Source organism: Ruditapes philippinarum, unplaced genomic scaffold, assembly GCF_026571515.1.
Source record: "Ruditapes philippinarum isolate M1 unplaced genomic scaffold, ASM2657151v2 ctg12619_1_1_1_1, whole genome shotgun sequence".
In the NCBI taxonomy this organism is placed as follows: domain Eukaryota; kingdom Metazoa; phylum Mollusca; class Bivalvia; order Venerida; family Veneridae; genus Ruditapes; species Ruditapes philippinarum.
In genome coordinates, this window is record NW_026861507.1 from 1 (window position 1) to 54,005 (window position 54,005).

General features: G+C 32.4%; 2 protein-coding genes across 2 annotated transcripts; one reads left to right on the top strand and one right to left on the bottom strand.

Moving 5' to 3' along the window:
* Nucleotides 1-38,217: 38,217 nt before the first annotated feature.
* LOC132715881 (uncharacterized) lies at nucleotides 38,218-39,206 on the top strand. The gene is made up of 2 exons (XM_060698974.1): nucleotides 38,218-38,437; nucleotides 38,911-39,206. The coding sequence occupies exons 1-2, from the start codon at nucleotides 38,218-38,220 to the stop codon at nucleotides 39,204-39,206; spliced, it is 516 nt and encodes a 171-aa protein (XP_060554957.1).
* A 5,539-nt stretch (nucleotides 39,207-44,745) lies between these two features.
* LOC132715882 (V-type proton ATPase subunit H-like) lies at nucleotides 44,746-52,240 on the bottom strand (the record flags this gene model as incomplete). The annotated part of the gene is given in 8 exon segments (XM_060698975.1): nucleotides 44,746-45,751; nucleotides 45,754-45,793; nucleotides 46,566-46,679; nucleotides 47,834-47,935; nucleotides 49,811-49,936; nucleotides 50,794-50,900; nucleotides 50,902-50,973; nucleotides 52,153-52,240. Coding segments are annotated over 8 exon segments (682 nt in total), but the record flags the coding sequence as incomplete, so codon positions are not given.
* Nucleotides 52,241-54,005: the final 1,765 nt, after the last annotated feature.

The following is a 54,005-nucleotide window of genomic DNA, read 5'->3' on the forward strand; positions in this document are numbered from 1 at the left end:
AATTTTGGGCGGGCTCAGTTTGATTAAACCTGTTCATGGACGGGAGTAAGTAACTGCAAGCTACCGTCCACGCCTTCTAGGCACCGGCTTCAGCAGAATGAACCGGTACACTTAAGATTTTTTAACATCTGTGGATGTGTTTATATGGCGGTTATCACGGAACCTTCAATGTGACACGTTATTGCGGCATTTTACCCCCAGGTTAAAAATTACGTGTGCCTAAAACGAGAATAAACTAAATAAAATTAAATTTTGAGAGGGGATCGGAGGTTATGAAGCCTGCATTCCATAGATAAGCTGTCATAAGACACAATTAACAAGCAGGCAATACCCTAAGTTTAAAGAATGATTAAATGAGCAATACTGCAACCTTAAATTTTATTTTAAGTTGGAATTTCCATCTACCATAATGTGTTTTGTAAGTGTTTAAAGGGGTTTGTTACGTTTGGCTTTCTTGGATTTTAAGTTTCAACGACGCTGAGGTCATGTGAAAACATTCTTGCTTTAGTGAAAAGAAAGACCCCAGATACCTATTGTGAAACATTTCAGACACGAGCTGGCACCTGACCAGAACCACCGACCTTCCGTAAATTAGCTTGATAGATTCCTCACATACAAAGAATCCAAAGTCATGATTGGATTTCAACTACCGCAGTAAATGAAAGATGATTTGAAGTCGGAGCGAAGGGAACGTGTTACAGTATCGCGTTTTCCGGTTACAGTATAGAATTTTCAAGATGGAGGATTAATTGTTGGGAGGACAGGTAGGTGATTTTTATTCCGGTCCATACTACAAGTAGTTTAGTTTCTAAACGTTGTTTTTGTGCTTTGCTTGTAAGGAACAGAATCCGGTATCTAGTCATATATTGCTTCAGACTCTGCACCGCAGATTTATCGCTATATTGTCTCATAAATATGCAGATTTGACAGTTTGTAAATTTGAATCGAGAGACCAACGCATTTTTCTCCAATTCCGACATTATCCATGCATCCCTAGAAAAAAGTAAATCTGCAAAACGTTAGTCCTTTTTGTTGGGAAACGTTTATAAAAGTAAATGACCAGATGAACCTATTTGCCTGTTCGTTAAATGCGTTTGAAAAAAAAAAAACAATGTTACAGTATAGAGCGAGGTGATTTGTGCAGGGTTACAGCATATTCCTAGGGATTTTTATCCGTTGTTGTTACAGTTTATACCAAGATTTCGGTTACAGTTTAGACTTCGATATTTTCTATATATACTAGGTAAAATGTATGAATGTTACGTAGACTTTTAAATCTCAGTAAGCTTATGGGCCCGGTGGCTATTCGTTTGTCCTGTCGTACACATGTAATTTGCAATTTAATCCGCTCAGTAAATTACTTGACTAATTGTGATAAAATTACATGACTTTCTACCGAAAATAAGTTGTTCAAAATGGTTTCGGTTGCAAAGAGGGATACGAAACCCCCAAAAAAGCATAGATTTTTGAAAAAAAAAGGCAAATGTTTAAGACCCCTTCTCATTTCGAACAAGGCCAAAAAATTCAAAATCCAAATCAATGGATCATGGCGGTTCATTTCGAAAATGCTTCTTTTGTTGAAAGTTACGAATTATTTTGTTCATTATTAAATTGAAAGTCGTTTTTTTGAATTTCAGCATTCCTGTATAGCAAGTTTTCATGTTTCTGAAAAAGAAAAATAAATATTGAAAGTATAGAAGTATAAAATTAAGGTCAGACAATTACAATATCTTCTCTTGTGAAGGCCTGATGATGGTACATAATAGTGGCAGAGTTGGGAAGATAAGGCCATCGGACTTCAAAATCATCTTTTTCATTTACTGGGCGGTAGTTTGAAATTTTCCAATCATGACTTTGGATTCTTTTGTATGTGAGGAATCTATCAAGCTAATTTACGGAAGGTCGGTGGTTCAGTTAGGTGCCAGCTCGTGTCTGAAATGTTTCACAATAGGTATCCTGGGTCTTTCTTTCAACTAAAGCAAGAATGTTTTCAACATGACCTCAGTGTCGTTGAAACTTAAAAACTTAAAATCCAAGGAAAGCCAAAACGTAAACAAACCCCTTTAAATACTTACAAAAACACATTATGGTAGATGGAAATTCCAAACTTAAAATAAAATTTAAGTTGCAGTATTGCTCATTTAATCATTCTTTAACTAGGGTATTGCCTGCTTGTTAATTGTGTCTTATGACACGCTTATCTATGGAATGCAGGCTTTCATAACCTCCGATCCCCTCTCAAATTTAATTTTATTTAGTTTATTCTCGTTTTTTTAGGGCACACGTAAATTTTTAACCTGGGGGTAAAATGCCGCAATAACGTGTCACATTGGGGCGGAGGAAGGTTCCATGAATAACCGCCATATAAACACATCCACAGATGTTAAAAAAATCTTAAGTGTACCGGTTCATTCTGCTGAAGCCGGTGCTAGAAGGCGTGGACGGTTAGCTTGCAGTTACTACTCCCGTCCATGAAACAGGTTTAATCAAACTGAAGCCTGCAACATTTTCATGTTTTCCGTGTTTGGACTTCTGCTGAGGATTCTTTTTCTCTATTTATTACTAAAAAAGGCATTGTTATAATGTGTAATGAAATCAAGCAAATAATCTTTCTTCTCTCCATACAATTTGATAAAAAGTTACTGTTGTTGTCGTGTGAAAACAGTCCTTACTTAGGACATTACTTATTCTGCAAAAAGTCTCAATCTGAAACTTAAAGTAAGAAACATAGCAAACTATAACTTTTCTGCTGAAGAAAAAAAGTAATACAACCTTTCAAGAATGTATTAAATAGAAAGGTACGAGTTATTTCATAAAATAATGGACACACAAACTTTTGTTTGAAATTTGGCAAGTATCTAAACTGTAACCGAAAATCTGGGTATAAACTGTAACAAAATTGGATCAAAGTCGCTAGGTCTATGCTGTAACCCTTCAAAATTAACCTTGCTCAATACTGTAACATTGTTTATTTTTTCAAACGTATTTTACCAACAGGAAAATAGGTTCATCTGGTAATTTATTTTTATAAACGTTTCTAAACACAAATGACTAACGTTTTGTAGATTTACTTTATCTAGGCATGCTTAAATAATGTTGGAATGGGAGAAAAATGCGTTGGGTTCTCGATTCAAATTTTTAAACCGTGAAATCTGCACATTTATGAGACAATATGGAGATAAATCTGCGGTGCATGGTCTGAAGAAATATATGATTAGATACCGGATTCGGTTCCTTACAAGCAAAGCGCAAAAACTTCTTTTAGAAACTAAACTACTAGAAGTACGGACCGGAATAAAAATCATCTACCTCTCTTTCCATAAATAATCCTCCATCTTGAAAATTCTATACTGTAACCGGAAAACGCGATACTGTAACACGTTCCCTACGGTGTTCCAGGTGTATATAATATACATGTATACACATGAATTTTCCTTTCAATTTTGAATGCCTGAAATTTATGAACCTGAGTCAACAATATCAATAAACCTTTGAAACTTTCTTTAAACTGATGTAAATCAGTGAACATAAAGTGTTAAGAAATAAATACATAAATTTATTTTCACAAAAAAAACCCCAGAAAAATACAAAACATGATGAACATTTTTTCCTGATTTTGCCCTCAAATTCTGAATAGTGTTGTAATATTTCCCATTATACATGTAAATGACGTATCAATTAAGAAATACTGATTTTATGAATAAAATAATTATAGGTCTGCATATATGCTGCCCGTCACTTCCAATTTCATTCTTATTAACCGATTGATATTGATATGTCACAGCCTGACAGGGGCTCAAACACCTAGCTAACCCTTGGAACACTGTTCTTTCGAAAGGAGGCCGGTATTTTACCCCTATCAATTAGGAGAAAAAGTCACAAACTCTTATTATTTAACCAGGATTGAGCCTTAAGTGCAGACAATATTAACCTAATGTTCGGGAATACAATGGAAAATACAACATTGTTTTACATTTTATAACCTTTAAATTTCATTTGCAATAGTAGTGCCATTTAAGCTCTTAAATTGTTTATTTAGATATAATTTTGGTAAAGATCCCAAGTAGTACCTATAGGACAGGTCTTTAAAGTAACATGCATTTCCTATTCCCCTTCTGAAATTAAAACTGAAGATATCATCAAACTCTATTTATTGGCAATGTTTCACCATCATATATCTATTTATCTATCACTTAAAACAGGTGTTTAGGGGACCCAGCTTGTTTACTTTAGTCCCTTTTTTTACTATTTGACACCTGTTTATTTCATATAATTTGTAAGTTGTATCTCTAGTAAAGTCCATACCAGATTAGTTTTTTGCATTAAATATCACCTAATAACCTAAACTATAGAAGAGCCAAATTAATCTAGTAGATATTCCTTTATAAATTAAATCAATAAGAATCATGTTTTTTCTTAAATAACCAAATTCATTAAGATTCTCCTAAAAATAGAAAATATTTAGTGAAATAACCCTAAATTTAATAAGATTAGGCTTAATAAATCCCAAAAATAACCAAAACAGTTATAAAAACCCATACAATTGTATGATAATTATTAACAAACATCTTTAAGGGTCCAAACCAAAAAATCCCTATGAAATTCTATGAACTTGTATAAAAGTTACAATGATTATCCTATATAGCCTAAAAATTTCCAAGATTAGAAGTCAATCCAACAATAAATGAGGTAATGTTACCCAATTTAACTTCTCCTACAAGAAAAGGTCTATAGTTTATTAATTTGATATAATAATATCTATTACAACACAATATTTAACTGACTTGGAGAAGAAAACCCCATCAAATTCGATTGGAAACTAAATAAGTTTATGACATAATCAATTTATAAATGGCAATTTACAGTCCAAGGGAGAGAACTGTGAAATGGACCTCGCACTGAATTTTTCAGCATGCAAATTAAATTAACTGAATAAGTAGTTCTATACACACAAGATATATCCAATATAATTGAATACAACTTATTGAGAGTTTTAAAAGAGTTAATCTAACCAATTACAACATAAGATTCTTTAAAATAATACAGGAAAAAAAGAATCTTTTATAAATGAAAATACCACTAAATAGCAGGAGTTAATCTGCTATCCCCTTTATAACAAAATACATATATGACCTATATGGCACTATGATATGTTTTAAAACTTAGTTTGTGTAAATATAATCATATGAAAAGTGCTGTGATAGGTCTAACAATGTTAATAAATTCTAGAAAATGTCCTTAAACTACTTTATTTAATGATTATTCACTTCTTAAATAACACTTATAACATGTCAGAAGAGAAATTAAACATAATATGATAAATGTTGAACCCTGATATAAATTATTTGTTTACCTGGGTGCCAGACCCATACTTTAAAAACCTTAAATATTTGAGCCGCGTCATGACAAAACCAACATAGAGTGTTTTGCGACCCAGCATGGATCCAGACAAGCCTGCGCATCCGCGCAGTCCGATCAGGATCCATGCTGTTCGCTATCAGTATCTCTACTTGTTATAGGGTTTGTAAGCGAACAGCATGGATCCTAATCAGACTGAACGGATGCGCAGGCTTGTCTGGATCAATGCTGGTCGCAAACACTCTATGTTGGTTTTGTCATGACGCGGCTCATATGTTAATAATCTTATTATTTTCTATATATCTCAATAAACTAGGTAATTCATAGTCGTTTTACTCCCTTTAGTACGTGCCTCCTCCATGAAAAATAATAAGTTTAATATGTTTAATCTTCTTTTACTTTAAAAAATCTTTATTAGAAATTGTTTATTTAAGCTTAAATCTACCTTCTTTTGATATATTAAAGACATGTTCAGATATAAATTACATGTTGTACGTTATGTAGTTGTACAAATATATGTATGTGTATGGCAATCTAATGCTAAATATACATTGTTAATTAATAAAAGTTAATAGGAGTGAGACACCAAGAATTCGAGATTTGTGCAAAAAACAGATACATTACCATTTTTCCAATTGCTTTCAGAGACTAGATAAAAATACTTAGCATGAATATACACAATTTAGAAATTTATTATCATTCTTTCAACAATATAGCACCAGTATAAATTACAAAATATTATGCATTTAAAAAAAAATCCACGTCGAACTGAAGCTGATGAAAATGTTACTTATTAATCAGACTTTCTTATTCCAAATACATGATTTACTTATAAAAGCATTTTAGGTCAATAAAAATACTGATGTTCCATACTTATCTATTGACACAATGTTGCTCGGATTTACTTAACAGTATAAATTTATTCCGCTAAGTGGAAACGAATATTAAATCTGTTTCACCGTTCTACTATGAACAAAATTATGAAAAACCCTGAACACGTAGATAGATATTCATAAAGTTTTTTTTAAACAACTGACCAATAAATAATATGTCTGAACCAGTACTTTTAATAAATAAACTTTTTTTAAATAGAACACACAAAATCTTTTCCATTTTTTAGGTTTTATTGTTTTCTGACTAGCTTCAAATAGTCAAATAACATTGTGACTTTAACAAGAACATTTAAATAAAGACACCAATCTATTAGAATATGTAACAGCTAGATTAATGTAAGTGTTTCATAGTGTGAATTGACATTCTGTATTTCGTTTGTATTTTTGGTTCATCTGCTGTTCAATTGTCTTTATATACTGGTACAATCTCGATCCTTGACTGTGTCATACTTGGTGATATGAGTAAGCCTACATGTATATGCTTATCTACATTTAACAAAATTATATCAGAAACAATGGTACCGCTTAAAGAAAACCAACTTAGTATTATAATCAATCCATATATATGTGCTTCTCCAAGATTTTGATCTATATCCAAATTAGTCCATTCCTACCATAGACAGACTATCTTGATACGACGCTGACTAAAATTTGGAAACTAACGGGCGTTCATTTTAAAATACTTTAATATGTTGTTTTTTTTTTCATTACGTTACAGTGCTGTTATATATTGCCTAACCATATATTACTAATTTAAACCAAAGTTTTGTTTAAGATTTAGTTATATATATTAGACAGTACTCAAATCTCTTTCTAAACAGATATGTTACAATGATAAACAGATACCTTACCAGATGTTATACAGTCCTCTACATTCTATTTTTAATACAAAGTTTGCAAACCAAAAAGATATCAACATATATTTATTCCATGAAATAAAACAGTAAATCTTTATATGTTTCTTTCCTGTTTTTTCAACATTTTATTTTCTAGAAAACTCAACTAATTCTTGAATTTCAAATTCCTGATTCACATTTTCAGTTTTGCAATAAAATCGAGATCAATGCATCATTTATCGTTATGCTGTGATTTTTAACATGAAACCATTTCAAAACTGAGCAAAATCGCCAATTAACCTTTTACCCCATGAGCCTATTGCGAAAAATGGCCGTTTTCATTGAAAAGCCTCCTGTAACAAGTTTAAACTGCTATGAAACTATGAAAAATGCTTCAATACTGATGAAACTTGTTTCTGATTTGAAAGTGCTGCAACTTCGCAATAAATTGAGATAGAGTAAAAGGCTTTTCAGCGTCGGTTACTAGTTACCCTAAGATCGACCTAAGGCCATTTTTAGCCTCTCACATGTCCAAAATTTTCTTGGCGATGAGGGGGACTCCGCCCCCCTTCAAACCCCACACACAGAAAGCGCACATCCCCCTTCTGGCAACCCCCTGATGTAACATTTGGATGGGGGACGGCGCCGAAAAAGGGTCACTTTTTTAATAACATTTCTCAACTGAAAAACAGTGTTTGGGGCCTAAATAGGGCATATTTCACTGTTTGAGGCCTCAAAAAAAGGGGGAGGGCAAAAAGCCGTCGAAACACGCTCATATAAGGGAAAAGGTTTACAAAAAATGATGAAAAACCTTGTAATTACCCAAAAACTAGTTTTTCCATGTTGACACGTGCCAAAACACCTAATTTTGGTAAAAAATTGTTGTTTTTTGACATTTTTTATTTTTTTAATTAACAAAAAATGATGAAAAACCTTATAATTACCCAAAAACTAGTTTTTCCATGTTGACACGTGCCCAAACACCTAATTTTGTTGAAAAATTGTTGTTTTTTTTGACATTTTTTTTATTTTTTTAATTAACCTTTTACCCCTTGAGCCTATTGCGAAAAATGACCGTTTTCATTGAAAAGCCTCCTGTAACAAGTTCAAACTGCTATGAAACTATGAAAAATGCTTCAATACTGATGAAACTTTGCACAAATGTTGACTAGACAAAAGCCTCTGTAACAGCATGCTCAATCGTAAATTTCCTGTTACCATGGCAACGGAGGGACGTCTCAAAATTGCCAAAAATCACTATTTTGCATTGTTTTTTTCCATCAAAACTGATTTCAAAATGCTGCAACTTCTCAATGAATTGAGATAGAGTAAAAGGCCTTTCAGCGTCGGTTACTAGTTACCCTAAGATCGACCTGAGGCCATTTTTAGCCTCTCACATGTCCAAAATTTTCTTTGCGATGAGGGGGACTCCGCCCCCTTCAAACCCCCAAACAGAAGGGGCACATCCCCCTTCTGGCAACCCCCTGATGTAACATTTGGATGGGGGACGGCGCCGAAAAAAGTGTCACTTTTTTAACAACATTTCTCAACTGAAAAACAGTGTTTGGGGCCTAAATAGGGCATATTTCACTGTTTGAGGCCTCAAAAAAGGGGGGGGGGGCAAAAAGCCGTCGAAACACGCTAATATAAGGGAAAGGTTAAGATTCAAATAATAAATATTGGTAACGTATCTGTTGGTAACGTATCTGTTGGTCAAAAATCTAAAATATATCAGATATACACATATGTTTGCCAAATAGATCAAATATTAAGTTTTATAAAGCATATATTTGAATAATGCATAAATGCGATCCTACTTTTAAGTGCTGGTAATAGTAAATGTTTCCCAGTGGGATATCATGGTAACGTATCTGTTTTTATGGAACGCCATAGCTGTCTCATGGTGTTACATTTTGTTTTATTTTTCTGTTAAAGCCTCTTATTATGTATTATAGTAGTGTTGGCTTGCCAACGTTTTATGAGAACCTGTCTTAACGAAGTCTTATTAGGTCAAATATTCATGTTATCTTGTCAAAACGTACTGCTGACATGTCCAAACACTGTCTTATTATTTCAAAACGTCATGTTATCATGTCCAAATCCGGTGATAAATGGAAGTCTTAATATGTCTAACATGCACATCATCTTTTCGAATTAAGATTTCAACAAGTCTAAACACAGCCTTGTTTAAATGTGGTGATGAATTGTCTAGAAATTGTCTTATTATGTGAATCAGTAGTTTTGTCTTGTCGGAAATTGGTGGTATCTTGTCCAAATGTGATCCTGGTTTGTAATGACACTGTTGTATTATGTTATACTGTCGTTTTATCTTGTCTAAATGTGGTATTGACTTGTCTAAACACTGTCACATTTTGTCAGACTGCAATGTTATTGTGTTCAAATTCGGCGTTATCTTGTCTAAAGAATGTCTTTCATGTCAAAATAGCATGCTGTACTGTCTACAACTGTGGTGGTAAATTGTCTAGAAATTGTCTAATTATGTGAAACAGTAGTGGTTATCTTGTCGGAACTTGGTGCCAACTTGTCAAACTGTTGTCTTATCATGTCGGCTAGTAGTGATATCTTGTTCAACTGTTATATTGACATGTCTGGGTATTGTCCTGTTTTGTCAAACTGTTATGTTCCTTTGTATGAGGCGGTGTTATTCTGTCTTATTGTGCCATAAATCATGCTTTCGTGTCTAAAACTGTTGTTATCCTGTCTAAAAATATACTTATTATGTGAAATACTAATGTTGACTTGCCAATAAATTATGTTTGTTTGTGTAAACGTTTTTTTATTCAGTCAAACAGTACTGTTGACTTGTCGAAAGATGGTATTGACATGTCTGAACACTGCCTTATTTTCACAGATTGCCATGCTATTTTGTCCAAACTTTATGTTAACTTGTCTAAACGCCGTCTTATTATGTGAAGTAATGGTGGTATCTTTACAAATTATGGTTATCAAGTGTTGAAACGCTATTTTAGTATGTCAAACTGTCACGCTTTTATGTTTAAATGCAGATTTAACTTGTCTAGATTCGTCTTTAATGTCAAATAGTAATATTAACTTGTCGAAACGTGGTGATGACTTGTCTAAAATTATTATCTTTTTGTCAAAGTGTCATTTTATTTTGTCCTGGTTCGGTGTTAATTAGACTTAACATCGTCCTCTTATGGCGCAGTATAATTTTTCATTTTCAAATGTGATATGTTTACTTGTTAAAACACAGTATCATTATGTAATACAATGGCGTCGACTTGCCAATTTATTAAGTTAACTTGTCTTATTACCGTCCCATTATGTCAGATAATCGTGTTATCCTGTCCAGATGCGATGTTGTCCAAATTTAGTATCACGTGACCAGAGCCCGCGCAGAGCGTGAAAAGATAGAGCAAAAAAAATAACGAGACAGTGTTACAGAATCAGACAGCGCTTTCTTAAGACAGAATTAAATTTGAACAAAATAACACAATTACTAGACATAATAAGACTATTTTTGTTTTTTACAGAAAAACATCAAATTTTGACAATATAGCACTTCTGTTTCACATTATAGGAAAGGGTTTCGACAAGTCAATACCACATTTCGACAAGATACCGTAATTTTTTGACTTTATAAAACTGGGTTTTAACAAGTCAAAACCGCTTTTCGACAAAATAGCATACAGTTTATCACAATAAGGCATGATTTAGTCCAGCGGCAACATAATGCGAATATTTGATATAATATAACAATTCAGTAATGTACGTTGGCAAATTAACACTAATGTTTCACACAATAAGACAATGTAAAGGCATTTAAACACTGTTTTTCTTTTTGACAAAATAACATAGCAGTTTGATAAAATAAAGCAGTGCTTTGACAAATCAACACCAAATTTCGACAAGAGAATACTACTGTTTCAAATGATCAGACAGTCTTTTGACAAAACAGCTCCACAATTTGACCAAATAGCGTGACTAGTTAACACAACATTTCGGACAAGCCAAAACGACATTTTGACATGATAACACTACTGTTTGAAATAATTAAACAATGTTAAGACAAGTCAACATCTTGAAATGATAAAACTACAGTTACGCATAATAAGTCAATGTTCAGACAAGTCGACAAAATACCATGGCAACACAACACTAATATTTGACATGATAAGACAGTCTAAGCAAAATAAAAAGAAATGTAACAACATGAGGCAGCTATGGCGTTCCATATGTTTCACTTTAAAGTATAATCCAATTTGCCTCATCATTGCAAAGTCATTGTGGTTCTAGCATGTATATTGTAGTCAAAATTATTTTTGAATTATGAAATATGATAAAACTTGAGTTCAATAGCAAACTATTAATATGTTACAAGTTCATATTACTCTTACTCAGGTTTACCTTAAGTGTGGTAACGTATCTGTTCAATATATGAGGGACATGCATTTAAGCTGGTAACTTTTTTCCAAATTCACTGTAGAAAACAATAAAAATCGTTCACTTAGCAGGGGCGTAACTGAGCTATTTTGATATGTACTCCTTAAATAGGGGGGTTCGGGGGCATGCTCCCCCGAGAATTTTTTTGGAAGAGGAAGTGATATCCTGGTATTTCGTGACTATCTAGAGGCTATATTGAGAACATAGTGCCACCAATGCTTTCCAGTGTTTTAACTGTAGTAAATTGGCTATAAGACTAATTGCAACACTGATAGTCAATTCAATGTTTATTTGACTCAAAAAATTAAAAAAAAAATGAGTTGCCTCAACTGGGATTTGAACTCGAGACCTCTCGATTCATAAGCGAGCGTGCAAACCCCTCGGCCACGGTGAAATTATAAGTTAACAACCTGAAGAAAACCATATTATTCTAAATTAGGGTTTGTAACTCTTATTATTTCGACGCTAAACACAGATGTAAATAATCATGGAGCTTACTGTAAGCATGTATATCTATAAAGAATGAAACAATATTAGAAATCTTCGACCATTCGGGAACTACTTTGCTTGAAAATTAATGCGCCTGTAATTTGACAATCTTTACGCATTGATCTCCCCTGAATTTTTCGGCGTTAGTGTACATATAAAGGGAAGTAACCGCTTCAAAAAAGTGGACTACTTTAGGCATTTGCAATTAACAGCATTAGGCTCTGAAATTTCGCTACCATTATTTGTTTGGTCTGACGACCCAAACAAATAAAAATCATATGATGTATGACGACCGTTTTCAAATATCATTATTTTAACTGGCGTTTAATCGAAGTCTCCATGTATTACAGTAAGTCTGTACATCATTTAACACTGATTGTAGAGATTGAGGGTCATTAGCAAATAATGCATCGTCGTCAGCGAACAATAATAAAAATACTTTAAGGTCATCAATACTTAAAATACCATTTAAGTTACTATTAATATTTTCTACAATATCATTTAGGAAAAAAAGACAGAGTATGCTACTAGCTGGGTCTCCCTGCTTTACTCCAATAAAGGATGTTATGGGATCTGAATTCCTAGAATTATATCGAATTACTGATTTTACAACTAAATGGATTTAAAAGCTGTTATAAGTTTAGTGCTTACGTTTGCAGTAATTAATTTTTGCCACAACATTACTCGATCTATTCGATCCCAGTCTAAAAATGCTACATATAGTTTCTTTTTCATTGATAATGTTTTCAATATAAAAGCATGTAGAATGAATACACAATCATGGGTTGATTTTTGAAAACCATATTGGTTATCTATTAATATTGAATTTTCGTCTGCCCATTTAGTAAGTCTAGCTATTAGCATCTTAGAATAAATTTTAGATAAAATATTATTGAATGTGATTCCTCGAAAGTTTTTTGCTTCAGCTGTTCCGCCTTTGAAAATCGGAACTATTATACCTTGTTGTCAAGTTTCAGGGAAGATACCTTCGGTGAATAATTTGTTATATAATTGAAGTAAGAAAGGGGAAATAATATCAAAAGAGTGCTTAAATACTTCGGCTATTAAGTGATCTTCATCCGGACTTTTTGAATTATTTTGACTGTAGACTGCATATTTCAATTCCGAGATAGTGAATAACGCATCTAAACAATCATTTTGGACAATCTGTTCTTGTTGGTCATTCAAGTTATAATTTGACACAGGTTGCGTTCCATATAAATTATTGAAATGCATATAAAAATCATCAATAGATATATTATTTGGACCCCCGTTATTTTGTTTATATTGCGATTTAACGTCCTTCCAAAAAGCCTTTGGATTTGAACTTGCTAATTTTGAAACACGTTTACCCTCGTTACGTTTAAAAAGTTTTTTACATTTATTCTTTACACTGTTAAATTTTATTTGTTTAATCAAATAATTATTTTTATTTTCTGTTGTTTTATGTCTTAAATAGTAATTTCTCGCTACATTGAATTCATGGCGGGCATTGTAACACTCGTGATTAAACCTTTTCTTTTTATCTTTTGAAAATTTACGTAAACTCGGCTTATTTATGTTTCTGTTTTTACCAAAAACACTGAAAGCATGTTCTTGCATATAAACCGTGAATTGTTTGACCGATTGATCAACGCTTGTCAAATGTAAGTTTTGCACGATTTGATCTATATTCGTTTTGTTACCTATTAAAGTATTCCTAAATAATTCAACACGCGTGTTATCCCATGCAATATACGACTCGCTATTCGGTACTACGTCATCACGATTCGGACGAAGGCGTGGTTTACATCGCAAATGTATATGTATAGCCACAGGTACGGAATTCCATAAACTGCCTACTGTCAACTGCTTACTGTCAACTGCCTACTGTCAACTGCTTACTTTCAACTGCTTAATGCTTACAGCGACTGTTTAATGCTTACTGTTCATTGATGAATGCCAACTGTTACACCTGTCAAATACCCGATTAAAAGCTTGAAAGCAAATATTTGCTTTTTACGTACTTCTTCCAATGTGTTTATATGTTACAATGAGGCCGTTTGAAACAGTATTGGTCAAAGAATTACAGTACTCTGTATCATTTATGAAGACTTTGACTGAAACCTTGGGACTCGTTACATTTATACATGTATAATTCTCGTTATACTAAGCAGAAATATAAGTATACATCTTTGCAGGCATCTGGAACTTTTCCAAATCATAGACCTGTTAACTTTATACAAATGTTATCAAACCAAATATTACAAATTTTTTTCTGTCATTAAATCTTGTTCGGTAATTTTGAGCTACCAAATAAAACTGCTTGCTGAATTATTTATACATGTACAGTACATGTATATCCCTGTTCAAGCTTGTAAAAGACAGTCATTTACATACATCTACACTATAACATGTATATTATAATATTTGTTCATTAAATGATATTGACCCTATCCTATAACTATAGTGCTTAATGATATTTTTAAACGGAGGCCTTGTAATGTCATGAACGTCGTTGTTTTTCATTTAGATTACAACGGTCAGTTTTATGTTCGTATTTTGAAAATAATGCTATCATATTTTGTTCGAAAATTATCTAGATAATGGTGCTCAAAACGATTTCCAGACAAAAATATATACATGTATACCAGTCACGTCTCGGATTACCAGTGGTTCATTCTAATATACACACTTCGTTGTCCAAATCATACATGGAACCGTTTAGTTGTATCTAAAAAGTTAATACTTGTTCTGGTGTTTGTAGACCGTACATTTATACCTTAATTCTACAAAGCCTCAAGAAAATGTTACTTTAGTAGATGTTAAAAAGATATTCGACAAAAGCATGATGACTAACATGTCAATTATTGTGTTATAATTGGAAAGTCGATGCATAATAAAATCATTGAAATATCTTTGAGTTACGTGGGCATTATTATTTAATACAAAGGAATGTTAGTATTTGTTTAGCGATATGATGAACTGCGGTATCCTAAATTTGAGGCATGTAATGCCTTCCGCATGTAATTCTTAAATTTTTGCAGTTTTGCCTGTGTTACATTCTGATTTTTATAACTTATGATAAAGGCATTAAAACCACAGGAAAGAAAACAGATTAATCAATATATTGCTGGACGGCCGTCTTTTTATTTCATTGTCTTTAGGTGAACTTGTAAAGCTGTTTTGAAGTGAAATATTCAGTTAACTTGCCAGATATTGGAGCTTCAGATGTATTTCTTATGGAACTAATAATATAACGTAATCTTCATCTTCCTAATACATACTTTTCGCGATCCTATGCATTTAAAATTGATGGACTAAGACACTATTTAAATGTGGACAATGTTGAATATTGTTTTTTCCAAATTGGTCACGTTACAACATTCAACAAAGAAACTTTGCTTCGTGGTTAACATATACATATAACCATTTTCATTTCATTTTATCATTATTTTGTTTTCCATGGAGCTAAACATAAACAAAATTACAAGAAAATTATGATATTTTATTTTTAAAGAACTTTTATTTACAATTAAAATGAAAAACAAAATACACTTATTGATTATAACACCACATAAAAAGTATGTTTAGTCCCAATAATGAGACCAGTAAGCTAATATTTTCTTGTATACACAGTTATTTAAAAATAAAAATTATGACACGCCTGTAAAAAAATCAAAATCTATATAAAATATTTGTAAAGTTTCGGGGAAAGTAATCAATATAAAAGCAGAATTATAATTCAAAGTTCTGTTATGAATTATATAATTGTTATGAGATTAATCATATTAATGTAAATATACTCTGCAATATAAAGTGATATACACGTTGTAAGAAAGGTAACTTAAAAATGCTTCATATTATACCATAAAAGCTCTACACTATCACGATGTCTTAGAACTGTTTACCTTAGTTGTCAAACTTCTAGAACCTGATAGAAATAGTACGGAAGAGTATACTGACCCCCTTTATATATTGTATATGCCTGTTTAAAATACGACGATGCATGATAACAACATAGTTCGTAATGGTTTTTTAAAAGTTATATATATAGTTCATATTGATCTTTTCTGTTTTTTGGCTACTATACTGTTAAAGATACGTATTATAAACTTAAGTCTTTCTTAAGACCTTACTTTTATTTATAAGAAATATGTTTTTTCTTCTTTTCATTGAAATTCTACCTCAAGAAGCAGACGTTTTATTGGAGTAAACGCTTTTATTTATTTGAAAACAGTATGTTTTCGAGGCACTATTTGTTTGACAGATATAGAGATGATATAATCATATATAATATATATATTCTTTACCTGAATTTTTAGCTTAGATGATTTTTATATGTTTCCTAAATTAAGTTGATCGTTATGATAACACGCTTGCGGTACACTAGTACCTTGCCAGTAGTATATATACTATTATAATTTAACTGTTATATATTATTATTATATAAATGGTATTGAAACTTTGAGTAACTTATACTATAAATATTTCTTACATTTTTTTCAATGATTATACATGTTTTTTTTTTATATCAAAACGAGAAATTGGCTATTTAATATTATAATAATAGATGCGACTTATTATACCAAGAGAATCTAATTTAATTTATAAATTCATACATCTTTTTTCATGAGATTCATATGATAAAGGCTAAAGTGCACAACTACTGTATGTTAAGAAGAACATTCTGTTCTCTTAAATTTCCAAATATCATCGAAGAAACAATGCATATTTGTGATTTATGGTGTATAATAAGTTAATAACAGATAAAACTCTGCAAGATCTATTTTAAATATCATATAACTTGTCAATTTTTTAAAGATATGTATTATACAACGGTTTTTTTTCTTGAAAGCATAAAAAATATATAAGGGGGGTCAGTATACTCTTCCGTAAAATAGTAATGACTTTCATTAGATGATTCTGGCAAATACGAAGGCAGATTTGCTCATTGGTTTTACTTGCGGTAATTGCAAAAAGTAATAGAAAAAATAACCAACCTTAAAGTTCGCTTTTAAGTGTGTTTGTTAACAAGATAATTATAAAAATTATATAAAAGATGGATTTTAAACAAACCTGTCAAAAAATATATTGTAACATTAACATGATCATTTTGTCTATCAGAAACTTTTTAGTAAATTTAAATAGTTAAGATTCTATCATTTTTCAGAGTTCTTCAATAGCACAATGGCTTTTTATAAAAGTAAAATAAGCTGATCCAAACTGTAATTTATCACTTCATGTTTGCACTCTTTATGTCATTGAAATATTGAACGTTTTTGAAACAATTTGAATACATCCAAGTTTGTCTTTGTTTATGCTTTCAGAAGGAAACTCGTCTATAAGAACAAATACATTTATGTAGTCCTTTTCCTCTTCCATTGTAATTTCCATATTTTCATACAGGTGTATTGGTTCTGTTACTTGTCTGTGAAGTCAATGAAAGTATAGGCTGTTCCTCCATTGAAATGTTTCTGTCAGATTTATCATCCTCTGTACTGGAATAAAATTGATTCTATAAATAACCTTCAAAGCACATATCTTTGCAACATAAACTATCAAGAGTTGCAATCAAAGTAACATAAATGCATAACATAACATCTAATAAGGAATTACACATTTATAAGCTATAACTAACAGCCAATGAAAACTGAACCAAAATGATCTCGTAAATGAACTCGCACATGTTTGATTATGAGAGAATGTTTAGCCTAAATTTCACCAGTGATTTCACCAGTATATTACATATATTCTTAAAGTTTAATAAACTATGAAATTCTAAATAAAATAAAGGAGTGTTGACATAATGGTCCAGATCTCCGCCTCTCAACCGAGGAATAGTGGGCTCAAGCCCATCCATGTTGATTGTTGAACACAGATTTTTGTGAATAATTTATTATTAAGTTGATTTTTCCTAAAATGAGTCCTATATTTGACAATTTATCAATCACCTGTGCAAGAGGCACGTGGAACCATTTCATAACATAATCAAAGCAGTGTGCAATGGTGGGACGTACACAAGTCATTGCAATGAATTCGAAATTACAAATTATTAGGCTATAAAATAATCCTTTTTAATTTACTTACCATTGTTTTCCGCAATGTTTACCTTCAACAAAATGGCGGGCGCACATGTGTGTACATTCGGAATACTTCTATTTGGTCCATACATAGGCTTAGACTTTCAATAAGCAGTAAGCAGTAGCTAGTGAGCAGCAGGCTGTCCAGTTAGCAGTAGGCAGTGAGCAGTAGGCTGTCGTTTATGGAATTCCGTACACAGGAGCTTGAAATTCTATCAATAACCGCTCAAAAGTCCGATTTAAAAAAAATCCATACATATATATAAAATATATATAGGTATGGATTTTTTTTTTATATATAGGTATGGATTTTTTTTTTAAATCGGACTTTTGAGCGGTTATTGATAGAATTTCAAGCTCCTGTGGTATAGCGTTATGGTCTGAAAACTCGGTCGGTTTCATAATATCAAAGTTTACCCGATGTGTTAATAAATAATCAACTGTTGAAAATCCATTATTACCGATAAAAGTAAAGTCACCTACATTCTTGTCGCTATGAAGTCGGCCGTTACATATTAATAAATTTGTTGTCTTACACATTTGTATTAATCTCTTACCATGATTATCTAATATTGTGTCTTTAATTGTTTGCTCGAATTAAAATATTGTACTCATTATCTATAAGATCAGTAAATATCATCTATAAATCTATCATATACTATAAAATCAGATTCCTCGGTTGTTCTAGGGTTAAAGTCGCCAGTGACAAAGACTTGACCTTGAATGCAATATTTGTCAATGCCTATTTCAATCAATTCAAAAAAAATCTTCTTGATTGCGATTTTTTTAATGACTTTTGAATCAAAAGGAGGAATATATGTACAGCAAATAAATACATCAATATCAGAGTTAAATATAGATTTGCATAGTTTAAATCACATAATACCACACTGATGTTCTTCTATAAAGTTAATCTTGTCACACAATTCAGATTTATAATATATTGTAATTCCACCAGAGTAGCGTCCTTTACGTGAGGTTACAGATTTGTTTCCGTACAAATGATGTGCGTTATATCCTTGAATATTCAGGTTGTAATGTGATTTTTGTGATATCCAAGTTTCAGTTAATATGTTTATGTCATGTTTTTTAATTAAATCCACAAAATCTAGATAAGCGATTTTCCTTACTAGCCCGTTAACATTCCATGACAATAAATCAAGTGGGTTCTCTTCACGACTTCCCTATGATGTGTTGTTGGTAGACTGTGATTTAAATTCAATGCCATTGATAAAAAGCTTTTCTCCTATGAATTTAACATTATTTCCCTTCCGTTTATTAGCGTTAGTTTAGTTTAAACATATTTTATTTCAAACATTTTCACACAAACATTTATTATTGTCCAACAACATTGACCTGGCACTCTTGCATTTGACCCTGTAGTCGGTATATTCCGTAAACGTTACGATTACTTGTAAATCGATATGATTGTTAAAATGGTGTAAATGAAAATTCCCTCTTAGCGCAGTTGGTAAAGAGTTTTCACTTGCAGACGTAGACTGGTAGGTTCGAATCCTATTTCAGCGATATATTTTTTTATTTTAATTTTGAAATTGCCATTCTCTTTAAACTATTGAAAACCTTTTTATTGTGTGTACTATCTATGCAGATTTTTAATAACTACATTTAAAGCATGTATGCGCTTAAGCATATACGATTGCATAATGTCACAAAAAGAACCGTTGAAAGATACTGTAATGAAATGAAAGACAAAAATAAAAGACAATTGTGCAGAAAAACACCACTTAAAAGATATTCTAAAACCAGGTGTAATAAAACGATTTCAAATTAATTCTTGCAATTTAATTTAAAAAAAATTATAACGTGGTGTTGGTTAGATATCGAACCAGAGACCTTCAGATCGGTAGTTCGACATCTATATCAATACACCAAACCTCACTGACGAGGGAAGTTAGCAAAAATATCGATATATTCGATAGGTAATAGTCAATGTTTATTCATATGACCTTTCCGAAAATTAATGAAGTGCCAGGTCAATATTGTTGGACAATACATACAATCATTAGTTACATAATAAACAATGCTGAAAAAGGATTAGATCCGAAAGCATACAATGCTTATAGAGGCCTTTTCCTAACATATAATTCATTACTGTAAATTCGGCGGTAAATTACATGTTCGAAATAGTATATCATGAAACATTTTATTGATGATAAATGAAGAAAGACGAGGACGGCAAAAGTGTCTATTCAGAGCTAAAAGTAAAAAAAATAAATAGTTGGTTTAAACATATTTTATTTAGAATATTTGTACATGTGTAAATAACAACATAACAATAATTATAGATTTTGGCCGAAAGCAGAAGCTTATAGAAGCCATTATCTAACAATAACAATCTTCAATGTCTGTGGTGGTTGTAATTAACAAGTTACCAAAAAAAAAACACATTTGATAATGCAAGATTGAAAAGGAAAAATGAAATGTTAATGGTAAGGACAAAATTTTAGTAAGTTTTGACAAAAATTAAGTAAAAAACTACAGAAAACAACTAAAGAAAAAAAAAACACAAAAAGGACATTAAACAAATAAAGATAAGGACAAGAAAAGAATATAAGCAGCATAGTAGTAGCAGTCAGACATTATATAAATCGTTTCGTAGAATCAATATAAAGGTATACAGACTTGAAAAGCTCTACGTTTAGGTTGTTTGAAAGGGAATTTGAACCATGCAATAGCAGAGTGTGAGTTATGATCAGGGATCTATCCAGTTGTAAGATGTTCCTATAGAGAATATCTCGCATATGTTGATACAAAGGACAGTTTAGAAGAAAATGACACACTGATTCTGTTTGACCACAGGCGCATGTGTTTGATTCGGAAATATTTTTTCGGAAAAGATCATCATTTAAGGAACTACAGCCAAGTCTTAAGCGAGTATGCAGGATTTGAAGTTTGCGAGGCCCTGTGTTAAAATAATTAGGGGGTTTGTGTGGGTTTGAAAGAAGTCGCTTGAATTGTTGTAAAGATTCTGATGATTTTGTATTCTGAGGGAGCGTGTTCCAGGAACGGATGCTAGCTAAATAAATAGTTGAAATAAGTTAGATAGGAAATCATGCTATAATATTTTTTTAAAATCAACATGAAATGCTAATACTGTGACCTAGCGAAATGACACACAAAAACATATTGAGATTGATGGTCAGAAAAAGATGAGATTGATTCAGTAAAAATGGTGCAAATACATTATATTAAGGAAAAGATATTATTATAGAATCTATTCGGTATGTCAACGGAGTGAGCAGAGTTTGCAAAGGACTATGGAAAACGTTTGCTATCTCGGATATATATTTGAACTGCCTGGAATATACTGGTGTTTATGACGTCACTTAAGTTGTTATCACCTCTCAGTAATATGGGGAGAGTAACATAACAATAAGCCGATAAAGTGTGAAAGAGGATATTTCGGATATAATTGTATTGTTGACATTCAAAGAAAAAGTGGTGATTTGTTTCTGGAAGACCACATTGACACAGTGGTGAATTTGTAATATTTTTTCTGAATAAGTGATAGTTGAGAGGACTACACTCAGTTCGTATAGGCGTGCATGGTATATTTGCCATTTTCTGATACCTGTATAAAAATATTTTGGACATTTTGATAGGTCACTATTCAGAAGACTCTTAAAGGATGATAGTGAAGGTGCATTTTGTAATTCAGCAGGGAGGTCGTTCCAGTCTCTTAGAGCAGAAGGAAGAAAAGCATTTATAATACAGAGAAGTTTCTTGTTCGTATACCGTTAAAATCGTTTTGAGTTGCGAAAGATTGTATCTTGATGTCTCACCTACTGAAGGGGGAACAAGAGACGAAAGGTAATTTGGGGAGAGTCCAGTTTTCATTTTGTAAAGAAGTATGAGTTTGTGTTTTCCTTCGTCTAGACTCTAAAGATTCCCAAGGAATTTCTCGTTTGAGCTCTTGCAAAGAAAACAAGTTTACTGGCAACCAGAGACAATTCGAGAAGCTTCGTATTGGATTTTATTCAAGTTCATTTTTTTTTCATATTGAGTACAATTATAAAAGACAGTATCGGCGTATTCTAAAATAGGTCTGATGTATGACAGATAGAGAATTTCTAAAGATCTACGATCAAGTTGAAATTTAAGTCTACGCATAATATGTAAACGTTTCCAAGCTCTTTCCTTAATGTAGTTAATATGAGTATGCCAAGAACCATTATCAGAAAAATGTAAACCAAGGTGTTTGTGAGAAGTAACTGCAGATATTATTTTGTTTTGCATAGAAAGATGTGGATGAAAAGGTTTAGATGTTTTACGTGTGATTGTCATGGTTTCAGATTTAGAAGGATTGAACTGGACCAGCCATTTATCAGCCCGTAAAGAAATTTTGTTTATATCACTTTGAAGAGTCTCAGCTGCATGTATTGGATGATCGACGATTAAATAAAGGCTGCTATCATCAGCGAAAAGATTTACACAAGACCTTAGATCTACAACAATATCATTTATATAAACTAAAAAAAGAAGTGGACCCAAAATCGAACCTTGAGGGACACCTGCTTTGATAGAAGACCAATCAGATTTAGCACCAGGAAGAACCACAGATTGACGTCTATTTGACAGATAGTTTGAAAACCAATCAAGAAGAGGTCATTGAATACCAGCTCCTTGTAACTTAAGCAGGAGACCTTTGTGCCACACTTTATCGAAAGCCTTACTTATGTCGAAGTACACAACTCGTATTTCTAGACCGTCATCAAGTGCTTTACAAAAAGAATTGTAAAGAAAAGTTAGTTGATTCACAGTTGAATCACCGGGTTTGAAACCAGATTGAAGGGGAGATATAAAGTCATTTTCATGAAGAAAGTTAAAGATATATTTAAACAAAATACGTTCAAAGACCTTTTCCATACAACAAAGAAGTGATATAGGACGATAGTTGTTTGGCAGAGAAGGGTCACCTTTCTTAAAAATTGGACAAACATTAGCATCTTTCCATCTTTATCAGCGTTAAAGATAGGATATAATTTTTGTCGAGCTTCGCGCCATTCTTTTGGAAGCTGCATCACCACTCCAACATTATTTGCTTTCATGCAGTCTTGACGTCCTAAAGATGCCTTTGCGTATTCGTTCCCGGTCATTATAATAGTGGAATTTCACAATTATGGGTCAAGGTTTCTTGGATTTGCGATCATCGCCTAGCCTGTGTGCTCGATCGAACACTATATTATCAGCTTTAACTTTCAATACGTCCTTAAAGTTACATTTAATAAATTTCATAAAAAACTAAATAGCGACATTTCATTAATAAATTGTGTTTTATATCGACTCCAGGTCTTAGTTTGGTGTCCAAACAACCAAAAAGAGTTTTAATAGCATAAAAATAGGTAACCTCATTGTGGCGAAATGGGAAATACAATTTCTGTTTGCATGAGAAACTCCGCCTTCGGATCATCCGTACATCAATATTAAATCAACAAACATGACTATAAGTGGCAGTCCTAATTTAACGGTATATTTCCGCATTGTAACGGATGTTTTCATACAAATTTAATCTTTTTACGAGAGTATTACTTTTACTGAACCCCAGGTTTAGTGCACCGTGAAGCTTAAACGGTTAAAGTGTGTTTGCACAAGGAAATATCACATTTGCTGTGTTCCGGATAGCAACTATAAAACTGTGACGTAGCGCATACACGAGCTCATTATAGTCTTCATTTGCATGTTAAAATTCGTATACGAACTTTAGTGGTACCGTGGGGTTTCCCGTTTAAAATCCTAATTTATGAACAATATTTGATGAGATTTACAACAATACTATTAAACAGGTTAATGAAACTGTAGAATGTTTGATTTTTAGGCCGACGGCAAAATATTTTTACATATTTATTTAATGTAACTTTAATGAATTGTTTGACAAGAACCTCGCACGTTTGCGTTTCAAGGTCTGTACTTGCTGACATTTGTGATATTTCTTGTTCGTGAGGCTCCATGCCGATGTTGTCATCACTTGTAGCTCCGTTGAAAGTATCCGTGTTACTTTGTGTAGACAAGACTGGGATTGGTGCAGTTTCTGATATGCCATTAAATATGAGATTATCCCTCATACTACGGAATTCATTCTCGGCCACCTTATCTTGGATTTGACATGATTTTAATGTCTTCCATCATATCAATTGCCCACTGAGGTGGAGTGGCGGCTGGTGTTATCCCGAACTGAGTTGGTGACGGTTGCCTGTATTGTCCTGGAAAAGCCGGTGAATATCCAATATTGGTCATGTTACTCATATTATTCATGTTATTTAATGGAGAACCATAAACAAAGTACTCTGGTTGTGTATTGTTTTTGTTTTGGTTCTTTACACGTTTGTGTATATTGTCGTCCGCACTATCGTTCAAATTTGATATCGACGCACTTGTTAGACCGGTTTTAAAATGGCCAGTATGTTCATCCGTGCGTTCAACACATATGTCAAATAATGGTGAAATTTGTTTCCGCTTTTTCTTCTTATTTTGCTTCTTATTTTGATTTTTCGTTTCCACAGACATGAAGAAAATGTGTTAATACGTATACCTTTTTATCCAAAAGTTATTCCAAAATTTATTTTAATTTATTCTTAATTCCATCTATTTGTAAGCTCGTAAAACCCATGCTCTCTCCATTGATCACGTGACATATATACTATGCTCACCTTTATCTAAAATACTTTATTGCAGTTATTGAAATGTAGGAAATTCTTACTGAATATGTCTGATTTGAATAAGGATTGCATAAACTATGTCTGTAATACTGCTTTTGTCCTACAAATGGTTAATTTAATTGGGCATTTTCTTTAAAAAACTGCCAGTTTCCTTAAATTCATATTGTGTTAACCCGAACCTGTAGTATTTGATGTTTAAAACACAACATTACTCGGAAGATGTTTATTTTACATTCAAAAGAAACTGTATAGAATCAATTATCAAATTTGAGCGTAATATATCTTTCAAGTGTACTAAAGTTTGTAAAATATACGTGTAGATCTATACAGTATATATCAAATTTAAGCTAGTTTCGGTTTCGGAAATGTAGAATCTAAGTGACATAAATTAGATATGTTATAAATGAAAATTATAAGGTTCCAGGATCACTGCAACATGTTTAAAAAACAACAACAAAAAACAACCCTTTTACTGAAAATGTTTTTAATACATATATTTGTGCATGGGGTATTGCACAAATACATTCATTATTCACCAAATTAAATTTATTGGCAGATGAAAATGAATCTAGTGTGCAAGTTTTACAAATATTGGCATCATCATGTGTTACTTTTACCAGCAGTCACAGAAAATGTAAATACCTTGATATCATAGAACCCTTGATATCATAGGAACCGAGTTTATATGAAAACAACTTTAATAGTTGAATGTACATGTAGAACTTGCGATCTTGAGCTTTACACTACAGTTTCACTTACCTGGGCAATATTTTTCTTTGATGTATTCACCATCGAAACGACGACAATCGACACCAGCTAACAAATATAATAATATCACAATAGTGTGACGAAAATGCTTCCTATACTTTATAAACTTCATTTGATTACCTCCCCTTAGTATGATTCCGCCATTTGTACAGTAAAACAAAACAATTTATTTTTATGTGAAGATAACAGGATAAACAATAGGTAATTAAGGTTATTTAGTAATTATACTTTTGTAACGATATATATTTAAAGTATTGTCAAGTGTGTTTATCATTTGAATTGTTTATCTGTTTGTTTTATGGTTTGTAAGGAAATTTAATCCAAGTAACAGACGCTTATAAGTTTCAATTAAAATCAGTATCAAGAAGCGTTTTATTATTTTAGCCAATCAAAATCATTGTTTTATTCACCGCGGAGATGACGCATCAGAGGCATATATAAGAGCTTGCGCAATGTTGAGAATTTAGATTTGGTTTTGGCTCCGGACCGTTAAGTTGTAATTATATTTACTAGTAGCCAGGCATCTTAGATACTGGTGCTAAAAATATCTTTACTTCTATGATTTAAATAGTTAGTCTGCTTGTTGTCCTTGCAAGAGTTGGATATAGGTAATATTGTATTTACTAGTAGCCAGGCATCTTAGATACTGGTGCTAAAAATACCTTATTGCCTAAGTAAAACCTCTTGGACAAGTGTTTGATAGAGAAGAGTTTATTTGAAAACATTATTAGAAGAATCAGTTTTTGAACGTTTTATGATAAGAGTTTGTTGATTTGAAATATAAACGTTAGAAATAAGAGATAGGTTTAGGAATGTAAATTTTAGTTTGTTTGAAAGTAAGAGTGAATAGAGTTTTATTGTTTCTTGAAATATATATTTTGGATGATTTAAGTATTAGTTGAAGATTTTTATTTTTGCATTTTATAATTTCTAGAGTTTTTATTAAGTTAAAGGGAAAGACAAGGTTAGAATAAAAACTTGATTTCAGAAAAAGAATACTATAAATAATACTTCTGCAAATTTTCTGCCGCCAAATAATAATATTAAACGAATGATAACAAAATTTAAATCGCTAAATCACCGATTTCTACAAATCAGTAGGCGCGTCCATGTTTGTGTATTGGCCGTATAAAAACAGGTGCGCGTGAGGTCATTTCCCCACATCTTTAGATTTATGATAAATCTAGTTGAATCGTAGAGAAATATTAATATAATGAAGTATTGACAAGACAATTTAATTTTCACAGGAGGTGTGGAGGAGATTTTTTATGGTTCAAAATACGTAACAATATAAAAAAAAAAAAAATAATAAAGAAACAAATAAAGAATCAACGTCTACCGGTCGCACCACTTCAGGCCAGTGATGCCCGTTACTCCAAACAATGCTATGTTGATTAAAGTCTCATCTTAATGTAATTAAACAATATTTCACAGATTTAATAAATACACATGTTATTATTTAACAAAGTTTCACAATCAAATAATGCAATTAAATAAACAAACGCACCAACGAATAATTGGCTGTCAATTATTGAACGGCGATAATTATCATTATTATAAAAATCAATTCAATATTCAATATTTATTTGGCATAAACATATACAATGTTCATCGCCAATACACAACTGTATGGCGGATATAATGTACAATTGAGAAAAGTATGTTATTATAAAGTTACAGCTGTAGATAATACATACATTTAATAATTGATTAGTCAATAAATGACATTAGTCTTATTTAATTCTTTTGTATTATTTTACAATATCAACACAATGCAGGAAGTTGTTAACAAGGTATAACAATAATTACAAACTCATTTTAAAAAATGGTGAAAAAAATCCTACTAAAACGTGTTCTTAATAGTACATGTAATTAAATTTTTGCAGTTTGGTTCTGACATTCAAATTTAAAGGTGTGAACATATGTTATAATTGATGTACACATTTCAAAAATATAAGCAACTATTTTGAAAAGTAAATTGTTAACATGTCTGTCAACGTATGATGCTGCGTGGTACATTGTATTTATTTACTTTGTAATCGTAGCCTAATATTAACTGCAGGCAAAATATTTTTATTGGCTGCTCAAAAATCTAATTTGCATAATTTATTCACACAATTGCAGGTTCTTACTACTTAATATGTCTAATACTGTGCATTATCCATTTTAATTGTTCCTAATTTGCACCAAATGTTCCTGTCACACTGTGCACTAACGATTTTTATTGCTCCTTGTATGCCTCTAAGCCGACAGACCTTTTGATCATGCACAATGTTGCCCTGATTGGTTAATCACCCTTGTCAAATATTTAATGACGAAATAGACATCTATTTTTTTACGCTTCAAGTGAACTGAATGACCTTAGGGGAAATTAAGTTCCGCACCTGTCAAGTTATACTGTAAATTACAGCATTTCATAAAATAGCAACACATTTTTTTTTTCAGTTACCAATAATCATTTTAAATATTAAGTAGAGTTATGATTTTTTGTTTTATTGGATTAAATTTACGGTAGTAGAAATGCGTATCTGTGTGGGAAAGGGATTGGGTAAGTATATAACGTGGAAAAAAGCTATAGGGAACTGGATAAACCCGAGAATATGCGTAATTACAGGGGAATGGGCAACCTGTTGCTGTTGGTACCAGTTTTGACTGGGTGCCTAAATAACCTAACGGACAGTTTTGTTTTCATACGATATTAGTCTGGCTGCCGATTTTTCTGCGCCATTTTCATTTTTAGCGTCAATGGCGGAAAATCACGTCCTCAGCAGATCTCTGCATATTGGATTTAGTTGATATTTTACGCTGAAAAAAAAAGATACATGACCGGCGATGTACCCTATTCGGACAGCTTGTCTAGCGAAAATTAAGTACAAAATAAAAGGATATATCGTCAATTTGAAGAAGTTTCTCATAGTACCCAAGTTTATCTTTGAAAATTAAGCAGTCATTGCTTAAATCATGTGGTGCTGGGACATACGATAAGTTAAGTTATCGTATGTCCCAGTGTGGTGGGATCATCAGCAAGCTTGAAAATCGGACAAATGATAATTAATGTCGCGGCGTCTTCAATTAATTAATTAAAGCAATTCAGTTCCATATGATGTTTTCATAAATAATATATAATGTACGCAATAAGATTAATAAGTTCTTCATCAAGATATATTTCAGTTGTACCAGCGTGTACACCTATACCGGAAGTGGGTGTAACACGTCACAATCTCGGTCTCGTCTGTCTCGCGAGAATGACAGAACGCCAAAATGGCGGCGGCCATGAACTTATTTCTCAAGTAAAAAATAGTGTCTTAAAACACGAATTTCTCACTTATAGGGTTGATGTCAACAGGAAAACTGTCATGGTACCTCTTTTTAAATGATGAATATTTATATTAGACAGACATCAATCCATCCATTCCTATTCCTTTAATATATAATCAAAAGGTTAAGAAACCAGAAGGAAAATTTATATAAAATATTTCACATCATTTCGGATAAGTATCCCAAGAAAAATTATATATTTACATTTGAGAATCTTGTGGTTTAAAATAATTTTATTTTGTAGCACTTTAATAATTAATCAACAGCTCGATACACGCTACAAAATTGGTGGCAGCGAAGGTGGGATATATCTAATTTGATAGATTTCAAATAGATTTTTTTTTGATAAAATAACATTATCACTTACCTGCGTTTGTTGAAATTTTTATTTTGACGTAATTATTTTTAAGAATTATGGCTGAGGCTAGAAATCCTGAAGATTTGTCTGTTTATCTCAAAGAGATAGATATGTTGAGAAAAGAGAATGAAAGTTTGAGAATGCAAAACGAAATAGAGATTTTAGAAAAACAATTGCTTAAGTTACAAACTACTTCAACTATTCAGACACCTAGGAATATTAGTCCTAATACATCTTCTCGTTCTCAAACAAAAAGACAATTGCCGCATATCCCTGAAAGAAAAATAATAGAAAAACGAGAGCAGTTGTCAAACACATTTTTGAATTCTGAACCACGTATTAGATTTTCAACTCCTATGACTGAAACGCAAAGAAATACTTTCAAAAGTGAACAAGAAGACAGAGATTTAAGTCCGGAAATATGGGATAGACATGTGACAAGAAGACGAAAATCCCAAAGAGAAATATACGATGAAAATATGAAATCAGATACTTCCACTAAAATTAAAGGGGCTACACTGAGGTCTGACAGGTAATTTGGTGTCCAAAAAAAATGTAAACAAATTTCCTCGCAAATCACAATATTATAACTAAAATAACAATAACTTACACTTTAACCAACCCTCTAACAACAATTATGCTAGAAAATGCATTTTCACATTAGCTTTTGATGCAAAAATGAAAGTTGGTTTTTCCAGACATGTACAGAAGTTACCCACAATTCATCGGGTATGACTAAAATACGCAACGGACATTTTTGAACAACAGAGTAAACGGGGTTATTGATTTTTTCTCAACACTCTAACCTATCATGTTTATATAACTTGAGTATAACGAAGAGAAACTGTATAAAAGATGATCAAGGTAGCAATTTCGTTGTCTTGAAAAATCAAACGCCAGCGAAGCGGACATTTTCTAGACAAAACGGAAAGATATTATATACATGTACAATTATTTTCATTGACATTTCAGTTTCAATTTCAATATTCTAAGGCAAACATAATGCATCGGTGATATTTATACTATAACGAGCACAGTGTAATCACACTATTAAATAAATGTATTTAACGCTATCTATAACGTATTTAAATCAAATACAGTTAATGACATGTCTCATTTGATTTGATTGTTTTTTGGGAAGGAGTGGGAGTGACGTCACACAAAAACTGTGTAGGTCATTTTGGCGACTCTTCAGTTTTACTGGTGGAGTAAGAACTCAGGTGCCCCCTTTGCAAAATTGTTTCTGGCACAAACGGTCATCTGTGTATGTAATGAGTGACGTTTCGTAGGCTATCTTGATAGGATCGTACATACACGTTCAACACACAATTGCATCACATTCATACCATAGGCAAAATTAAATGCACGTTCCCTGTTGTAACAATATGAAACCCCAGAAAAAACCTATGAACCAGCTTCTGAATGTGGCATTTCTATCGTTATTCCACAAAAAAAAAGAATGAGTACATCAATGGGCATGCTCTGGAGTGTTGAGAACTATTACCTGCATTTCAGTTACGCACTGTGCATGTATATGAAATCGATTTAACTCTGATACATTTTTAACAGAAAAATCTTCAAACTATGATACAATAACTGTTTATGATTCTATTAGAAACTTGTTTAGAATTTAATGATTTCTCGGTGAAAACGATATAGTTTACTTGTACTACAGATAAGATCAAAGTGCTGAAGGCACTGAAGAAAAAACTGGATAAACTAACACATTTACACTTCAGTTTCACAGGTAAATTAATTTTATATATCGCGGTTTACATCTTAATATCAGCTAACCTTTGCTTTTTGAGACTTTTGTTTTTGAAAATAATCTAAACGAGTAAAATAAACCCTCTTTTATGGGCAAATGATTTAAGTATCATCCCCGATTTCTCTTTCATAAATTGGCTTTAGCAAATTCTTTGCTATTCAAATATTAAGATTATTCTGTCAGTGACGTGTCTTCTACTTGAAATTTTCCTGTTGTGTATTTTTCGGTAACAGGAAGAAAATGACAGTCTGTTCATTTGATCATGCCTGTGAAAAATCATGTTTTGTGAACCAATTTATCCTGCCGATAAAGATTTTGCAAGCAATCTGGTGGTTTATGTTTTAGTGCTTACACTTAGTATTTAATTCCAAAGAACATTTCTTAGGAGACCTTTAACGTTTGATAACGGTAATTTTAATCATTGGTTCTTGTTGCTGGGTCATATGGGGGTTGTGTTCTTTGAACGCCGCCTTTCCTTGTTGATCTTGTTTATCATATTTTTCACTATAACCGAAATACTTAGGAATTACTGTTACTGTGAAATTTTTCGTTCATGTGTTTAAAATACTTAAGGAGCTCTATAAATTTTCAAAACGGTATCCAGTATTTCCAAAACAATTTACAAAGGCTTTTAATACACAATCATATAAATCTTAAAGTATTACGAGAACCACCCACCTAATCTCCAGAACATACATACGAAAAACAAGATAAATCAAAAGGCTGCAAGCTCTGTGGTATTATTTGATCTTTGCAATCTAAATCGCATTGTATAACTGTATTATTTTCCTATATCAGTTTATTTTTATGTACTTTATTCTTCTTGCTTGGTACCAGAGTTTGATACATATGGAATTTTGCATGACTAGAGTTGCATCAAAAAATCATTTATGTTCATTTTTATGACAGACACACTTTATCCTTGCATATCGTGGCTATTTACTTAACAAAGAAACTTTATAAAAAATAGTTGCCTTGAATTGGATTTGAACCCCAGACACACTAAACGAGCGCGTAACGCTTGCACCACGGAGAAGATATATGAACAATGCCTGAATACAATCAAGTAATACTTAATTTAGATTTTCCATTGCATTTCTGGTTTGTAATCCTTATTAATTTCGAGGTTTTTTGTTCAGGATAAAAATGTTGTTTAACATTGATGTAAATAATTTAACAAAAATATTCTCGCCAAAACAGTCCGACATGTATATATTCCACTACTCGACAGTCAGATTTATTTGTGAAATACGCTCTCGACATCGCTTAAAATAGCATTTTCATTGAATAAAATGATATTCATCCGCGTAATTTGTGAATGTGCATTCATGGACAATTCTATAACCCAAAGTTACTTTTAAACTTTGAATGCATTGTAATTTGTTGGATACTTATAACAAAATGAAAATATTTCTTTCTTTTAAATCGCTAGTTTTCAGCTGTTTTAAGAACTGCTTGTTGTTAGGTTTGTCATGAAACTGCTGTGTCAGAGATTGAATGTTAGCTTTGTATTTCCTGATCTTCGATCAGAAATACAAAAAGGAATGGTAACATTCAATGAATGCAACACCCAGACGACCAAGCAACACAGGACCACAGCTAAATTATCAATAAAAAAAAATAATTTTAGGCTTTCAAGTGGTAAATAAAAAGACTAAACAAAAAAAAATGAAAAAAAGGGAAGAAAGAAGAGACAAAAGTAGAGAAAAAAAGGTTTTAGTGCTATAAAGCAAGAAAAGCAGGGTTCTCTTCCTAGCAATGAAATGCACCCGATCAGTATTTAGCCATTGCAGTTTTTGAAAGTAGTCACTCGTGTTTTCAAAATAGTCGGGAAATGAACCTGACCTTTTTTATAAAAATATTTACAAAACTATTAACAATGAGTGTGCCATGATAAACAGGCTATAAGGAGGAAAAACAATGGTTAAGATATGCATTGCCCTTTCCCAAGTTTTGTATACCGCCTAGGAGTTGGAAGTATTATAAAACATAGTTTAAGCAATGGTTTTTGTATGAGGTGAGGTTAATAATATCTTACTGAATTCTTAAAGTTACTTTTACTTACCTGCCCTTCACATTTGTCTTGCAAGTATTGATATGATTTTGTTTGTTTCGTTTAATTTGAAAGAAAATTAGGGTTTAAAGAACAACAACTATATAATCAGTTTTAAGTTTATTTCACTAGTCACGGCAGCTGTGGAAGCTTGACTGTGCCGGGGGCTGCGTCCTGTGAACGTTGCCGTCGCCTTGTTTGTCTTTATTCCAGTTTTCCTTTTTTACTCTTATAACGCTCTCAACTTCTTTCCACCGGGAAGCTTCAATATATTGGTAACATTAAATCACAGCTCAATTGACCCATCACTAGTACGGAGGCCTTCCTATAAGAAAGAAATTTATCAGTATATCTGCTGTATCAATAATGATAATAATAATATTAATAGAGCCAGATTGTAACTCTTTTTCGACCTTCTTGATAATGTTTACCATGCACATGAAACATGTATCAATTACCTATAGTTTTGAATGTCTAGATCAAAACGTAGTAATCTTCTCATCAACAAAGTTTACATCCAATGCAATAAAATATGCAAGTATGTATGTTAAATGATAAATATTAAATTTCAGATCTATCTAGCAAAGGAGATCGATTTTTTCTTATAGAATTTTAATTATATGCACTAGACATACATAAGAAATACTAACTAATAAAGTTGAAGCCTAAATGTCCTATAATGAGGCCGGATTCTTTCTCTATTTAGCCAGTGCTTTCAGTGCTTTGATCAGAGTTAAAGAGAAATCTCTGGAATAACATTCTGTGTGTGCGTGTGATTTTTTATGCTTACAATACTCAAGTTCATTTTCGTTGTATAAAAGGTATTACGAAGTTTTTTTCCTGAACACGTGTCAGATAAACCAAAATGACCTTTAAAATAGGACCCATTTAATACAATGATTGACAAAGTAAATTTTCTTAGCCTAGATATCATGATATTTTTGCCATTACAAAGTTAATACATAATTTTTAATAATTACACGAAAGCTCTCAAATTAACATAGAACATTTGTAAAATTTGTGTATGTCAGTTTCCAACTCCGTACGTTTAGCTAAATTCATCATTATAATGGAGAAAAAAAACATGATTACAACAATGTAATACTTTAAATATTTTGAAATTGCTTTTGAAAGATTTTTCTCACAAGAACATATGTGAACAACAAGAAATATAACAAACAAACCCATAATTTGCTTTTAAATTTATGGATTGTTGGTATATTCCACTTTCGCACATTCGTTGCTGCCGATACACAAAAAATTCTCCGTTTCGCTTTTTAGTCATCCCGAGAATCATCACGTGACCGTTGTTTTTATTCAGATTTGCAAACTGAAAGGTGTTTAAACGCTTTTCCCACAAAATTGGAGAAAATATGTATTTCAAACGATTTGCCAATCCAAAGAACACATATCAATGTATCACTGATTCTGTTTGAATGTCCCTAACACGCAGGTAACGAAAAATTATCGGTTCGTGAAATTTTACTTTTTTTTGTGACATTCGGCCGTACCTCAGTGGAGTACCTTTAATTCAAATAGGTCTTCTGTTTTTATGAAACCAGCTACATTTGATGGCACCGGGTCTTGGATAGATTACCAAGCTCATTTTGAGGCTTGTTCTGAAATTAATAACTGGTCATATAAACAAAAGGGTCTCTATCTTGCTGTATCTTTGAGAGGAAATGCTCAAGGTGTTTTTGGTAATTTAGGAAATTCAAGTAGTTATACAGAATTAGTAAATGCACTTCAAGAGCGATTTGCTCCCCCAAATCAGACAGAACTCTATAGAGTACAATTACGGGAAAGACGCCAGAAAGCAACTGAAACTTTATCAGAAATGGCCCAAGACATAAGACGTTTAACAAATTTGGCATATCCTTCAGCCCCTGGTGATGTTAAAGAAACATTAGCAAAAGAACAATTTATTGACTCAATTTTTAGTTCAGAAATGCGTTTAAGAATAAAACAAGCAAGACCATTAAATCTAAATGACGCTGTTCGACATGCAGTTGAATTAGAAGCTTTTAATAGGGCTGAACGAAAACATTTCGAAAAACAGGGTAGTTATAGATCTTTAAATTCTAATAAAGTCAAAGAAAGTTCGAAAGAAAACAGTGCTATGGAAATGTTGACTAAAAGCTTTGAAGAATTGAAGAAAAGGTTTGATTCTTTTGGAAAAGAGAGATCAAGTACTGTAGATAGATCAGAGCGAAATAATTTTAACTATAGATATCAAACAAATACGTTCAACCCCAGAGGTTCAACAAGAACTTTTTCAAATACAAATAAGACTGAAAATAGAACAAAGAGTTTCAAATGCTTCAACTGTGGAAAGGAGGGTCATAGTCAATATACTTGTCCAAACAATAAAACACGTTTTAAAAATACAGTTTCTAATGAAAAACACATCGGTCATTCATCTTCTAAGCAAACTTATTCTGTTTCTAAGCAAGGTTCAGGGTTATATGTTACAGCTATTATAAATGGTAAAAAAGCAAATTGTCTTGTAGATACAGGAGCAACGCTTACATTAATTTCGACTGAATTCTTTGGATTACTTGGGTATAAGAATGAATTAGACATGTGCACTCAAGAAATTATTTCTGCATCAGGGACACCTTTAAATACAAAAGGTAAAACTAGTATTGATATTGAAATCAATAATTGTAAATATCAAGCAAATGTCGTTATTTCAGATATTGATATTGATGTTGTTCTTGGACTTGATTTCATGAAAACTCATAATATAACTGTTAATGTAGCCGAAAACACGATGTTGATTCAAGGTAAAACGTGTCCTTTAAATTGTCGAGGAAGCATAGGTTGCTATAGAATTTCTGTAAAAGATAAATCTATCATTCCTCCTAGATCTGAAATTTTAATTTCCAACCCCCAGTTAATACAAAAACATGGGTTATATATTGTTGAACCTGTTGAAAATCAACATACATATGGTAAAAGTTTGATAGCAAAGTCTTTAGTTTTTGGAGATAGTAATGTCCCTATCAGAATAATGAATCTTTCTGAAGAAGAACAAATCTTATATCCAGGTACTAATTTAGCAACTTTAAGTCCTATTATCAGCGTCAGCACTTTGTCAAATAAAAGTGAAGAGTCTTCAAAAATACCAGAACATATGAAAGATCTCTATGAAAGATCTGTCAAAGACCTTGATAAATCTCAAAGTAAGCAAGTAGCTGAATTGTTAAGTAGATATTCAAATATTTTTTCCGAGTCCGAAACTGATATAGGCCGAACTGGCATAGTGAGACATCAGATTCCAACTGGAGAATCTAGACCAATTAAACAGCCTTTACGCCGAGTCCCAGAAAGTTTAAATAAAGAAATTGAAAAACAAATAAAAGAAATGTTAGATAAAGGTATTATAGAACCTTCTTCAAGTCCATGGTCTAGTGGTGTAGTAATGGTTAAGAAGAAAGACGGGACACATCGTTTTTGCGTAGATTATAGAAAATTAAATAATGTGACAATAAAAGATGCATATCCGCTTCCGAGGATAGACGAATCGCTCGATCAATTATCAGGTTCAAAGTGGTTTAGTAGCCTCGATCTTTCCTCTGGATATTGGCAGGTTGAAGTAGAAAAAGATCATCAACAGAAAACTGCATTTTCAACTAGATTTGGATTATTTTAGTTTAAAGTTATGCCATTTGGTTTATGCAACGCGCCTGCAACTTTCGAAAGGCTTATGGAAACTGTTCTTGCAGGGCTTCATTGGCAAACTTGCTTGATATATTTAGATGATATAATTGTGACAGGAAAAACTTTCGAAGACATGGTTAAAAATTTAGAAGCAATTTTTCAACGCATGGAAGGAGCTAATTTAAAATTAAAGGCTAAGAAATGCTGTCTTTTGCTAAAGAAGTCGAATTTCTAGGTCACGTCGTATCGGCTTCAGGTATTAAAACTGATCCAAAGAAAAATTGAGAGCATAAAAACATGGCCTATTCCGAATAATGTTCATGAAGTAAGGTCGTTCTTAGGTCTTTGCAGTTACTATAGAAAATTTATATTCAACTTTTCTGAAATAGCAAAACCACTTTTCACACTAACAGAGAAACGTCGACCATTTTTATGGAACAAAGATTGTTCAGAATCTTTTATCAAATTAAAACAAATGCTTACTGAAGCACCAGTTTTAGCTCATCCTGATTTTTCAAAAATATTTATTTTAGATGTTTGGCAGTAATTTGCAATAGGAAGTGTACTTTCACAGAAAATTGGTAACTCCGAGCACGTTATTGCGTATGCGAGTAGAACTTTAACCAAATCTGAACGAAAAATACTGTGTAACTCGAAAGGAGTTGTTGGCATTTGGTTTACTTTGTTAAATATTTTAGACATTATTTGTATGGTCAAAACTTTACTGTAAGACTGATCATGGTTCACACTGCGTTGGTTAATGAATTTCAAAAATCCAGAATGTCAAGTTGCAAGGTGGTTAGAGGTATTAGCAGCCTATAATATGTCTATAGAACATAGGCCAGGAAGACTTCATAAAAATGCAGACAGTTTGAGCAGAATTCCATGTAGACAATGCGGCCGCCTTGAAAACCATCCTGAATTTCAAAGCAATGTATGTTTGGTTACTTCACTTGAACAGAACATAGATAGTTATGGGGAAATAAATTTGCAAAAGGCTCAAAGTGAAGATAGAAATATACAGTTGATTAAAACATGGATAAAAAACTGGTAACAGACCAGAATACAAAGATATTTTAAGTGAAAATTTCTTCTTAAAATCGCTTTGGAGTCAGTGGCCAAGATTAGAAATTCATGATGATCTTTTAGTTTAAAAATGGGAAGTATTAGGAAGCGAACATATCTATTGGCAAGCAATAGTTCCCCTTAAATTAAGACATTTAGTTTTACAATATTCTCACGATATTAAAGCTTCAGGTCACCTTGGTATTAGAAAGACTTTAAGTAAAATTAGGCAAAGATTTTATTGGCCAGGACTTCAAAATGATGTAAGGGGATATGTTTCTGGATGCGAAGCATGTAATAAGAGAAAAGGTCTTACCCAAACAAAGAGAGGCTCCGATGCAAATTGTAAGGAGTGGCTATCCGTTTGAAAGAATTGCAATCGATATTCTAGGTGAATTGCCTCAAACTGATTCGGGAAATAAGTATATTTTGGTTGATAGCCGATTATTTCACCAAATGGACTGAATCTTTTCCAATGTCTAATATGGAAGCTAGCACAGTTGCTAAAATTTTAGTTGACAATGTTATAACTAGATTTGGTATTCCAAACAATATTCATTCAGATCAAGGATCACAGTTTGAAAGTAAGCTTTTCCGTGAGTTATGTAATTTATTACAGATAAAGAAAACAAGGACAACACCATATCATGCTCAATCTGACGGAATGGTGGAAAGGTTTAATAAAACATTAGCTTCAATGTTAAGTATGTATGTTCAAGAAAATCATAAAAACTGGGAATGAATTACTCCCATATGTTATGATGGCTTTATAGATCTACTGAACACGAGACAACAGGAATGACGCCAAATATGTTAATGTTAGGAAGAGAATTAAAATACTCCCCTAGACTTAGCTTTCGAAATGCCTCCAAACATGAAAAGAATACCTCCTTCTCAATGGGTTTGGGAGTTGCAAGAAAAAATTAGAATCCGCTCATAATTTAGTGAGGCAAACTACTGAAAAATCAATGAAACGTCAAAAAGTATTTCATGACTCAAAATTATCATATGAAAAATTTGCTAAAGATGAAAATGTGTTTGTATATTTTCCTGTTAAGAAGTTGGGATGTTCTTCGAAATTAACTTTTTTTGGAGGGGGTCCTTATAAACCGTAACAAGAAATATTATCAGATGTTTTATACAAAGTTAATTGGTGGAAAATCAAATTCTTTTACAGGTAATTCATGCAAACAGAATGCGAAAAGCACCAAAACAGTTTTAACATTTGAAGAGAGCCCAGTAATTTCTGATTCTTTTCAGGAAGATACAATCATAGATGAACAAGAGATAGAGAATCGTGAAGAAATAGTATCAAGTAAAAGTAGATATGGTAGGGAAAGAAGAAACCATATTGGTTTAATGATTATATTTTATTCTATTTCCAGGTCAGCATTATCAAGAGATAAAATGTCAAAACATGCAGGTGAGGGGGGGCGAAAAAAGAAAGAATACCATGTGATGTGTGTGGAGTAACATTCAAGACAGAGAGATATTTGAAAGTACATGTAAAAAAGTTTCACGAAAAAGGAAAGATTGCAGAAAGTGAGAAAAATGAAAAAGAAAGAATTAGTTGAGTTACAGTCAAGTGATAGTGATTGGGATGTGGACCCAGAAATATGTTTAGAAGATGACATGTTAGATGTGACAAGTGGAAGAGACGAAAGCGGTAATAAGAGTGAAAGTTTAATGTGATATGTTTGGAGTCAAGCAGTGACAATATTAAATGTGATGGAAATAAATTAAAAGACAAAAAGTAAATCGGAACAAAGTATTCTTAGAATGCAAAACAAAGCCAACACTTTTTTGTTCCTAAAAGAAAATGTCCTATGATGGAATTATCAAAAGACATGTTTAAGAAACAGAAAGTCTTTACAAGTCAAACCAAGGCGGAAACTAGTCAAAACTAAGGCAGGGACAACCCAGAAAAATAATGTTACAACTGAAAAAGAGGAAAATCTTATTAATATAGATTGTGAACTGAACCTTTGAAACAAATGGGAGATCAACACAATGAAATGACAATTTTAAGTCAGAGAGTAAGAAAAGTATTTCAGAGTTTTGAAACTATTACATCAGGAGCAAATCAGAGGGAACAGACAATTAGTCTTGGGTGATTATCTTCCAAAGGGTAATGAATATTAAGTCAGAAGATGTTGTTATAAGGAGAATAATAACAGAAGGGAAATGTGTGTTACAGATGGAGATGAAGTGTAAGAAAGCATAGACAATAGATTATCTATCATGAGAACAAATACTGAAGCTTGAGTATTTCGGAACATATTTTTTTTAAGTTTTTTTGGTTTTAATGTTATCATTACATAACGTATATGTAAAAATATAATTCAAGTACATGTTTGAAAGTGTTTGTTTTCTTCATTTTAAAACGTTTAATAACATGAGACATACAGATGTAGGGCTAAATTTAAAAGAAACATTGCGGGACGCATGAAGTCGGAGGCGTGGGTAATGTGACGAAAAAATGCTTCCTATACTTTATAAACTTCAATTTGATTACCTCCCTAGTATGATTCCGCCATTTGTACAGAAAAACAAAAACAATTTATTTTTATGTGAAGATAACAGGATAAACCAATAGGTAATTAAGGTTTATTTAGTAATAATACTTTTGTAACGATATAATTTAAAGTATTGTCAAGGTGTTTATCATTTGAATTGTTTATCTGTTTTGTTTTATGGTTTGTAAGGAAATTTTAATCCAAAGTAACAGACGCTTATTAAGTTTCAATTAAAATCAGGGTATCAAAAGCGGTTTATTATTTTATGCCAATCAAAATCATTGTTTTAATCCACCGCGAGATGACGCAACAGAGGCATATATAAGAGCTTGCGCAATGTTGAGAATTTAGATTTGGTTTTGGCTCCGGACCGTTAAGTTTGTAATTATATTTACTAGTAGCCAGGCATCTTAGATACTGGGTGCTAAAAATATCTTTACTTCTATGATTTAAAATAGTTAGTCTGCTTGTTGTCCTTGCAAGAGTTGGATATAGGTAATATTGTATTTACTAGTAGCCAGGCATCTTAGATACTGGTGCTAAAATACCTTATTGCCTAAGTAAAACCTCTTGGACAAGTGTTTTGATAGAGAAGAGTTTTATTTGAAAACATTATTAGAAGAATCAGTTTTTGAACGTTTTATGATAAGAGTTTGTTGATTTGAAATATAACGTTAGAAATAAGAGATAGGTTTTAGGAATGTAAATTTTAGTTTGTTTGAAAGTAAGAGTGAATAGAGTTTTATTGTTTCTTGAAATATATATTTTTGGAATGATTTAAGTATTAGTTGAAGATTGTTATTTTTGCATTTTATAATAATTTCTAGAGTTTTTTATTAAGTTAATATATAATCAAAAGGTTAAAAAACCAGAAGGAAAATTTATATAAAATATTTCACATCATTTCGGATAAGTATCCCAAGAAAAATTATATATTTACATTTGAGAATCTTGTGGTTTAAAATAATTTTATTTTGTAGCACTTGAATAATTAATCAACACCTCGATACACGCTACAATAGCAAAAAAATACTCCATGACTACGCTACTTTCGTTTTTAAACATCCGCCTAATTAATTAAGCTACTTCCGGTGGAGTGAAAACCGATTAAACCTTCAATAACTGATAGAAGGTTTACCCTCTGTCCGTCCGTCCGTCAACAAAACTGGATTCCGTGATAACGCAAAAAGTACTTAGTACTGAAAATATTTTTATGAAACTTGATGCATGTATATATCTATCTATATGGATGTATGACAGGCTGGAGATTATGCATGTTTTTTTAATTTCCTATGTTAAACAATTTGGTTGCTAAGGCAACAAATACACTTAAAAACACAAAAACAGCGCAAAAAGTGCTGAAAATATTTTTATGAAACTTGAAATATGGGACAGGTAGATTGCAGTCTGGAGATTATGCATATCTTTTTTTTCTTGCTATGTTGAACGACTTGGTTGCTGTGGTTAAAATATGGCAAATATAATAATATTTTTGATAACTTAAAATGTATATTTTTATGAAACTTGAAATAAGGGTAGAAGGTAGCATGGAGATTATACACATTCTTTCAAGCTCGGAGTATATTGAGAGCTGTCCCACTCACTCATGTGACCAAGTCCAGATTTCTGATTAAAGTGTTTTTCTAGAAATTATTATTTTTTACTCATACTTCTCCATTTTTTTTTCAAACTCCCACATCATAAGAATATGACAAGGTTTATAAGACTACCGTAGCGTCTATATTTCTAGAATTCACTTTTAACCTTAAATTTTCCTTATTTATTCTTTAGCTTTTATATTTCTTCATGATACTACTTTCCCTTTCTCTCCAGCAACTACATGTAACTAAAACTTACTGTCCTTCCGGGCGTTATTTAAGGATTCCATTTTTCTCTATTGCCTCAAAAATTTAATGGCAGTGTAAGCAAAGGGGGGGGGGGGGGGGGGGGGGGGGCACTGCATAGGAGTTTGAGCAGATACCAAACACTTTTTGCTTTAATATTGTTGAATGAACCATATTATTTATGATTTTTTGTTTCAATTAAAAAAAAACTTTAACTGTATAAACATGTAAATCTTAGAGAGAAGACAAACCAAACCATAAGTTACTTTTTTCAAATAAAATATTTTATCTCTTGTATACAAAAAACAACATAGTATAATTACATAATAATAATAAACAGCATGAAAATTAAACAATTTTCATCAAAATTTAAAAAATAAAGTATGAAACATGATATCAAATAATGAGGACATCAAAATATTCGTATTTCTAAGCAACTACAGGGTAAAAACTGGAATGTCTATAAATAAGAAAACTTTCACCTTAATACATTTTTCATAGCTTTTTTGTCATATTTTTTTCCTAAGTTTAACATACAGAGGCATGTTCTGATGAAGATATGGTAATGTTGGAACACAAACTCAACACTATCAACTTGTCCAACTTACATTGTTTTTAGAACTGACCCTGTCCAAATTATCTTTTTTTGGGACATCAACATGAACATTTTAAAAGTTACTCAACCAACAGTATAGAGCCTGGCCAGACTACATGGTGGCAAAGGCTGATCACTTTCAGTTCCATCAGAAAAAACAAGAGGGCTATGATGGCCCTGAGGTCGCTCACCTGTATATAGGCCCTTGGAGCGGGGCCAAGTTTAAACCACAGGGCATTTTATTTGAACAAACTTGGAAGACACCCATTAGAAGATGTTTCATGATGTTTAGTTTTTACTACACACATATATAATGAAAAACAATGACCTGCCCCCCCCCCTTCCCCCCCCCCCTGGCAGGGCCAATTCTAACCCAAGGGGCTTAAATATTTGAACAAACTTGGTAGACACCCATAAGATGTTTCATGCTAAATATCTAAGCTCTAGCTCATTGGGTTTTTAAAGAAGATTTTTTTATGTTTTTACTATACAATAAAGTTAAAAAACAGTGACACCCCAGGGGCGGGGGCCAGTTTTTGACCCCCCAGAGCTTTTATTTGAACAATCTTTGTAGACACTTACCCTAGAAGATGTTTCATGCTTAATATTTAAAACTCTAGCTATTTGGTTTTTTTTCAAAAAAAGAAGATTTTTAAGTTTTTGCTAATACACATATAGGAAATCAATGACCCCCGGAGCGGGGCCAATTTTGCCCCAGGGCATTTATTTGAACAAACTTGGTAAAACACCCATTAGAACATGTTTCATGCTAAATATCTTAGCTCTAGCTCTTTTGAGTCCTTTAAAAGAAGATTTTTTTAAAGTTTTTACTATATGCCATAGAGGGAAAATCAAATGACCCCCTGGGCGGGGCCAATTTTGACCCCAGGGCTTTTATTTGAACAAACTTGGTAGACACTCATTAGAAGAAATGTTTCATGCTAAATATCTTAGCTCTAGCTCTTTGGGTTCTTTAAAAGAAGATTTTTTTAAAGTTTTTACTATATGCATATAGGGAATATCAATGACCCCCTGGGGCGGGGCCAATTTTTGACCCCCAGGGCTTTTATTTTTGAACAAAACAAATGTGTAGACACTCACTAGAAGATGCTTCATGCCAAAATATCTAAGCTCTAGCTCGTTTGGGTTTTTTAAAAGAAGATATTTAAAGTTTTTTTTTCTTTCGGTTGCCATAGCAACCAGAGTTCTGCATGGAATTAAATTCTTTGAACAATTTTTTTAGGTGACCACCAAAAGGAACATTCCTGTGAAGTTTGGATGAAATTGGCTTAGTGGTTTATGAGGAGATGTCATTTAAAGTAAAAGTTTACGTACGGACGAAAAGCGATCACAAAAGTCACCCTGTCACTTTGTGACATATTTCCTTTTGCATATATTATGGTAACAGTCTGAAAAATTGCTGCAAAAGGATCAAACTTGTTGAGAGGCACTATCACCATGATTGTAAGATTTACAACTGGCCAGCAAAAGGTTTTGGTATCACAAAATATAAAAATAACCAGTTAAAATTTTTGTCACCTTGTCTTGTCCATTTGTACACTTATTTAATGACCAGAAATGCATTAATACTTATAAATAAATGTCAAAAAATTTCACACCATATGTGAAACAATTAAATAAGCTTATTTTAAAAAACATTCACAAAGTTGTTCAAATTTGTTGTTTACAATTTCATACATAACACTAGAAGACTTTGCCCAATTGCATGAACCTATATTTGTTAAGATATCAATTACTTGATTTATGTTTGAACAGACTTAACATATTACAGTTATCGTTTAATATTAACAGCAGCATGTGACAAATATCAAAAAAAACTTTAACAGTAAAAGAGGCGCTTATGCTAAAGGCATTTAATGATGACACATAACATTCCAGCAAGGCCCTTATTGAAAGTACTATTACTAGTATGTCACAGGGTGTGGACAATTTGGTAGCCTTACTGGAACACAAAACCTAGGACCAATAGGAACTCTACTTTACAGCTCAACTGACATTACACATAACATAATATATCTCAAACTGACATAACACATAACATAATATATCTATAAAACATTTACATTAACATTTGTCATATAATATATCAAAACTCTATGATAAAAAATTTCCAGACTATTCAAACACTAGGATTTCTTACTGTTAACTATTTCCTACAGATTGATAATTATAAAGCAAACACTAGCACTAAAATCTGATTATCAGGGCTGCCCAGTTAATTTGTGTTTATTTTATCAAAGGTACATAATTAAAATCATTCCGACTTTTTTAAAGGGAAATTTCTATTGAAAATAAGCTCCATTTCAAATCAACAATTTTAATAACCAGTAGCAAGGTAGCAAAAAAAGTCCATTTAAACTGACTTTACTGAGGTTTTTTTTTGACTGAGGTTTATCTAATAAATAAATAATTTCCCCTAAATATCAATTTCTTAACCACATCAATAAGCCTATAATTTATATACTTAACTTTTAATGCCGAATTACTGTGCGACAAATGCGTAGAATTTTAACAGCTCTATACTTGTATATGTTATATATGATATAACATGACAGCCCTACATAATATAAGTCTTGTGACAATTAATGGTTAACACTGATTATAACAAATGCCATATAACATCCAAAAATGGTTTCATAATTTAATAAAATTTTCAATTATAGAGTTAAAATGCTTATTTCTTTCTTTATAGAGTAAATGGCCATAAATATTCAATATAATTCATCTTCTTGTTAATTTTTGTTGTCAAGGTGATATCAAGCAACGGTAACCAGTCTATTCTAACACAACTTTCTATTGGTCAATTTGAATGAATTCAATACAAATTAACCAATTGGATTTCAGCCTGGCACAGAAATGACTGCTTATCTTTATCACTTGTAAGTTTTTTGATATATTTATATATTTTTTTTTCATTCAAGAAAAGTTATCACAAGATTAATTGGTCACTTTTGGAAACATACAACAGTTATTGTTGACTAGCAAAATTAACGTATGGATGGTTTGATGCTATGCCTTGGCTGGTATCACCCCTGGGGCTTCTTCTTGCCCCTTTGTTGTGATATCTGTTTTCCAAGGTACTCCCTGGAAGAAAGAACAGTTAAATATTTAATTGACATGATACTTTTATCTTTTTGTTATGCATTTTCAAACATCTTAGTTAATGAAAATATATCTAGGGTACAATCTCTCAAACCTGGATTTGTAGGTCTGAGCCTTACTGGGGTCATCACCATCTTTCCACATTATGTCAACTATACTAGTTGGTTCCAGGAAACAGACTCAAGTCGATTATGCTATAAGCTATAGTTTATACATAATTATTTTAGTTTGTGTAGGAAGCTATAATCTTTTAGAAACACTTTCAAATCTATTCCTGAAACCAACCAGTACTGAGCAATGAGGGTAAAGTTTTTTTTGCTCAAGGAAACAACAGTTTGCCCTTGACGGAGTTGGAACCCACACAGTTAGCGATCAAAACCAATTTACTTAATTAACAATTATATTTGTACAAGAATATCCTGCTTTTTAATCATTGTATTACTAGGTTTCAATATTAAAAGCTACCAAACAGACAGACAGTCAATAGTTTAGCATCTAGTCAGACATCAGAGACCACTTGCTTTGAATTTGAGACAGTCCATTTGAAGTTGAAGGGATTTCAATATCAAATTACAAAAACTGAGCTACCATCAGTATAGATCCTGATCAGACTGCATGGATGTGCAGCCTCGCTTGGCTTAATACTGGTGGCGCAAAGAATTATCTTTTTTTGTTTAAGAAAGTTATTGGTTAATAAATATCCATACAATACTGTATTAAACAACACAATAGACAACAGAGATTAAAATCATACCAATTGTGAACCATCAATTTTTGTACAGCTATCAATGCCTCGTATCTAACATTAGGATCCTCGTGTGTAAGGTACTGCATTACAAGATGTTTAGCTCCCAGCTGCTCTATAACACTGGAAAAATGTTAATCATCTTAATTAAAAAATGTATTGAAAATAAGTTTACAAGGGTAAAATTGCCATAAATATGTAAAACTTGTGGGAACACGTTTTTCATATGGTAAAAACAGAAGTTCTCTCTGAGAAAAGCAAATTTGAGCCGCGTCACGACAAAACCAACATAGTGGGTTTGCGACCAGCATGGATCCAGACAAGCCTGCGCATCCGCGCAGTCTGATCAGGATCCATGCTGTTCGCTATCAGTTTGACTACTTGATATAGACTTTGTAAGCGAACAGCATGGATCCTGATCAGACTGCGCGGATGCGCAGGCTGGTCTGGATCCATGCTGGTCGCAAACCCACTATGTTGGTTTTGTCGTGACACGGCTCATTTAATGTTATACATGTAGTGTAGACTAGTGGTTTCCACACTATTTATATATCATATAGCCAAGTAAATCTTTTAAGTTTTAACAGATATTTTAAAGCATTTTCAAGGATTTTTAATTTTTTTATTCTTACTGTTTACATTGATAATGTCAGTAAATAGTATCATTTATCATATACCTACAAGTTTTGTGATGAAAATACAATCAAATTACACGAGTGTGATTTCCTGGTAGAAGGTCACACTCTAGTTGGTTGCGTTATCTTGTATTCACACTTTTGCAGACTCGAAGGAATGGACTTTTTTAATGATCAACTCGAGCAATAAGAATAAGTCAATACCACAGTCAAGAAATATTCCGTACATTGGCATCTTAGTGCAATAATTGGTTAATGTAGTGTAATTGCAATGCTTTCTCGCCAAAAAAATCTAACATCGGCGCCAATATCGTAAAAAATCTGTCATTTCTGGAACGTTATTTTCACAAATCTTCAGTATTTAATAATTTTTAACCGTTTACAACCTGAAATTTTTTACATGGTGGAATCAGGTACATAGCGATAAAGGATGAATGATTATAAATATTCAAATGCCCAAGATTTCAAAAAAATAACGTTCCGGAAATAACCAATTAGCTATGACATTGGCGATGTTAAGATTTTTTTTTGGCTGGGAAGCATTACAGAAACACCACTGTAACTCTCTATCAGATTTCAATGAGAGTTAACCCCATTACTGCACTAAGTCGATGATATACACATATAATATTTAACACTTACTTTTTCCCTCTGGGATAATATCGTACATATTCACCAATGTCATGTGCTGCTACTGACAGAATTAATGGATCTTTGCTACCTTCTAACAACCGAACTAAAATTCTGAAATATATATCCAAAATATTATCTGATTATTCATGAAATATCAGGTTTTTGTTTACATGTATGACATGAAGCATATATTACTCACTGTTAAACACTCAGTGTGAAAAGTTTTCCTTTCTGCTAAATCAAAATAATTGTATGTTGTTTTTTTGTTGTTGTTTTTTTGTGAATATGAAATATTTTATATACTGTGAAATCATCATTATTCGTGGGGCACGAATTTTCGTGGTTTTCGTGGATAGGTCAATCCACGAATTTAAGACCCGACGAAATTTTATCCCAACAAACGCTTGTCTCACAACATGCGTCGGCGCTTTTCCGGCCGATATTTGTGGTATGAATGTATATTATAATCAGGTCAGTGACAAATTAAATCCATAAATAGTTTAATTTTGCAATATTTAAGAAACTTGAAAGAAAAATCGATTGTATGTCTTCAGTTTGCTGTCACAAATGTTCGTCGCATGTAAACATCAGGGGACTACTAGTACTTGATCGTTGTAGGCTACTTGATTGTGTTAGCCAGAATACGTGACATAATCGAGTAAATATGGGAACCAAGTGCATTAATTATCCCCGATAAAACTTTTAACGACTAGTGTTTATATGATCCATTTAAATATATTTTTTTCAATATGTATTTGTGTGACTACTATTCCGAAAATATCAAAGAAGCCGTCGTCTTTACACTAGATGCACACATACATGTATGTAACTGTATTGAGCCATTTATTGGTATTAATTTATGATGCATATAAATTTACACAGTCGATGTGATGTAGTGTGTAGTTTTGGACTAATTCGGGGTGTTTAACTTTTTTACTGGCTGGTTAAAAATTGGCAGATGTCGTATAATTTATGCGATGTTTACATTGGGCGAATTATAGGGCATTATAATTGGAGCTGCATATCATGTCACACAAAGGTGTTAATTGCAGTCAATTATCGACAGTAATTGTGTTACTGCCAGAGGCCAGGATTAACTTTATTGACAAGAGCTGTGTAATATACACGGGGTAAGTAAAACAGCGCAGTGATTAAGTGAAAGATTACTTTCCATTACTTTTTTTTTTTTACAAGAAAATGAAAATCCACGAATTTAAGAACCCACGAAAATGCCTGTTTTGATAAAACCACGAAATTTCATGCCCACGAATACAAATGATTTCACAGTATACTGGTACAAAGTACACACTTTCAATATTTTGCTTGCAACATTTTCTCAGGAATACTGTTAAAGTACATTAATTCTATAAATAGAGTATAATGAATGAATGTTGGTTTAATGCTAATATTTATTGAATGAGTCAAATAAAATCTTATTTTTATTTTTCATATTGTTTTATAACACAGAGTTCAATAAATTTAGTATTGAATCTACATGAATATATAGAGGATATTTGTTTTTTGTGTGTAAGATGAAATTTTATTTCATCGAGTGAGCTTTAAAAACAGTATTCTCATTTAGTATTAGGTGAAAATATCTATTATAAACGTTTCTTTGCATATAATAAAAAGAAAATTTGTTTAGTGTAAGATCAAAATATATTTCACCTTGTGAACACCAAAAGTTCATATTTCACTTGTGGCTGCGCCAACTGTAATAATTAACAAAGCACATAAGATGGAAAAGATGATGGAAACTGGAAAAGGACACCAAAAATAAATGCTGTTTCAGAAATAAAGGTTATACTTTTTGAGGCTTTATGGGCCTTTAATGCACAAGTCAAATTATATTAACCATGGCCCCTCCACCCACATGGAATAGTAGGAACAATGTTTAGATTTACAAATCCCTGGTAAAGGTCCCCCCCCCCCCCCCCTCCATTTCAGGCCTCGTTTACAACTGACTGATGCATAACCAATACTTACTTAAGTAATTCATAATTCTTCTCATTAAGTCGTATTGCATTTTCTCTCCAGAATCTGTCGCTTTTATGTACAGGACTCCATTCCAACCTGCCAGACTTGATCTCTGTCACATATTCATCAAAAGAACTGAAAAAGCACAAAGACGGTGTCACATTTATGTCACACAGATAACTATAAATGTGTCTATAGGACAAGAATATGTCCACATTCCACTGTTTTTTTAAGTCTATAGGCAGACAGACAGATGGACTTCAGCGGTCTGTCCATCTAACTAACCTTCCTGGATAACAAACCAGTAATAACCAACTTCTGGTAATTCAACATGATTCATGAATCAGCAACAAGAGGCATATGACCACTAGATTCCATGTCAGAGATCCAATTGTCATGGAGTAATTTTGCCTTGCCCGAAAATGAAACTATCAAGCCATGTATTAAGGAGGCAGACTTTTATCTTCAGTAATCTTGGTCCAATGGACCTGAAATCAAACTCCAGGAAAGTTTCAACACACCAGATATCTAAGGTAATGGTCAACAAGGTCGTTAATGAATGAAGGTCAAGGTTAGTCTGGTCTAATAAAAGGTCTTGTGCCAACATCTTTGTATAAATACCTCTATTTTTCTTTTTTTTAAAAAGTCAAGCTAATAAATGAATGTAAAGAGTAACAAATTGGCAACTAGGTCCTTTACTAAACATAAAGATTTAGCAGCCAGCTTTATGCTTAGGGGGTATTTTTTGTGTCAGAAACCAGTATAGCTTTAAGTATAAGCACAATAATAATCATGTATAAGAAATTGCCAGTATTAAGCAACAATTTCGAGGGAATTCAAGAGAATTTTCGGTATATGAGTATATCATTATATAAGATACAGTTGATGAGCAGAGCCAAGTAATGATTAGGGTTTTAAATGTATTTTGGTGTGCTGGGTTTTTTTCTTTCTTCAAAATTAGTAAAGAAAAAAATCACTTAAATAACATGTACCTGAGATCTTGTACAGATTCCTGGAGTTTCTCCTGTAAGTATTGTAAATCTTCTACGATGTCTGGGTCATCAAACTTTCTTGCCTCCAACAGTTCCAGCTGCTTGAGGAACTTTACATTGTACCATAGACAATGCATTCTCTTGCACTAGCTCCCTTTCTTCTGGTTTCTCTAACAAATTCTGAATTAACAAAAGAAGTTTTCTTACACATTAAGGTAGTCTTACTGTAATGTTTTCCCGCCAAAAGATCTAACATTGGCTAATATCGTAGCAAATTGGTTACTTCCAGATTGTTATTTTTTCAAAATCTGGGGCATTATTTTATTCACAATCACTCATCCTTTATCGCTATGTACTAAATTCTGCTTATCAACTGTTAAAAATTATTGAATTTGGGAATACTTATGTTCCAGAAATGATTGATTTATAATATTGTAACGATATTGTCCGAGTTAAAATTTTTTTGGTGTGAAAGCATTACAGTAAGACTACCTTAACTACTTACAGTTTTCTTGTTGTTTTTTTATTTTGTGCTGGTTTTCAAGACTCATAGACACTGAGACTGAATGACTGTGAAGGTCATAAGGTGACTTCCCAGCTTCACTAATGGAGGAAGACCATAGGTTCCCTCCCCTCTGTGAATTATTTCAGACATAAGCAGGCCCTTAAAATACAACAATTCACATTTCTGCAAGCTAGTTGGAAGGCTTTCTCACATGAGGAATTCATGAACACTCGACAATTCTCAAGTGCTTGACAAGCAATAAAAAGGGCATAACTTTTTAAACTCAGAGTTTGATAATTAGAGGATATTGAATGAGAGTAAGTTCAATACTGAATTTACTGCACGAGTTGAATAAAATTATATTATGCGAGCCTCTGGCGAGCATAATATTATTTTATTCAACGAGTGCAATAAATTCAGTAATGAAGTTACATGAATTTAATATTCTATTTATCACATACCCAAAATAAAGACCGTTTAAGGTAAAATAAGAGTCATTTTTCATTGACGCTTCTATAGTATAAGGCTAAGATTTAGCGCGTCTTTACACTATGTTTAAATAACGCTAATGACGTCAGGTCAAAATATATGCACGGCCGAGCAATACCATATTTACGGAGTCGCAAAATCGGCACGGGTGTGTGATAATCACAGAGTAATCACAGGAAACAAGTGAGTGAAAGTTCCAACCCATTCCAACTGCATACCAAAAAAACTTAACCAAAGTGTGATGGCAACACTGATGTCAGGGTGAGTGCAAAACCTGTCCTTATTCTTCTAATAGTCTGGCTCAAATAGCCAAAAAACACATAAAAGAAGATAAACAAGGATAAAAAATACTATCAATAGTTTACCCTGAATGTTGCTAGAATAATTCTGGAGACTTTTTCTTTCACTGTATCACTCAGAATGTCTGACAAGATCGGAATAATGTTGTGCTGTCTGAAAATAGATGATACAAATTTATTGTTTTATATATTTTTCAATATTTTATGTCAAAAATTATTAATATCATAGTTCTTGAACAACGCCCAAAAAGTTTAATCTTTGTTTGCTTGTTTGTCTGGTTTTACGCTGACATCAACACAATTTTGGTCATATCAAGGTGGTTTGTCCACCTAACCAGCTTTACCTGCACGTGACTGTCTACTTATCCCACATGAGTTTATTCCATAGGTACAAACAAAGTTTTATTGTTATAGCTTTTATCGTTACGCACAACAAGTTACAATACATAAGTTAACCTGTTGTGCTTATTTTCGAAGCTGTTACTGAATAAAGTTTGTTTGTACATGTTCCTATGGATTAGCTGGGAAAAACACAAAATATTCTAAATTCCTAATTAAGTCTATATCACAGGGTGAGAAAATTGTGCAGCCTGACCAGGAAGCCACAGAATACTGTTTCGCGGCTCTACTGACTGAGCTGTCCGGCCACTTACACATCTCCTCCCCTAAATATCGAACAGTTCTGAACCGTGACATCTATTGTCATTGACAAATTTTGCCTTGCCGGACGATCAAACCATATTTTGAGCTAAGCATGCAATCTACCTAGATATAATCTGTAACTAACGGTTTTATATGACTACATTCATTAATGCAGTGTTACTATCTGGACATAAAAGTTTAAGCTTTTATTCATTATTTATAAACGGTATTTCAATGTAACAAAATTGAATATGAAGAAGTGATTCGTACACTTATTCAACTTGTGATATTTGATGAGATATTGAAATTATCAGTGAGATACATGTTATATCGCACTGTTTAAAACTGAACTACATAGAGAACTGGTGCCAAAAAAGAAAATAACAAAACAAAACATTGAAAGATTTCCATGACATAAAAATTAAAGTTAATTAGCATCAATTTATGCAACATCTGACTAATAAACTTAAAATACTATATAAATACATTAAAATAATAAAGTCACAGCAATAACACGTATAATATCATATTTTATTTTTCCAACGTTTCGGCAAATGTATGCCTTTTTTCAAGGTAAATAAATAATAATAATATCAACGGACGTGACGTCGTAATTTTACAATTAACGTCACGCCCACTTTAGCGGAAAAAACGAACAAATACGAACAATTCCAATTCATGATAAAAGAGAGATAAGTGTACCAAAAACAAAAAGCATCAAAATTAAAAACGACACAATAATATCGGATTAATAAATACGAATATTTCCTATAGGGTTTAATTATATAGAAAAATGATAATAGGAAAAAAACGAATATCTATGTGGCGTAATTCTAGCATTTGTAGCGTGGATTGATATTTTATTTTGAATTATTTAATTGAGTATAACAACTTTGTGTTCATTCCTTCTGGAAAATGAGTTTTTAGCTTATGAATCCAAAATGTTTCTTTGCACAAACGATCTAAAGTATTGTAAACAACATCTATGGGCATAAATGAAAAGTCGGTAAAATTATGATCGTCCTTATTAAAATGTACGTCAACATACTAACTGTCAAACCAAGAATTGTATATATTTGATAACATGTAAAAAATGTAGCATGCAGTATGTTGGTCAAACCAAACAACCTGTGTCTAAACGAATGAATAGCCATAAATTTGATATATGCAATTTTGTAGATCCTGCATTCTCCACTAATGTTGCAAATCATTTAAATAAGGAAACGGATCATAATTTTACCGACTTTCATTTTAATGCCCATAGATTTTTTCTTTTT

Coding starts and splice junctions, on each gene's coding strand:
- LOC132715881 (XM_060698974.1), top strand. CDS start 38,218: ATGGAAGCTAGCACAGTTGCTAAAATTTTAGTTGACAATGTTATAACT. Junction 38,438..38,910: donor AACATTAGCTTCAATGTTAA/GTATGTATGTTC, acceptor ATTCTTTTACAG/GTAATTCATGCAAACAGAAT.